The sequence below is a fragment of the Vidua chalybeata genome, chromosome 30 (assembly GCF_026979565.1).
Source record: "Vidua chalybeata isolate OUT-0048 chromosome 30, bVidCha1 merged haplotype, whole genome shotgun sequence".
Lineage (NCBI taxonomy): Eukaryota > Metazoa > Chordata > Aves > Passeriformes > Viduidae > Vidua > Vidua chalybeata.
In genome coordinates, this window is record NC_071559.1 from 423,167 (window position 1) to 476,372 (window position 53,206).

Sequence of the window (53,206 nt, forward strand, 5' to 3'; positions counted from 1 at the left end):
CCCAACAGGCAGCATATACCAGTTGTTCTTCATCCGGCTCGGGTTGACTACGTAAATTCTGCATTAACTGAGCACATATCCAGTCATCCTCTGACCTGAACCACGGCCATTCAATATCTAACTTTGGCCAGATTTCCATACAAAGATGGATCATCTTAATTTTATCTAAATCCCGGGTTGCCTTATTCATTGCCCAGTCATCTAACATTCTCCCGAGGGGGCTGTTCGGGGGAATGTTCTTAACTCTTTTGGCCTTTCTACCACGGGAGCTTCTTTTGCTAGTACATTGACCCATCCTGAGGGTATTACAAGAAAAACTCTTAACGTGCCTTACCCAAACACAAACCAACTGACGGGCCACACAAATTAGACTAGAACTTATCTCTCTCTTAACAACTGGTTCACTCAAACAAACTACTACCTAATTCACCAAAACAAAACAAAAACTGCAGTCCCCCTCAATCCTTACTGCGCTCAATTCACACTTCCCCAGGGTCCCGAGCGCCCAGGTTAGCCTGAGGCCTGCAGGTCAACACACTGACATGCTGTCCTCCACCTGCCCGAAGGAACATACTTCACACACACATTTCCCCAGGAGAAACACTAACCTAAAGTCTGCAGGTCAACACACCACGACTTTAAAACCCTTCTACCTGCCCAGAGGGTTGGACTGCGCCTGACTCACACTCCCCAGGATCCCGAGCACCCGGGTTAGCCTGGGGTCTGCAGGTCAACTCACCGCCACTTAAAACCCTTCTACCTGCCCAGAAGGTTGGACTGCGCCCGACTCACACTCCCCAGGATCCCGAGCACCCGGGTTAGCCTGGGGTCTGCAGGTCAACTCACTGCCACTTAAAACCCTTCTACCTGCCCAGAGGGTTGGACAAACCAAACGCACACCCAAGAGGATAGGGGAACCACACCAACTAAAATAAAACCTAGGGGTCCCTCCCCACACCTTCTCCTTCAGGTTGGGTTCCAACGGCCAACCCCTAGGGTGGGGAAGTTTTTGGAGTGAGGTCCTAGCAGGCTAATCCCTCCCCCAGTCCTTAACTCCCCCTTTCCCAGAAACCCAGGGCCCGGTCCCAACAGGGTAGCGCTATCCCCTTCCAGCACTCCTGGGTCCTGACCTAGAGGCCGGGTCCTAGCAGAGATCTTGGGGGCCCTCCCTGGCCCCTACTCCCTCCCCGTACCTCCGTGAGGCTAGGTCTTTTAGCGGGGCCCGGGTCGTCCCTCCCTCCACCTCACAACTTAATCAGGGGAAGCTAATCTGCTAACCCCTGAGGGAGGCGTCTCACTTGCTTCACTGGGCCTGAATCGGGCCTCTCTCGCTTCCCCCCGTTCCCAGCCAGCCCCCTTGCGGGAGTCCGGAACCGCGGTACTAGGGGGTCCTCACTTGCCTCGGGGGTCCGAGCTGCCGGACCCCGTCTCACTCGCGCACACACTCACTCGCCTCCTGTATCCCGCCGCCGGAGGTCTTACCAATCCGGCGCTCTTCAGCCGTTGACTCTCTCCGTAGGCTGTCTTCACCATCTGGATGTGGCCAGCTGACCACCGAGGGTCCGAGGCGGATAGCCAGTCCTCCTGGGTCCTCGTGGGCGTGGCCGATCCCGGACGAGCCCCCAATTGATGTAAATAATAAAAGGGTCAGGAGACCTTGTGCTCCTTTCTTGATAAGGCCTTTATTAAAAGATAGCCTAAGGGGGTCGGGGTACGGGGTTCGCAACGCCGCCACTACTCCCAGGTGAGTCGACGTCCCAGAGGAGGGGTAGACGATCCTGTCGATTATGTCAGGGTCAGAGTCTCCACCCTCGGAGGATACGTCCAGAGACTCAATTATGGCTCGTTGGTCTAGGGTGGTGACTCCGTTCGGACCTCTCTCAAGTTACGGCGGCCATCTCTAGGGATGTTGAAAGCTTTCTCCACCTCTTTGAGACTTCCCTGTCCTGTGGATGTGGATTGTCGAGCAGGTCCTACTTTGGTTTGTGGTTTGAGTCCATTTTTAGTCCTCTGCTGGGGTCCGGCAATCAATATGCAGCACACGCGCAAAGCCTCCTGGGAATCCGGAAGTCGCCTCAGGGAGCAGCGGCTAAGTTACCCGACGCCATGAAGGGGACAAAGAGGGTTTAACTTACTAGGAAAAGGGGTTCCAAAACTAGGGGAATACAACTGGAGCGTGGACCGGGGATAAGGACAAATGCATCAGGTAGGGAGAATACAAACAGGGGTGGAATCAGTGAATACATTCAAGCGAACTTTCAAACTGGAATAAACAGACAAAAGGTTAAACATACAAACCAATGGTTAAACCTTAGATTTATTCATAACATAGGGGTTAAAGACAAAGACAAAGGAGGGTTTAGGGTATAAATACAGGAAAAGAGGGGGTGGAAGAGAGAATCAGGAATCTAAGGGTTTAGGGGTGGTACACAGGGAAAGGGACTAATAGGGAATCTTCGGGTGGATAGGCAGGGACATAAACCAATGGGAAGACAGGGAAGGGAGAACTTGCTAGAACATGAACATATAAGGGTAAAAGAGGTAGGAAAGGCCAGTGGGCCAATGGCAAAGACAGAACTGGGACAAATTAACATAGTGGTGCAGAGCACCATGGGAGAAGCTTCTTTCCTCACCCTGAGCTGTGAGGAATGCCTGGAGCCTAAGGTGCATTTCTGCAGGGCATTGCTGTTGCTCTCTCCCCAGTAGGCTCACAGGCTTACATCTCTAAAACTCTCTATGTAAGTACTTTATAAAACAAGGGAACATAACTCACATACCAATAACTAAAACTCATAAGACTACTAAAGTAATAACTCAAAAAGGAAATCATACATAAAATTAAGATACAACTGAAATAATTGAATGGGTAGGAACTAATTAAACAACATTTTGTTTTTGGAATGCAAGTCTGGTAGGAAGTTGTATTGTTCAGGCAGTGTAGAGCTCTCTTCTTTTTTGGGTTATTGGTTTGTATCTGTGTGCCATATCTTTTGTTGTTCTTTTCCATGCCGCTTGCGCTTGTTGTTGCGGCTTTTGGCGAAGCTCGTTATTCTTGTAGGATGTGGACTCCCTCTTACAGTCCCTGCATGACTTACAATGCTTCTTATCAGGCATGGAGTCCTACTTTGGGTTCCTCCCTCTTTTGGATTGGATAAGGGCTGCCAGGGTCTGCAATCTCTCTGCCATCTCCCAGTCACCTACCCTAGCAGCTTGCTTCTATACCCCTGCCCAGTGATCCTCAGGCTTGGTGTTCGAGTCTGGGGAATCACTGTCTGCTGCTGAGGAGGAGGGCCTGCTGGCAGAGGAGCGGTGCTTCTGGGCAACCAGTGTGGCCCAGTGTCGTGGGCGGCTGGCAGCCAAGATGGCTGCCTTCCGGTCACCATCATGGCCACTTCCAGCTCCACTGATGTGGAAGCCAGAAGTGTCATGGCAGCCAGGGGTGGAGCCTGGGGTGGAGAAGGTGGAGACCACAAGGGGAGAGTCAGGGCCCACAGCAGGAAGGGTGGTACTGATGGAAAGGGGGGATCCTGACACAGGAGCGACCATCAATGCGATGGTTGGAGGGGAACACATCACAGGGGAGGAGCCCAACGAAGGAGGAGCAGGAAAGGGCGGAGGAGAGGTGGGAAAGTGGCCATTTTGGGGTGTGAGGGCGGGAAAACTTGGATCAGGAGGGGATAAAATGGCAGGGCTGGCCACATTGCCAGCACCGTTTGGTGGGGTAATGGCAACTGGGGCAGATGAAAGAGGGTTTGCAGGCAGAGGAAGAAGGTTGAGGGGAAGGTTTAGAGCAGCATGGCCAGTGCCGTCCTGGTAAGGGGAGAGAGGGGACTGGGAGGCGTCAGGGAGACAGCAGCAACCCTGTGCTGAACAGCGACATCTGCCTGCCAAGTGCTCCTCAGGTGGGGAAGAGGGTTTAGGGGCTCGGGGAGAGGATGGAGGGGAAGGGGTTTTGAACTGGGGACCCGAAAATATTTCCAAATATTCCTGATTTTTTAACTGAATCATAAATAGAGCAAAAAAAAAAAAAAAGATAAAACTTTTTGCCATAAATGGAACAAAAAAGAGGCTACAACTTCCTCACTTTAAAATTTCCTTCCATTTATAAAACAAACTTGATCCCAGCCATATCCCAAGTATTAAGTGATAAAACTGATTCCCTTGTAACATAAAATATTTGGAAAGAAAATGAACAAAAGATTTCAAATTCCCCTTTGAAAAATTAATTCCCCAAGCAAAAAGGGCTAATGCAATTTGGATATAAATCTCCTGCTGCAGAATGGTGAGTTTTGTGACCATTCTGCAGTCTTCCCAGCCACAAGATTTAAAATGAGAAAACAAAAGAAAAGAGTCTGACCGCAACATACTCACCCAACGGTGGGTCAACAAAGGATCTTGTGGGGGGTCTGTCGAGGAGAGTGATCCTCCAGTCCGTGACTCTGGGAGGGTTGCAGGTCTCTCCCCTCAGTGTTCCCTGATAAAACTCAGAGGTTGCCTTACGGTAGTGGCTGACCTGAAGGCGACTTAGATTCCAGTGATGCTGGAGATGCTCTTCAGGGGTACCAGACGAAGGTCCCTGTTCAGGCGCCACTTGTTGTGGTCTGTGGTGGTGGTGGATGCAACCTACCCTGAGAGTGTCTTGCACCAACAGGTAGGAGCCACGAGAGCCCCAGCACACACACACACACACATGGAGCAGCTCAGTAGTGAACACACGGGAGGGTCCAGGCATGGAGTTCTAATGTGTTTTATTACAGCGACGCTGAAGAGGTCCAGGGGCCAAAGACAGGGAACAGAGGAGGGTCCAGGGTACAAATACAGAAAAAGAGGGGGCGGAGAAGAGCGTAAGGGATCCAAAGGACTGAGGGCTCAGGGGTGGTACACAGGGAAGGGACCAATAGGAAATGCTAGAGTGGATAGGCAGGGACACAAACTAAAGGGAAGACAGGGAAGGGAGAACTCTCTACAACATGAACATAAAAGGGTAAAAGGGGTAGGGAAGGCTAACGAGCCAATGAGGACAGAACTGGGACAAATTAATATAGTACTGCAGAGCACCATGGGGGAAGCTTCTGTCATCACCCTGAGCTGTGAGGACTGCCCGGAGCCTAAGGTGCATCTCTCCAGGGGATTGCTATTGCTGTCTCCCCAGTAAACTCACAGGACTACACAGACATGCAATAGAGATGTCTGGGGCCATTCATCATTTTGCTGCTCTCCAGCACTGAGGCAACAGACTCACTACAGCTCTGAGCTCGTGCCCATGGCAACCACCCCTGGAAATGGGGCTCCATGGAGCTGCTCTCAGGAAACCCCCCAAGAGTTGGGGAGTGCCCCAAAACCACCTCAGGAACGTGAGATACCCCAAAATTTCTTCAGGAACATGGAATATCCAAAATCCACTCAGTAATGGGCTCCCCCTCCCTTCATCATCCCCAAACTTTGGCTGTCTCAGTCCAGACCACCTCCCCAATCCCTATCCCAACCCATCCTACCCCTCTTGGACATCAAAACCCCTTCCCAAGCTGTACTTCCCCCATTCACAGCTCCCAATCCCCATCCCACCCATCCCACCCCACCCAATGCTCATCTCACCCCTCCTGATTTGCATCCCACTTTGCCCAATCCCCTTCCAACCCCATTTCACCCTGAGGGGCTGTGGAATTGAGTAATTTTGGGGTGGGATTGAGTAGTTTTCAGTGGCACTGAGTGGTTTTGAGCTGACAGATCAGTCCCTCTCGTCTTTTAGAGTGCCAAGAAATAAAGACAATTAAATCAAATACCCCCCAACCCCCCCCCATATCCTCCCAGGTATCTCCCAGAATCCAAGATTCCCCAAAACACAAGTAAAAGGTGAGATGCCTTTGATGAATTTGTTTATTTTTACCCCAATTTTCTGTTTTGAAGGGAGGAAGATAAAAGATAACTAGAGGAAAAATAAAAAGAACACCAGTCACTTCCCTCTGTGTATCACAGGGAATGTGGGTCACCAGGGCTCTGACCAGTGTGGGTCCTATGATGGGGATGGAGTTGGAGCAGTGCACAAAGCTCTTCCCGCAGGCAGGGCCCTCGCAGGGCTTCCCTTCCTGGTGCCTCTGGTGGTGTCGGGTAAAGAATGAGCGGTCTGAGAAGCTCTTCCCACACTGGGGACACTCGTAGGACCTCTTCCCAGTGTGGATGCGCCAGTGAGTGATGAGGGCAGATTTGTGCTTGAAGCCCTTCCCGCAGTCAGGGCAGCGGAAGGGCCTCTCCTCTGTGTGAATCCACTGGTGCAGGAGGAGACCTGAGCTGCTCCGAAACCTCTTCTGACAGTGGGGACACTCATAGGGTCTCTCCCCAGTGTGGATCATTTGGTGGATGATAAGTTGTGACCTTCGGGTGAAGGTCATCCCACACTCCCCACATTTGTATGGCCTTTCCCCAGTGTGGATCCTCTGGTGGTGGATCAAGTAGGAGCTCTGGCTGAAGCTCTTCCCACATTCCCCACACTCGTAGGGCTTCTCCATGGTGAGGATGTGCCGGTAGGTGATGAGGTGGGAGTTGCTCTTGAAGTTCACCCCGCAATCGGAGCAGCGGAAGGGCATCTTATCTTTGTGAATCCGCTGGTGCTGGAGGAGACTGGAGCTGGTCTGAAACCTCTTCGGACACTCGAGACACTCATAGGGCCTCTCCCCAGTGTGGATGCGTTGGTGGGTGATGAGGGCGGAGCTGCAGCTGAAGTCCTTCCCACATTCCCCACACTCGCAGGGCCATTCCCCAGTGTGGATCATCTGGTGGCGGATCAGGCGGGAGCTCCACCCAAAGCTCTTCCCACACTCCAAACACTTGTAGGGCTTCTCCCCATCATGAAGCTGCTCATGGACCACCAGCTCTGAGCTTTGGCTGAAGCTCTGTCCACCTTCCTGGCACAGGGTGGGTCTTTCCTCCTCAGAGCACCTTGGGCTGGGTTTGCAGACCGTCCTCCTGTGGGATCTCTGCGGCTTTTCCTCCCTGTTGGATTCATGTGCCATGGAGCTGCTCAAAACGGCCTCTTCCATGAGGTTCTGCTGTGGGGATTTGTCACCCCTGGTCTCCATCCTCAGCTCCCTGTCTGGGGGAGGAAGGACAAGGAGAGGATGGGATTTGCCTCCGTGCCAGAGGGAAGGGCAAGGAGATCCCCCCAGTGCATCCCCGGCAGGACGGTGTCGGCAGTGGGGTTGTCCTGCAGCCAGGAGTTGTGCTGGGCTGGGAGATGGAGCAGGAGAGAGGGGGAAAGGGGCACTGACTTCCTCCTCACTTGCCTGGTTGTACTGGGAAATCATCCTCTTCCTCACAACCTCCTCCTCCATCCAGCTAAGGTTTCGGAATGGGAAATCCTGGTTTAGGGGAAAACAAGGGATGAGCGCATTGAGTTTGAAGGTCCCTCTGCCCAAGTCCATCTTTACAAGTCACCAGACATTTGGGCTCCATAAAAACCTCCCAAACAACAAGATTCAGTCCTGAAAATGCCTCCCAGCAGCTCCCTCTCTCTAGTGTCCCTCCTCTGGTGTTCAGGGTTCCCCCCTGTCCCAGCTGTTGGGGTCACACTTGGATTGGGGCTCCCCTGTCTACTTGGTCCCCACCCTCCCCAGGCTGCTGGGATTCCCAGGAATCCAAAAAGTTCCCCCCGTTTCCATCTCCCCACTTAGGGATGCTGGGGGTTTTGGGGTCCCAGAGTCCCTTCTCCCCTTATTCTCTGCTTTGGGCTGCAGGGGCTCCAAGGAGTCCCCCCTGCCCCTCTCCAGGCTCTTGAGGGTCCCGCCAATGGCGGCGCTCCCCCCTCTCTGGGCTACCCACTTTGGGCTCCTGGGGGACACAGGGCTCTGCTCCTCCAGGCTGCCTCTGCCGGCAGCCGCCACCGGGACCCCCCAATGTTCCCCTAAGGGGCCTTTTCCGCTCAGCTTTGCAGTTCTGCATTCTCCAAACATCCCCCCAAAACAACTCAACCCAGGGGCAGGAGCGGGGATGAAGCCAGGCCAGGTCGGGATGGGCAGCGTGGGGCTCTCGGCTGCTCCCACCCACTGTTCCAGGGGGGAACCCAGCCCGGGCAAAAGGAGAGGCAAACTGGGAAAACTGGGGGTTGCACATCCCAACTGGGCCTTGCTGGGGACCCTTCCTGGGCACTCTGCCTGGGCACTGCCAGCCCTTGGGGCTCCTCTCGGGACATCCGGGAGGGGGGAATGCAGAGAGGGCTGGGGGATGCCAGGAGTGGCAGCACTGGGATGGACTGAGATTGTACTGGGATCATACTGGGATCATACTGGGAGTGACTGTGATGGTACAGCATTTGTACTGAGATCATACTGGGATCATACTGGAAGTAGCTGGGCCCATGCCAGAGGAGACTGTAATCACACTGAGAGCGACTGGGATCATACTGGGATCACACTGGGAGTGAGTAGGAGCCTGCAGCAGGCAATTGAGACCATGCTGGGGGCAAATGGGCTATACTGGGAGTGACTGAGATCATTCTGAGGGTGACCGGGAGAAGCTGTAACTGGGATCATTCTGGGAGCAACTGGGAGGAACTGGGAGTCACTGGGTGCATGCTGGGTTGACTGGAAGCAACTGGGCTTATACTGGGATCAACTGCGATCGTGCTGGAGGTGACTGGGATCATACTGGCAGTGAGTGTGACTACACTGAGGCTGACCGGGAGTGGTTGGGAGCAAATGGGATCATGCTGGAAGGAACTGGGAGAGACTGGGAATATGCTGGAAGGAATTGGAAAACACAGGGAGAGACTGGGAGTGACTGGAACCGAAGTGAGGGTGAAAGGGAGCAACTGGAACCATGTGGGGCACAAATGGTTCATACTGGCAGTGACTGGGAGCACACTGGGGCCATATTTGGATCATACTGGGAGGGACTGGACTAATACTGGGAGTATCTGAGAGCGACTGGGAACACACCAGGCACATCATCCCCCATACTGGGGGTGACTGGGAGCATCTGGGAGCATGCTGGGAGCAAATGTCATCATACTGGAATTGACTGGGTTGATCAAGCTGGAGGCAGCTTGGACCATACTGGGAGTGACTGGAAGTTACTGGGATTATACTGGGACCGTACTGGGAGTGCTGGCATGTGACAAGGATCATACTGAGGTTACTGGGCTCACACTGCTGTTGAAAGGGAGCAACTGGGATCCCACTTAGGGCTACTGGGAGCAACTGAGAAAAACTGGGATCATGCTACAAGCAAACTGGAGGAACTGGGAAGGACTGGATACAGGCTGGAGACAACTGGGATATACTGGGTGTGACTGAGATGATACTGGGATAACAAGCACCTTACTGGGATCACTGTGAGTGTCTGGGAATGACCACAGACATGCTGAGCACAACTGGGACATACTGGGGGTGTCTGTAACCATACTGGGGATGACTGGGAACACACTGGGAACAATAGGGAACATGCTGGGGGTAACTGGGAGCGAGTGGAAGTGACTGGGTCTACACTGGGGACAACTGGGCATGACTGGAGTCACACTGGGGGCAACTGGGCATGACTGGGACCATGCTGGGAACAACTGGGTTCATATGGGGAGTGATGGGGATGATACAAGGGACAACTGGGGACAACTGGGATCACACTGGGAAGAACAGGAAGCAACTGGAAGCATACTGGGGGCAACTGGGATCCTACTGGATCTTACTTGGAGCAACTGGGACTACACTGAGGGTGACTGGGAGTGGCTCTGAGCAACTCGGATCAGGCTGGAAGCAACTGAGGACACCTGGGAGTGACTGGGACTATGCTGGAGGCAACTGGGATACACTGGGAGAGACTGAAACCACAGCAGGGGTAAATGGGAGCAACTGGAACCACAGTGGATGATAATGGGAGCAGCTGTGCCCATGCTGGGGTTATACTGGAACTGACTGGCATCATACTGGGAGTGACTGGAATAGTACTAGAAATATCTTGAGTGTGACTGGGTTCATAGTGGAATCAGACTGGGAGTGACTGGAAAGGTGCTGGCTGTGACTGGAACCATGCTGGAGGTGACTGGGAGCAACTGGGCCCACACTGGGAGTGACAGGGAGTCACTCTGGGCAGGACTGGAATTGTACTGGGAGGATCTGGGAGTGACTGGGATCATCCTGGGAGCCACTGGGATTCCAGCAGGTGTGAATGGATCCTGGCTGGGGGTTACTGGGAGCTACAGGGCCCATGCTGGGAGGAAAATGTGGACACATTGGGAGCAACTGGGACCAACTGGAAGGTACTGGGAACCATGCTGAGGGGACTGAGACCACAACTGGGGCAACTGGGTTCATACTGAGATCAACTGGGACCACAGTTTGGGCAACTGCCAGAAACTGGGATCATGCTGGAGGCAACTGGGAGTAACTGGGAAAGACTGGGATCATTCTGAAGTAATTAGAACCTTACTGGGCCAACTGAGATATACTGGGAGTGTCTGTGACCATACTGGGGGGACTGGAACCACACTGGGAACAGCTGGGACCATGCTGGGGGCACTGGCAGTGAGTGGGACCATGCTGAGAGGGACTGGGACTATTCTAGGGACACCTGGGATCATCCTGGGAGGAACTGGGAACAACTGGAACTATTCTGGCAGCAACTGGGATCATACTGGGATCACAGTGGGAGCAGCCAGTGTAAGAGGCCATCCAAAGCCCCCCTCATTTTCTTTTTGCCTCCTGAGTGCCACGAGGAGTAACCCCTCCCCCACAGCAGTTCCAGCTTGGAGAAGACGCCAGTGCAGGTGCAGTTGGTGAACCGTCACGCTAGCTGTTCCAAACAAGGCCTGGCAAGGACTTGGCAAGGAATTGGCAAGGACCTGGCACAGACCCAGCAAAGAATGGCCTGCTGTGATACCTGCTCACTACAACGGTTTCCCCACCTTTGAGCCAAATGAACTTTTGGGGTGACTCTAGTGGTCTCTCACTGAAGACCCCTCACCTGCCTCATTACCACCGTGACAGATGGAGATTGAAAACCCCCTCCCAAGGACTGAGACTGAGACCCCTACCACAGGGAGTGGGGAAAAGGATGGTGTGACCACTAATGACATGACCTGTTCTCCTTCAGTAGCTCAAATGGACTTATTCTTCATTGTGTTCGTCCTGCCTTGGTGGTTTCAGTGGACTCACCTGTTCCCCCTCATCAACTTCAATAGACTCTCATTGTCCTGCATGTTCCCCCCTTTTTCTTGGTGGACTGTAACTGGACCAGAGTTGACCAGAACTTTGGAGACTCTCCCTGACACAACAAGATGGATCCCCGCTGTCTGGACCAGTGAGGATCTCACCTGTGTTGGTGGCTATTCCCAACCCCCTTTTTTCTCTCTCTCTCTATCCTTTTATCTCCTTTCTGATCCCCACTATCGCATTTACTGTTTTGGCCCCTAATAAAGGTGCATTTGTTGTGATTAACTGACAGTCCCCTGCTGTTTGTCTTTTGCACTTTTGGGATCAGTGAAAAGAACCATCACGATTCCTTTGCCCCTACAGGCGGATTGTGACATTAATTGGCGTCATGGACAGGATTTCTGTCTAGACAGAAGGGTTGCAGCTGAAAAGGCACCCACACTGTCTTTGGAAATTCACAAAGGATCCCCTAGTGCAAAAGGCGGGACACTGTTGTTTTGTTGTTGTTGTGTGTATCTGGTCTGGGAAGGAAGGGACAACTTGAAGAATCTAAGCAGAGCCTCCCAGGCAGATTATTGTCCTTTCACCCAGCCAGGGAAGTGAAGGGAGACACAGCGAGGGCTGTGTAGTTTGTGTAACTTAAGTCTGCACCTCCCTGTCGTGGTTTTGGTCACTTCGCAAAATGAGTGATAACCTTAATGATAAAGCTAAAGTTGGATTTTATGCCTTACTAACTAAACACAATGCCAAACATTCTCTGGGAGGAGAGGAATGGGGACAAAGTAACTGGTTTAATTTGGAAAATGTGGTTGATAGAGTATGTTCTTCACAACATGAAACAAAATTTAAATTGGGCAGAAATAAAACTATCTTATGCTCAGTTTTGGGAGCTTGTCTTATGGCAGCTGTAAAAACTCGCTTTAAGCGAAGAAGTGAGAAAAATGCTATAATAGACTCCCTTCAAAACCTAGTTGAAATTTTGCAAAAACAATTAGATGAAGAAAAGAATAAAAATCATTTATTACAAGTTGCCTTGAGAGAGGAACATGTTAAAAATTCACAGAATGCTAGTTCCTCAAAAGAGACAGAGGAGAAGGAAACTCCTCACATTAATCAAAATTACCCTGAAAAAGAATTAGCTCTAGTAAAAAATTGTGGGGAATACTGTTGTCCTAACATGAGACTTAATTAAAACAGAATATGACTGTATCAATAATGAAGATTTTGACCCACACATAACCACTAAAGAAATCCCGTACACTGCTTCTGAATTAGCTAAATTAAAGGAGTACGGGCATCTCCCTCACAAAACTGAGACAGAATACATATTCCGAGTGTCTCTCACTGGGGGAGATCAAATTCATTTGTCAGAACAAGAAGCCACTGGGTACATGGGGTGTTTTTAACAATGGGAGACCCTCTAGCCATACTCAGTACCCTCGACCAAGCCCTGGAAAACATTCACAAAGCTGCCTGCCTGCAAATGATGCATGGAAGAAAATTAACTACAGGTTATCAATCACCAATGCAATTACCTGTAAAGCCTGAAATTATGGCTTCTTTAATTCAAGGGCTTCCAGAATCACTCAAACCTACATTCAAGACATTCAAGACATTCAAGACATTCATTCAAAAAACTACAGCAGCTGTATCTCCTGTAGAAAAACCAGATAGATTTCCTAGTAACCAGAATGACCCATTTGTTCCCCTTTATGACTTGCTGAGGAAAGGGGTGAAATGGGATTGGACTCCTTCTCAAGAGAAAGCATTGCAATTGCTGATTTTTGAAGCAACAGCTCCTCAAGCACTGACCCCTATCCATCCTACAGATCCTTTCCAGGTGGAATGGGGATTTGCCTCCTCAGGGCTGTCAGTACACATATGGCAGCGGGGTCCTGAGGGTCCGACAGACCTGTTGGTTTTTATTCCCATGGTTTCAAAGATGCTGAGAAAAGATACACTGCCTGGGAAAAAGGATTGTTTGTGGTTATCTTAGCTCTCATAGAAGTGGAAAAAATTGCACGACAACAACCAATTGTATTGAGAGGCCCCTTCAATGTTATTAAGAAAATCACTACTGAGACCCCCCCTCCTGACAGGGTGGCCCAGAGGGCCTCAGTGAGGAAATGGTATGCTCAGATTGAACATTACTGTAACATCTTCTCAATAACAGAAGGAGCTGTGAGAAATTTGGCAATACAAGAAACTGAGAGCTTGGATAGTAGCCAAGACAAACCTGCCTCTGTAATCAAAGTAGTCCCTCCTTTCTCCCCCGAACAATCAGCAAATTCTTGGTTCACTGATGGCTCTGCCAAATGAGAGGGGAAGGTGTGGACAAATTCTTGGTTCACTGATGGCTCTGCCAAATGGGAGGGGAAGGTGTGGACGTACTGGGCAGCAGCCCTCCACATTTCCTCTGGTGAACTAATTATTACTAAGGGAGAAAGCAGTGCTCAGGCTGGGGAGCTGATAGTTGTTTGGAGTGTTTTCCAGCGTGAGGTACAGAATACCTCTCTTGTCTGTATCTACACTGACTCCTATGCTCTCTACCAAATGATCCTAATAATCCAGCTCATGACCCTGGCCAACCTGTTCTGGTGGACCTCCCTCACTATAGGGCTAGTACCACTTGTGCTAAAAACCTCTCTGAATAAATATGCATGGGAAGCCTCTGGTGCTCTAGGGAAAGAGCATCGGATAAATACATGCTGGATAATTCCATCATTCTAACTTTTCTGCCTCTCGGTGTGTCCAAGACTGAGCACCAAGATGTTTCCTATTACCATCCAAGTAGCAGTTGCATCTGGACAGTTTTCCTTATCTCCTGTTAATAGGACCATCAATGTCTTGCCTCATGACTCAGAGATAACACTCTCCAAGAGCCAGTTCTGTTTAACAGGTGATTAAGAACACACCTTGTGACTCAAAATAACATCAGCCCATTGTGAGATGCTCTGCCCAGGGGGAGAAGCTAGGCATTCTCACCTGGATAAATCCAGGAATTTCTAGACAGAAAAGCAGCCTTTCCACAGGTTTTCAAGAAGACACAGCAACCACATCTACCACTCCAAGAGGACTGCAGCCACTCCAGTTTGGACTGCTACCAGCACGCTGGCCAAAGCGGGTCTCAGGTTGTATTCTGACTTTGCCAGTGGTCTTCCTTTTGTATCATTGTGTGTATTTTTGTCTTTTGTTTTCCCTTTTCCCAATAAATTGTATTTCTGACTTGGAGTCTCTCACTGGTTTTGCTTTCAAACCAGAACACGGTGGCAGGATTCTGTTGTGTTTACTTTTTCAGAAGAACTCCAAGGGACATGAAGACTACCTAAACCATGATAAAATTGGTGATACTTTTCTGCGTCCTACCACAAGCCCATAGCCACAAAGCAGCTGAGTGGTCGTGGTCTGAAATAATTGTGGTAGCATGCAGAAAAAAAAAGTGAAAAAAAAATCTTTTTAAGCACGAAAAGGTTTGTACGCAACCAAGTGTACAGGATTGTTGGTACAATTTCACATTAACACAAACTGTAGAAGTAGTTTGTCTTTGGTCCAAAAATTCTGAAGTGCCTTTTTTTTTTTTTTCTTTTTTTTTTAAGTTTAAAGTATTGATTTAAATACTGGGAAGAACTTGATGTTAATGTTGTGACACCTACCACCCAACCACTGGTTATGCTTAGCTCGAAAATTTTTGAAATTGGACCATACATAATCAGGAAAACAGGTCAACAACAAATATTGTTTAATCCGGCGTGGTCTCTCAATCAAGTCAAATTGCTGATGCAAAACAATGTTGCAGAAATTCAGTCAGCTTGTTCACTTTTTTTGCAAACTTCTTTTCAGGGTTGGGCAACCTGCTTGCGACAGCCGAACCCTTCTAAAAGACGGATGCTAAAAGACATAACCAGTGCTGTGGGAACAGGATTGGGAATTCTAAATAGCATTGATTCAGAAGTACTAATGAATAAATTGGCTGCCACAACTAAAGATTTGACCAAATTACAACAACCACTGCAATCGTCCTTACTGGCCTTAGGAACACATCAGTGGTTGCTATCAAATATATTAGCAAGTTGGGAGGAAGTAAACGTAAATGATCACAAATTGGTAATTGATGCACTCAGTGCCACACAAAACAATGTTTCTTTAGCTCTCAGCTGTATCCTACTGAGATTCGGAAAATAGTTTGGGACGGTGCCACTGATTTTGAAAAGGAATTCCAGTCCTGGTGGAACTTAGTGAACTTTACCTACGACCCCATCACAAACATAGCCACAGCTTTTGTGTTAACCATACATGATGCTTCAGTGCATTTGATATTCCCCATCACTGCATAGGACTGGGACACACTGGGAACCACTGGGAATGTGCTGGGGGGAACTGGGACCACGCTGGGGGCAACTGGGGACTAGGGTGAGTGACTGGGGCCCTGCTGGGAGACACTGGGATCATACTGGGAGTGACTGGGACTATACTAGGGGCAATTAGGAGAACTGGGAACACACTGGATGGAACTGGGAGCAGCTGGGAACAATTGGGACTGTGCCAGGGGAAAAATGCATCATAATAGGGAATGACTGGGAGCAACTGGGCTCCTCCTGGGAGCAGCCCCTGGTGGCCCCAGGAGCCCCTTTCCCAGCCATGCCGCCCCTCCAGCCCCAGCACCCCCCACTGCCGAGGTGCCGGCACTGCCAGGGGTACCCCCCTCTCGGGGTCCCTGCTGGGGCTTCTGGGGCTCTCCTCTCTCTGGGCTCCTGCTCAGGGAAGCCGCGGCTCTCCCAGGGCTCCCCAAAACCGCTGTCCCCCCGCCGGGGCTCTGCCGCCACCGCCGCCCACCGGGACCCCCTAAAAACTCCTCCTGGGGACCCCCCCGATGTGCCCCCGAGGGCTAACTGCGGCTCGGCTTTGGAGCCCTGCCAGCTCCAAACATCCCCCCCAAAAAACCCCAAACCCAGGGAGCCCCGGGATATTTGGGCTGAGCTCCCCCTCCCCGGGCACCTCCGGGATGGAGGGCGATGCTCCGGGGTGCTGCGAGTTCAGGCAGTGCCGGAGCCCCGCGGTTCATCCTCCCCTCTCCTCTGGCTGCTTCCTGCTGCCGCTCCGCCTCTTCCTCCCTCCCTCCTCCTCCTCCCCCGCTCCCGAAGCCCCCCCAGCCGCGGGAGGGGCGGGGATGGAGCCGGGACAGGTCGGAACGCAGAGAGGGCTGGGGGGGATGCCAGGAGTGGCAGTGACTGGGCTGTACTGGGATCATACTGGGAGCAGCTCCTGGGTGCCTGGGATCATACTGGGATCATACTGGGATCATACTGGGAGTGAGGAGGAGCAGCGCGATGGCTCCAGCGCTGAGGCTGGGGGCGCTCCTGGGGCCCTGGGGGGCGGTGAGAGCTGAGGGGGACCCTCGGCACCGGGACTCTTTGGTCGCCCATTCCGGAGCACCGAGGGGCCCCTGAACCCCCATTCCCGGGCGCCGCCATCCCCCTGCACCCCCATTCCCGTCGTGGGTTCCACCCTGCACCCCCTTATCCGGCACCAGCAACCCCCGCACCCCTTTCCCGGCCATCCCGCCTCTCCCAGCCCCCAGAGCCCCCTTTTCCTTCACCCAGAGACCCCCTGGACCCCTATTCCTGCCTTTCCCAGCGCCCGGTCCCTCCTTTCCTCAACACTGAGGACAGCCGGGACCCCTATTCCCAGCCAGCCTGGGTTTCCCCAGCTTTAGCTGGGAATGGGGACACCGGGGACCCTTGGAGTCAATCCCCTTTCCTGACGATAGTGACACAATTAAGCCCATCCAAACTCCTCCTGGATCTCCCCTAACCCCCCAGTGGGGATTCCTGGGAGTTCCCCGGTGTTCCCCCTTTCCCAGGACTTTGGGGGTCCCCCCCGACCTGTCTGTGCACCCCCAGATTTCTTCCACAGTCCCCCTGGGATGATGGGGGGTGGGGGCCGAGTGCTGGTGCCCCCCTGCCTGCAACAGATCCAGCGGTGAGGGGAGTTCGGGGGGTCCCTGAGCATTTGGGGTCCCCTGGGGTTTGGGGTGACCCCTGGGCCCCCCAGGATCTCCCTGAACACGCTGACGCTGCCCGTGCACAGTGAGAAGGTTCATACCCGGCACGGGGTCCCAGCTCTGTCACCGGCATCGCCCAGGTACCCCCAAAGCCCCCCGGGACACCCCAACGTCCCCAGGACCCCAAGACCATCCCTGCGCCCTCCAAAAACTCCCCAAGACCACAAAACAGCATACAGACCCCCCCCCCCCAAACCCTCCCAGGACATCAAAATTCCCACAGGAACTCCCAGCACCCCCCAGACCCCCCTTAGAAGGTTCATACCCAGCACAGGGTCCCCATCTGTGTCACCAGCAGGTACCCCAAAACAACCTTGGGTTCCCCCTGGGATCGCCCAATCCCCCCCTTCGGGATTCCTGAAAACTCCCCTGGGAACCCCCAAAAATCCACCAGGACCCCAAAAACCCTGGAGATACACAAAACCCCCCTAGCAATTCATAATGAAAGTTTATACCCAGCACGGGGTCCCCATCGCCATCATCGGCATCACCCAAGTACCCCCAGACCCTCTCGGGACTCCCAAAGTCTCCTGGGACCCCTAAACCCTCCTGGGACCCCCAATCCCTACCAGGTACTTAAAGCCGTCATGATCCCCCCTAAAAAGGGGCTTGTGGGGCTGCGGCCCCACAAACTCCCTAAAATGGGGAGGAAAAAACACCCTTGGGGTGGTGGGAGCCCACCAAAAAACCCTAAAAAGAGGAAAACTCCTCTTCAGAGGGGTCTGAAGACCCTTCAAGGCCCTCGAGGAGGGTCAAGATCCCCTCCTCTGCTGGGGCCTCTCCGAGCCGGGAGCTCTCCCGTTCGCTGCCCTCGGGGGAGCCCCGAACGACGGCGGCTCCTGGTCTGAGCCCCCTCAGCCGGGGCTGCGGAGGGAACTGGGGGGGCTGGGACGGCGCCTGGGGGTCCTGGGGTAACCTGGGGGACCCTCAGCGGCTCCCACCTCCCCCTGTGCCCCCTCTCCCACCCCCTTCCCATTGTTCCCCGCAAACCTTTGCTCACCTCAGCTGGGATTGGGGGTGACCCAGCCCTTTCCCATCGCGTCCCGGCCCGGGAGGGGGAGGAGGAGGCTGAGGAGGAGGAGGAGGAGGAAGAGGAGGGACTGAGGAAGAGGAAGAGGAGGAGCGGAAGAAGGAGAAGCCGAAGCAGGCAGAAGAAGCCCCGGGCGCTTTCAGCGCTCTCTGCACCTGCAGCTGGGAGTATCGCCCCCCATCCCGCAGGTGCCCGGGGAGGGGGAGCTCAGCCCAAATATCCCGGGGCTCCCTGGGTTTGGGGTTTTTTGGGGGGGATGTTTGGAGCTGGCAGGGCTCCAAAGCCGAGCCGCAGCTAGCCCTCGGGGGCACATCGGGGGGGTCCCCAGGAGGAGTTTTTAGGGGGTCCCGGTGGGCGGCGGTGGCGGCAGAGCCCCGGCGGGGGGACAGCGGTTTTGGGGAGCCCTGGGAGAGCCGCGGCTTCCCTGAGCAGGAGCCCAGAGAGAGGAGAGCCCCAGAAGCCCCAGCAGGGACCCCGAGAGGGGGGTACCCCTGGCAGTGCCGGCACCTCGGCAGTGGGGGGTGCTGGGGCTGGAGGGGCAGCATGGCCGGGAAAGGGGCTCCTGGGGCCACCAGGGGCTGCTCCCAGGAGGAGCCCAGTTGCTCCCAGTCATTCCCTATTATGATACAATTTGCCCCCAGCACAGTCCCATTTGTTCCCAGTTGCTCCCACTTTCCTCCGGTGTGTTCACAGTTCTCCCAATTGCCGCTAGTCCCAGTAACTCTCAGTATGATCCCAGTATGATGCCAGTCTTCCCCAGCAGGGCCCCAGTCACTCCCACTTCCTCTCAGTTGCTTTCAGCATGATTCCAGTTGCTCACAGCCACTCCCAGTCAATCCCAGTATGATTCCAGTCACTCTCAGTGTGATACCTATCTCACCCAGCGGCTCCCACTGTGATCCCAGTATGATCCCAGTTGCTGCCAGAATAGTTCCAGTTGTTCCCAGTTCCTCCCAGGATGATCCCAGGTGTCCCTAGAATAGTCCCAGTCCCTCTCAGCATGGTCCCACTCACTGCCAGTGCCTCCAGCATGGTCTCAGCTGTTCCCAGTGTGGTTCCAGTCCCCCCAGTATGTTCACAGACACTCCCAGTATATCCCAGTTGGCCCAGTAAGGTTCTAGTTACTTCAGAATGATCCTAGTCTTTCCCAGTTACTCCCAGTTGCCTCCAGCATGATCCCAGTTTCTGGCAGTTGCCCAAACTGTGGTCCCAGTTGATCTCAGTATGAACCCAGTTGCCCCAGTTGTGGTCTCAGTCCCCTCAGCATGGTTCCAGTACCTTCCAGTTGGTCCCAGTTGCTCCCAATGTGTCCACATTTTCCTCCCAGCATGGGCCCCATAGCTCAAAGTAACCCCCAGCCAGGATCCATTCACACCTGCTGGAATCCCAGTACTGTCGCAGTCACTCCCAGTATGATCCCACTATGATCCCAGTACAATCTCAGTCCATCCCAGTGCTGCCACTCCTGGGATCCTCCAGCCCTCTCTGCGTTCCCCCATCCCAGATGTCCTGAGAGGAGCCCCAAGGGCTGGCAGTGCCCAGGCAGGGTCCCCAGCAAGGCCCAGTTGGGATGTGCAGCCCCCCGTTTTCCCAGTTTGCCTCTCCTTTTGCCCGGGCTGGGTTCCCCCCTGGAACAGCAGGTGGGAGCAGCTGAAAGCCCCACGCTGCCCATCCCGACCTGGCCTGGCTCCATCCCCGCTCCTGCCACAGACTGCCAGGGCTGCGGGAACGGGGCTCCGAGGGTGTCGCTGCTCCTGGGGGAGGAGGAGGAGGGAGGGAAGGGGAGGGATGGAGAAGGAGAACCAGAAGGGGTGGAAGTAGGAGAAGGAGGTGGCATTACGGAGGAGGAAGAGGAGGGATGGAAGAGGAGGCGCGGGAGGAAGAGGAAGGACAAAGGAGGATCAAGGAAAGGAGAAGGAACCATGAGGTCGAGCGCTCCTTGAATTCGCAGCCCCTCTGGGACCATCACCCCTCATCCCACAGGTGACCAGGGGAGGGGGACCTCAGCCCAAGTATCCTGGGGGGTTCCTGGGTTGGGTTTTTTGGGGGGATGTTCGGAGAATGAAGAACTGCAAAGCTGAGCGGAAAAGACCCCTTGAGGGGACATTGGGGGGTCCCGGTGGCGGCTGCCAGCAGAGGCAGCCTGGAGGAGCAGAGCCCTGTGTCCCCCAGGAGCCCAAAGTGGGGAGCCCAGAGAGGGGGGAGCACTGCCATTGGCGGGACCCTCAAGAGCCTGGAGAGGGGCAGGGGGGACTCCTTGGAGCCCCTGCAGCCCAAAGCAGAGAATAAAGGGAGAAGGGACTCCGGGACCCCTAAAACCTCAAGTGTCTTTAAGTGAGGAGACCAAAGAGGGGGGAGCTTTTTGGGTTCCTTGGACTCCCAGCAGCCTGGGGAGGGTGGGGACCAAGTAGACAGGGGAGCCCCAATACAAGTGTGATCCCAACAGCTGGGACAGGGGGGAACCCTGAACACCAAGGGGGAGAGACCAGAGATGGGGAACTGCTGGGAGGCATTTTCAGGACTGAATCTTGGTGTTTGGGAGGTTTTTATGGACCCCAGATGGCTGGTGACTTCTAGAGATGGGCAGAGGGACCTTCAAACACAATGTTCTCATCCCTTGTTTTTCCCCAAACCAGGATTTCCCGTTCTCAGACCTTAGCTGGATGGAGGAGGAGGCTGCAAGGAGGAGGAAGATACCCTGGGACACCCGGGCAACCTCTCTCCTGCTCCATCTCCCAGCCCAGCACGGCCCCCGGCTGCAGGACAACCCCACTGCCGACGCCGTCCTGCCGGGGACGCACTGGGGGGATCTCCTTGCCCTTCCCTCTGGCACGGAGGCAAATCCCATCCTCTCCTTGTCCTTCCTCCCCCAGACAGGGAGCTGAGGATGGAGACCAGGGGTGACAAATCCCCACGGCACAACCTCGTGGAAGAGGCTGTTTTGAGCAGCTCCATGGCACATGAATCCAACAGGGAGGAAAAGCCGCAGAGATCCCACAGGAGGACGGTCTGCAAACCCAGCTCAGGGTGCTCTGAGGAGGAAAGACCCACCCTGTGCCAGGAAGGTGGGCAGAGCTCCAGCCAGAGCTCGGAGCTGGTGGTCCATGAGCAGCTTCATGATGGGGAGAAGCCCTACAAGTGTTTGGAGTGTGGGAAGAGCTTCAGGAAGAGCAGCACCCTGATCCGCCACCAGATGATCCACACCGGGGAATGGGCCTACGAGTGTGGGGAGTGTGGGAAGGGCTTCAGCTGCAGCTCCCAACTCATCAGGCACAAGCGTATCCACACTGGGGAGAGGCCCTATGAGTGTCTCGAGTGTCAGAAGAGGTTTCAGACCAGCTCCAGTCTCCTCAGGCACCAGCGTATTCACACTGAGGAGAGGCCCTTCCGCTGCCTCGACTGTGGAAAGGGCTTCAAGTACAACTCCACCCTCATCACCCACCGGCGCATCCACAGTGGGGAGAGGCCCTACAAATGTGGGGAATGTGGGATGAGCTTCAGCCAGAGCTCGAACCTGATCTGCCACCAGAAGATCCACACCAGGGAACGGCCCTACGAGTGTAGGGAATGTGGGAAGAGCTTCAGCTGCAGATCCCACTTGATCTGCCATCAGAGGATCCACACTGGGGAAAGGCCATACAAATGTGGGGAGTGTGGGATGACCTTCAGCCAGAGGTCCCACCTGATCATCCACCAAATGATCCACACTGGGGAGAGGCCCTATGAGTGTCCAGAGTGTCGGAAGAGGTTTCAGACCAGCTCCTATCTCCTCCTGCACCAGCGGATTCACATGGATGAGAGACCCTTCCGCTGCCCTGAGTGCAGGAAGGGTTTCAAGTGCAACTCCACCCTCATCAGGCACCGGCGCATCCACACTGGGGAGAGGCCCTACGAGTGTCCCCAGTGTGGGAAGAACTTCTCCAGGAGCTCTAACTTGTCCGGACACCAACGAAGGCACCAGTAAGGGAAGCCCTTTGAGTGCCCCGAGTGCGGGAAGACCTTTGTGCCATGCTCCAACTCCATCTCCCATGGGAGATGGAGTTGGTCAGAGCCCTGGTGACCCACATTTCGTGTTATCCATGCTGGGAAGACACCTGGCTGGTTACCCTTTTGGTTTGGCTGTAATTTTCTTCTGATTTATCTTCATCCCTTAAAAACAACCAAAATAGAACTAAAAGAAATTGATCAGAGATGCTTAAAGCCCCACCATTTCACAGGAATTTGAGGAGGAATTTATGGTTTGGGGACATATTCTGGAAGATTTCTGGGTTCTTGGGTGATTTCAGGCAGTGTTCTTAATCTCTTTCCACTCCAAAAGCCAAGATGGATTGATCTGTCACCTCAGAATGACTCATTCCCACTCAAAACAACTCAATCAAGCCCCAAAAGGGTTCAATCCCACCTCAAAATGGCTTGTTCCCCCTTAAAATCGCAGTCCCATGACAAAAGTACTCAATTCCACACCTTCCAGGGTGAGATGGGCTTGGAAGGCGACTGGGAGAAGTGGGATCCAAATTTGAGGGTGTGGGATCAGGATTGTGTGCAGCTAGGTGTATGGGATGTATTTTGATAGTAAATAAACATTTCAGAATTATTGATTCCTGTCCTGTTGGGGAATGACTGCAGGAACAGGGCCATGGATCGATGGAACAATTGTTCCAGCAATCCTCTGTGTAAAACCCCAAAAACAGCTCTGTGCCTGGGAACAGCACTGTGTTCAGGCCTGGGAATTAGTACACTATGCTTGGCCTAGGAACAGTACACATTGCTTGTACAGATAGCAGAGGCAGAGTATCCTTGAGATATGAGTTGTACAAGAATAGGATGTAAAACAAGCTGTACCTAGTAAAGTAAAATGTATCAAGCTATAGGATGAAGAACTTAGAAGCAGTTGAAACTGCACATAGGAAAACATGGAACAATGAACCTTTATGAATTAACCAATGAGAAGCTTGTTGCTGATATTGCTTGTAAAAGACTATATAAACTGACAGGATTTCTGAATAAATCAGAGCTTGCTTATCAACACATTGATTGTGTGCTTGTCTTCCCTCACTGCTCGCGGCACTGTCCCGTTCAATTTCCCTCCGTTCTGTTTTGTTTTTCAGTGCCACCTTCTCAGCTGATTGTGTTTGTGTCCTCCTTTCTCTCCTGCCTTTCTCTGCCTGCTCTGTTTCTCTCTCAGTGTCTCACTTGACCCAGGGCAGCTCCCACCAAAGACCCCGCTCTGATTCCATTCCCAATCCAGGAGCTACAACCACCATGGGTGAAGTTATGGAGGCTGTCAGTGAAATGTCACTGTAGGATCTTGCTCCACTTGGCTTCTGGCTCCTTGTTAAGAGCTTTGCCTTCAAGGGCAGGAACATCTTTTCCTGGCTGGGAACTGGAATTCCAGCCCCTGGGAGCGTGTGCCATGGATCCCAGAGGGGCATTCCCGAGGCTCCCAGGATGCTGCTCCTGCCGTGCCTCCCAAGGAGCTGTGCAGGGCCAGGAGACAAGGTGCAGCAGCTGTTTTGGTTCTGCAGTGCCACAAGGGCCCCTGGTTCCATGAGTTTCCGCACTGCCAACAGTGGTTCATGGGTTCCCATGGTGCCCTGCTATGTCACCATGGATATTTGGTGTCATGAAGTTCCTCAGTGTCACAATGGCCTACCTGGCTCCATGAGCTTCCGCAGTGTCCAAATGCCCTCCTTGGATGGGCAGTGTCACCATGGGCCATTGGCTCCATGCAGCCCCGCTGGGTCATCATGGACTCCTTGGTTCCATGAGGTTCTGGGGGTGTCCCCATGGTCTCCTTGGATCCACAGTGTCACAATGGACCACTGGATCCACGTGGCCCTGCTGTGTCACCATGGCCCCTTGGTTCTATGGGACCCCAGGGTCACAATTGACTCCTTGCTTCCATGTCACCCCCTCAGTGCCAAAATTGACCCTTGGTTCCATGGGGAACACAAAAGATTTATAGAAACATTGAGCAAATCCTGCTTAACACAGCTGGGAACATCTGTTTGCATTCAAAAGAGAGCTTAAAGGTGAGGATGGCACCAGCAGCTTCCATCTGCAACAGAGATCCAGGGAAAGGACAGGGACAGAGAATTCAGCTGGGAGACTCTGAGAATTCTGCTTCCAGAGATCATTTCTGGTCACACTGTCCCTTGTAGAAAGGTGACACCATTCCAGGCAGCCTGTACTGAGCAGGTGCTTCCTGAGTGGGGTTTGTTGTTTAGGAAACCTGCTCAGGCTTTTCCATTCTTTCCTTACCAAGAGGAAAACTTCTCCTGGGCCTGTGTGCAGGCAGAGCCCTGAGGAAAACAGGTGGGACACAGTGCAGTGGGCTGGGACATGGAGCTGCAGAGCTCAGGGACAAGGTTCTGCTGCAGGGCACAGGGATGTCAGTGCCAGGTGGGCGATGTCAGACATGGTGAGGCTGGGGTGAGGAGCAGCTTGTCCAAACAGGGTCAGCCCTCAAGGGGCTCATTCTTCTACATGGCCAGACCTCCTAAGGAGACCTTCAGCATCAAGATCACCTGGGGAATGCTTCTATCAGCTCTTCTCTGAACTGGAAAATAAAAAAAAAAATACTCATTTCATTAAAGAAAAAAAAGTCATGAGGTGTTCTTTGAAATTTTCCTTCTTAACAGAACTCCAAACTGACTCCAATCAGCTGCACAAGCCCTGGAGACTTGAAGACCATTGAAGGAAGACAAAACACGCCTGAAGGCTTTCTGTATTTTACTGATCCCCACGGTGGATTTGGGGCTGAGTCCAAGACCCTCAGGCACTGAGAGAAGACTGAAGAAGCTGCTGAAGGAGTCAGAAGCAAAACTCCAAGGCCCCTGGAGCATCACTGGGCCCCACTGAGGGCAGGCACTGCCAAAGGCTCCCCAGGGATTGGTGAGAGCAGATCCTTGAGGCCAGGACTGCAGGGAGCCAAATATAGAGCGGTACATTTGAAATAAAGGAGAGAGTTCATTTTCTTTGCCTTCTGCGGATTTCTTTGTTCCCGTCCTGCTCAACAGCGTCATCTGGTGACCCCTCGTGGAATTGCAGCATCCGAAGCTGCTTGCTGAAGCCCCGAGCCCCAGCGTCCTGCGGGGGGCACTCTGCGGCGCAGCTCCACGCCAGTAGCCTGGAGGCTCTGGCCGGACACCTTTGGCCTCCTGTGAGAAGTAACGCTGAAACCATGTGCCTTCTGGAGAAGGCTTGGTCCTTTCTGCACCGCGGGTCGGCTCTTAGAAGCTGAGAACTGAGCCTGACGGTTTTCCCTGAACTAATGGACTGTCTGTCTCTTGAAGTGGACATCTTCTAAGGGGCAGGGTTTCCTAACAATGGGGAACCAGCCATCTACGGCTGAATGGGTGGTCTTTAGCGCTTGGCAAAGTGTTCTCCCTCACCTGGGGGTTCCGATCTCTGAGGCCGAGCTCGTTCTCCTCCTGAGTTGGGCTCGGGACCATGGATTTTCTGCGGACGCTGGACGCGCCAATTGTTATAAATTGAGGCGAATAATTTGTTCAGCCTTTCAAGAGTCAATCAGAAATTTATTGATTACAGCAAACGATGGCAAGCAAACAGCGCTGGGTGTAGCCAGGGAGTCCCCGCTCCGCAAACAGCTCACACAGTTTCCCCCTTCCCACAGTCTTTTTATACTCTCTTTCTTCCGTGTCCACGGTATCTCTGGGTGTACTCTGCACTTGAGCCCCCTGTTGCTAGGGGGTCGTCTTCTACTCTCTGGTGGTCACTTGGGGGAGGCTTCTCTCTTCTTCCTTGGTGAAAGTCCACGGCCCTGTAATGGTCTTTTCCATATGCACCTAAGTTCTAATTACACAACCAGCTTAAGTAATCAACATACTAGCTAGTTTCTGTCTGGCAGTTTTCTGTTATCTACACAAGGCTTCTCCTTTGGCTCTCTGTTATCTTACACAAGGCTTCTCCTTTGATTTTCTGTTATCTACACAAGGCTTCTCCTTTCTGTCTTGATGAACAAAGAGTCTTCTCTAACTTATCACACTTTTGATTGTAGAGTTTGGCGGCATTTGGGATGCTGCCTCATGAAGCAGTTGGACAAGGGGGAAGCAATAGCGCCCGAACTGTTCACAGCCTGGGCGGGCATTGATGTAGCCCTGCCAAGCAAGAGCCAGAGAGGCAGCCGTTCTGACCGGAACATTTCAGGATTCCAGACACAGATCGCACCGCAGACCGCGCCGCCACAGCCTGCGGCTCCGCAGCCCCCCCCTTTCCAGACTGCATTCGCGGGGGGGCCAGCGTCGCCCGCAGTGCATGGCGCGGTGGGGGCTGGAGCCCCCCCGACTCCTCTGCTGATGGACCCTGCGCAGATGTACCGGTCCCACCCTCTGGTACTGCCAGGACTGGCAATGGAGCCTCTGATCCATCCCCTGGCACGCCTCCCCGCCGCACGCGGGGGCCTCGGCTTTGCCAACAGGACAGGAGCAATTGCCTCCTGGTCCGCCTCCCTGCGCACCGAGCAGACCAACGGATTTGATATCCTTTGAGATACCAGCGCCTGCCATGGCGCCACACCTGCCAGCAGCGGGGTTTGCCGCCCCGCCTGCCGCTCCACCCACCGCTCCGCCCGGAGCGAGCCCGCCGCTGCCGCGGACCCCCACCCCGGGACCGGCAGAGGCACTGCTGCCGCCGCTGCGACCGCCAGCACCGAAAGACGCTGCCGAAGCCGCGCTGCCCGCTCTGCGTGGGCTGGCGGTGTGCCACGCCACGGGAGAAACTGCACCCCCCGCGCCGCTTGCTGTGGGCAGGGAGCGCCCGCAGGGCACAGCGGCTCCCATCGCCGTGCCGCCTGAAGCCGACTCAGCAGCAACTTTGTTAAAAATAGGCGAATCGGAGCCAGAGTATGTTAAAAAGTCTGGGCCTGTTTATTAAAATCACAGACAACCGCGGACGAGGTCCCGAGATAAGCCCAGGACTTCAGCGGCAAGTCAGAAAGTAACAAAACGCAACGAGTAAGTGTGCACAGGCACAGGGTGTTTCCTTGGATACAAAGTCCGCGGAAAGACCCCGGGTGGCCAGCACCCAGGGTTGTTAAAGTCTCTGGAGGCTGTTGATTGGTGTGTTCTTGATCCTTTCGTTGATTGGCTCTCTCTCTGGTCTTTGGTTGGTCTATAAAATGGTGCATTCCTGGCCAATCATTCCTGAACCACGAGGCACCATTGGTTGGTCTATTTCTCCAATTGCAGGCTGAACTGATGATACCACTCTTTGATGCACCTGGCCTCCTCCCCCTGATTGGCAAGTATGCACACCCACTCAACTAAAAATACATATTTAACTTTGTGGCAACTATGCGCACTTACTTACCTAACAGTACATATTTTAACTTTGTAACTCTCATAACTATTCACTACATTAACAATTTAACAATTCAGTATATTAACAATTTGTTACATTAATCAGTAATTACTTACAACCCGTTTGACACAATTTACCCATTACTACTCCCTCCTACTAAAACAAGTTTATTTATAACAACTTCGCTCTGTGATCCACCGCCGCTGGCAGAAGCAGGCAGCCCTGTGCTGGACAGCACATCCAGCCTGTTTGTTTCAGAGCCTGCATCCAGCCCACCACTCCCTCCACTTCCCCCAGACTGCCCCGAGCTCTGTCCCACTGAGGCAGAGGCAGCGGGAGGGAACTCCAGCTTGGTCCGCAGCAACAGCACTGCTGCTGCTACCGTGGCTGGGGATCGGGGTGGGGCCGCGATTCAGTCCATTGGATCCTGCGGCAGGACAATCACACTGGGAGCGAAACGCAGCCCCTTTTACTGGGTAGGCATGAGTGGTGCCAAGATCCCCAAAACCAGGGTGGAGTTTTATATTCCCGGGAAAACCTCCCCTGCCCGTGCCCTGCGTGTCCTGCTCCTGTTTGCAGAGTGGGATGCCGAGAAACTGTGGCATGGTCCATGGCCAGGTGGGGTGGGGGGAGGGCGAAAAGCCGGAGGAATTGCTGGGATTCTCGCAGCCTGGTGGGGGCGTGCACCGAAATATAAGGTTGGAATGGGTCACCCGTCTGTGGGTGGCCATGGAGTGTCCCAGGGACCCCAGATTCAGGGGCCCCAAGTGATACCTATGAGAAGCTGGTGGGAGGGACCGAGCCGCGTGGATCTTGGCTCAGCAGAGAGCCTGGGCTCTCCGCCCCCCCGGCCAGGTTTGGGACGCTTGGCCCGGCCCCCTGGACTGGGTCCTCCGCCTCGCCGAGCACCACAGGGTCCTAGAGCCCGCAGGTGCTGCTGGTTTTTTTCAAAAAAAAAAGAAAAAAAAAAAAAAGAAAAAAAAAAAAAAAAGAAAAGAAAAATAAAAAGGGGGGGAAGAGCTGTGTTTTACTGACAGCTCAAAGTACTGGAAAGCTACAACAGCCTCAGCCCAAGTGATTGAATTAAGGGCTGTGGCCATGGCATTTCAGAGATTCCATGGCATTTCATATGTCACTCAAGTGGTTCATTGAGGACATGACTGCATGGGCCAAAAGCTTTGCATGATTCTTCTATCAAGTGCACACACCTTGTAAAAGCAATTTGATGAATGCCAGCCAAGGCTTGACCTGCTGCACCTTACTGGCTGGGATAAATCCCAGAGGCCTGAAGGCTTTGCAGCTGTGGCTGATTTGGGTACGTGCACATGTTTGTTAATACCTTCTTTTCTGTCATGTGGGCATCTGCTCACACTGGGAAATGGGTTTTGACAAGTTGGACTGCCAGTCCTTTGGCAAACTGACAATGAGTTGTTACTATCCTGGAGTTGGTAACTGATTTCTTGAAATTTATACTAAGAGTTTGGAATCTCTTCAACCATTCTGAGTCAATATCCAAATTGAGGTTTTGATTGATTTGAGCTGATAAGGCTCTCGAGCTGTGTTTGTTCTCTTTCCTGCAAGGGCTCTGCAGGAGGGCACAAACACTGCTTTTTCTTTTTCTTTTTTGTTTTTGTAAACAAAATGGAGGAAATGTGGGTATTCTCAGCTCAGTCAGAGAGAAACAGAAAGGTTCTCTAACCAGGCGACAGCCTAGGAAGCAGCTGGGAAAGAATGTAAATAATTCTCTAATCTACCTTGTTATTATTGTTTATAGATATGTTCTGCCTCTGTGCGTTATTCACTGTCCACCAATGGTGCGGGATGTTTTTACTCTAAGACCAATGAAACTAGTTTTCTCAATGTTCTCTATGTATAGAGGGGTACATTTGAAATAAAGGAGAGAGTTCATTTTCTTTGCCTTCTGATCTGGAGTTCTCTGTTCCCGTCCTGCTCAACAGCGTCAGCCAAAGGCTCTGAGCAGGGAACTGCAATGCTGAGCAAGCCCTGGGCTGGTTGGGGGAAGCAGAAAGGCCAAGCCCTGAGCCCAGCCTGGGACAGCAGGGCCTGTCCCTCATGGGTGGCTCAGGGCTGTTTGTGGGGCAGTGGGATGTGAGGGGCAGCAAGGACAAATGCCATAAACCTGCAACCCCCGCCAGCCTCCTCAGGGAGGGGCGAGGGAGAACCAAAGTGCAGCCCCTCCATGGAAAGTTCCTTCTGTGGGGCCTCCAGAGGCACTGCCCGAGCCCAGGGGACAAAGGCCTGGGTGCCTCTGGCCCTGCCAGCCCTGCCCAGCCCTTGGCCATCTGTCCTGCAGGCTGTGCCCCCTGTGCTTGCTGCTCCTCTGCCCTGGCCGGCTGTGCCCCAGCATTTCTCACCCAGCGTTTCTGTGCCCTCCCTGGGCTCCCTGCACCAGCACTGCCGGCTCCTGGCACACAGAGCCAGGCCAGGAGCCCACCCTGCCAAGGGCCTTTGGAGCAGGGTGGTGGCTGCGATGGCTTCTGAGCTCAGCAGCTGCTCCTGGGATGGTTCCATGGAAAGCCAGCACAGCAACACTGCTGTGCATTGTCCCTGCTGAGGGTCACACACTGGCAGGGCACATTCCCTGGTTGCAGGATTCGTGCCCAACCCAAGCACAGCACTTTTGGCTCCAGCACTGCTTTCCAACAAACACAGGAGAAGGCAAACTGTGTGCAGCTCAGGGTATTTTAGAGTGTCTAAAGCTTGCTAAGGGATCAGTCTTAGAAGTGAGAGGCATTTGGAATTAATGGCATGAAGAAGTAGCACAACATGGAAAAGGGGAGCATAGAAATAAATAGAGGAAAACATCTTGGATTGTTTCTTTCCATTTTCATTTCATTTCTTAAAAGCTGTTTCAGTTTTCCCAGAATCTTCTTCACAGTCCTGTCGGCTCTTTTCAAGAACCTTTCCTGGAGAACAAGGTCAAGCTTCTGTCACAAGATGTGCCACCAGCTGCAACTTCTCTTGGCCTTCCACACCCTGCGTGCAGCAGGGCTCTTGGAGCAAAACAGGACAAAGGTTTGGAGAACTTGTCCTTTCTTTTCCTGGTGGACTGGGGAGTTGTGCCATTGGTGAGGTTTTCATTGTTGCTGTTCTACGCTTAGAAAGCGGGAGGTGCTAGCAGGAATTGTTATGGAATACAAGCCTGACTGAATTCAGAGAAAGAATCTCCAGAGCCTGCAGCCAGAAGTGGAGAGTTGTGTGATAATCATTCCAACCTGTCCGTGGACATCTTGAAAATTATCTGGAATGTAAAAATGCTCTGACAGAGGGAGTTCATTTCTGAGTTCAGTGTAGATGATTCCACATCTGGTGCCTTGGTGGATAAATCAAGAGCACAATCAGTTCATGGAAAGCACCAGAACAAGCTGGACCTCTCAGAGTAGCTGACTGAAAGAATCTGAAAAGGAGAAATGAAGGGAATGACTTGGTGAACCTTGCCTGGAAGAAGGGTGATTTTTTTCTAATAATTCCTAATCCATTCCCTTGGCTTTTGGCTTTCTTAGCAAGGCCATTTCCATCCCAGTTTCACCATGAAATTAGAAGCCTGAGCTTGTGGAAGTGCCTGAAAGATGCCCTGTTCCTCTGCAGGGACACTCAGGCTGGAGCAGGAGCCGGAGCCCTCTCTGGAGAAGCCTCCTCCGAGCTGGAATTTGTGCCGTGCTGGGAGAGGAGGAGGAGGGGGAGAGCGCTGGGTGCTGTGTGGCAGGAGCAGGAGGTTTGGGCCGCAGGACATTCCGTCTGCGCCGCTGCCCCACAATGGGTGGCCGTGCCCGGGGCTCTGGGCCTGGCCCCGCGTGCGCTGAGCTCCCTGGGCTGGGCTCAGGTTCTGCTGGGACTGGGCACAGGCTCTCACTGTGGTCACCAGCAGAGAAAACACCTCTGGGCAGCTACGTTTCCTGCTGCTGGGAAGAAGCAATGAAGTGAGTCGAGAAGTTCTGGTTTCTGTTTCTCCTTGTGGATTTTTTAAATTGAATTCCACACTGCAATTTCTGTGATGGCCTCTGTCAATTTATTCTATTTCATCAGCACCAGCAACAGAGCTGTGTTTGAGCATGGCAAATGTGGCCTGTGTGGCTTTAATTCCCCTCACTTAGTACTTAGGGACTGGTGGGCATTGCAGTGTCTGCCAATCTTTATGCCTGTGACAAAAATACTGACTTCACTGTCATGAAAGCAGTGTGGGGAGCACCAACTGAACGAGACACTTCCTTAAGTGGCAAGTGCCACTTAAGTGGCAAGCAGAAGAGGGCCAAGAACAGCCATGATCTGCAATTCCCAAGGCAAAGGCAGCAGCAGCCTCCTGCTGTCAGCTCAGGGGGAGTAAAACAGTGCTGAAAACAGCACTGGAACCCAATCCTTTCTTCCTCTGAGGGCTGGCTCAGGGCAGCACAGGTGGGCCCCGAGGAATCAGGGCTGTGTGTGGGTGCTTTTTGCTCTTCTCCAGAATTCAGCTGGAAAAAGCCCTTGGAAGCCGAGGCAGGAGCAGGTGGGAAGGGGCCGGCGCTGCTGCTGCTCCTGCCCGGGAGCCCCGGCTGGGCCGGGCCGGCGCCCACTGCGCTGCGGCTGCTGCTGCTGCCAGAGCCGGGCGGGACTCGGGGACAGGGAACGGACACGGGGGGACAGCAAAGGAACTGGGGCTGCAGGGATGTTGGAGCTCGGGCCAGCGCCAGCACAGAGCTTCAGTCCGCCATTAACCCAGAGGGAAAGGCTGGGGAAAGGCTCCATTTCAGCCTTTCTTTACTCGTTGCTGTGAAGGGACTGAAATTAAAGGAGAACAGGCAGGGCCTGACCCCTTCTCCTTTGGGAGGAGCCCAGTGTCTGGAGATGTGAGGGGCCATGAGGGGCTGTGAGGGGCTGTTAGGGGTCATGAGCAGCTGTGAGGGGCCATGAGGGGCCATGGGTAACTGTGAGGGGAAGTGAGAGGCCATAAGGGTCTGTGAGGGGCTGTGGGAGGGCAGGCATCTCATGGAACCAAGGGTCCATTGTGACACTGCAGAACCAAGGAGATCATTGTAGACATTATGGAACCTCATGGAACCAAGGGGCCATTGTGGCACAGCAAGGCCTTGTGGAACCAAAGGGACCATGGTGACACTATGGAACCTCATGGTACCACAGGTCCATTGTTACACAGCAGCCACAGCTGGGCCACAGAACCAAGGCGATCACTGTGAAACTACACAGCCTCATGTAATCAGGGTGCCCATGTTACTCTACTGAACCTCAGGGAACCAAGGGTCCCTTGTGACACTGTGGAACCAAGGAGACTGCAGTTGGCAGTACAAAAGCTCATGGAACCCAAAGTCCATTGTGACATTGTGGGGCCTCATGGAACCATGGAGACCTTTATGACACTTCAGGACCCAGTGGAACCAAAGGGCCGTTGTGACACTGCAGGGCCTTGTATAACCAAGGGGTCATTGTAGCATGGCAGGGCCGCATGGGATCAAGGGGATCACAGGGACACTGTGGGGCTCCACAAGACCATGGGACCATTCTAACTGTGGAACCAAGGACACCACTGTTACACTACGGGGCATCATGGAACAAAGGAGGCCATTGTGAACCAGCGGGGGAACCCAGTGAGACTATTGTGACACTTCAAGGGCCATTGTGGAACTGCAGGGCCTCATGGAACCAATGAGACCATTGTGACATGGCACGGCCTCATGGGAGCAAGGGCCATTGTGACACTGTGGGGCCTTGTAGAACTGAGGGGCCCTTGTGACCCTCTGTGGCACCATGGAACCAAGGAGAGCACTGTGACACTGCAGGGCTCTGTGGAACTAAGGACTCGTGTAACAGTGAGGAGCCCAATGGAACCAAGGGGCCATTCCATACTTCAGGGCTTCACAGAACCAAGGTGCCATTGTGACACTGCGGAACCAAAAGAGACCATTGTGACACTGCAGGGCTCAATGGAACCAATGAGACCATTCTGACACTCCGAGTCCCCATGGAACGAAGGGGCCATTGTGACACCACAGGACTTCATAGAACCAAGGCAACCACTGACACTGCAAGGTCTCATGGAACCAATGGGCCATTGTGGCATTGCACAGTCTCATGGAAACAAGGAAACCATTTTGACACTGCAAGGCCTCATGGAAGCAAGGGGCCATTGTGCCACTGTTGAGCCAAGGAGGCTCCACAGTGGCACAATGTTATATCACTGGGCCTCATGGAAACAAAGATCTGTTGTGATCCTGCAGGGCCTCATGGAACCAAGGGGCCATTGTGATGCTGCAGGGCCCCAAGCATACAAGAACATGGAACAGGTCTGGCTGGCTGGGCTTCCTGGAGGCCACCTGACTGGTCCAGGTGACCTTGGCATGTTGAGGGTCACTTCTCATCAGCCCCTGAAATCCTGGAGTTCCATGCTTTCCTTCCTGTGGGAAAGAACTGTCCTTCTCCAGGGATTCGTGGCTGAAATTAGGATTACTCCTCCAAATTTGATTATATCCAAGGATTATTCCCATATGAAACCTGCCAGGACAGACAGCTCTGGCTGGTCTTGGCCTCTTGGGGGTCACCTCTCACCTGCCTTCAAAACACTGGGGGCCTGGGCTTTTCTTCCCATGGAAGAAACTATCTTTCAAGTCCAGGCATCCATGGCCAAAACTGAGAATCCACCTCCAAAATTCCTTATATGCAAGGACTGTTCCCAGACAAAACCTGCCAGGACTGTCCAGGTTCCCTTGGCATCCTGAGAGCTCCCACAGCTCTTATCTGCCTTTGAAACACTGGGGCTCTGTACTTTCCTTCCTATGAAACAGAACTGTTCTTCTCGTCCAGACGCCCATAGACAAAAATGGGGTTCGGCTTCCCAAATTCTGTCTGTCCAAGGATTATACCCTCACAACAGGTCTGGCTGCCTTGGCCTCCTTGGGGCCACCTCTAATCAGCCTTTGAAACACTGGGACTCCACCCTTTCCTTCCTATGGAGAACTGTCATTCCAGTCCAGGAACCCACGGCGGAAATGGAATTCCAACCCCAAAACTCCCCATGTATCCAAAGGTTGCTTTCAGACAAAGCTGCAAGGACAGACAGGTCTGACTTGCCTTGGCCTCTGGTGACTGCTTCTCATGTGCCTTCAAAACCCTGGGGCTCTGTGGTTTCCTTCCTGTAGAAAAGAACTGTCCCTCTTGTCCAGATGCTCTTGGCCTCAAGCACTTGACCACTGTACAGAGATGAAGGAGCTCTGTGCTCAGTGGGGTGGAGACTGAGGACAGCCCTGGGAGGAGAGGAGAGCCCCAGAGGGAGAGCCCTGGGAGGGATTGAAGGGTGGTCTCAGAGATGGTGGATCCTTCTGACATTGTAGAGAACAGCCAGAGTGTTAGTCAAACCACGACACAGAGAAAGAAAAGATTAATGCAAAGGACAGCTAGGGAGGCCCAGACTGGACACCAGGAGAAAGGAATTTCCCTCCCAGGGCAGGGCTGTGGTGCAACACATCCCCAGAAGGAGCCTGGAGCAGCCCAAGGCTTTGTGTGGCCAGGCAGAGGCAGGCAGGAGGCAGAGCTGTCAGCAAAGGAAGGGGCCAGCGAGGTGGGGCAGCCAGGGGATGAGGACAGCCTGCAGGGACAGAGGCGCAGGGCAGGGACACCGTAGGACAGCCTGGGCTGCAGAGGGCACAGGCATGTGCAGCAGCTGCAAGGCCCTGGCAGAGCCAACCTGTGCAGCACTTTGGCTGTGGCTGCTGGCCCTGGGCCTGAGGCCACAAGGGGACAAGTGACCCTTGCAGCCCCGGGGCCTCATTGCCTCCTTGTCCCTGCTCAGCAGCCTGGCAGGGGCCGCCCCATGGTCCTGCCCTTGGCATTGCACATCCCCACATGCCAGTGCCCATCCCGGGAAGAGCCCTGAGCAAGGAAGGAGGGACAGGATCTGCCTTGCCAGGGGCTGGGGCTCAGCCTTGGCCCTTTGCATTCCTGAAACACATCCAGGTTTGCTCAGCATCAGAGAAACCTTTCCTCTGCTTGTCCCCAGCTGTCATCAGTGTCTCCAGTGTTCTGCTCTAACTGGAACCTGGGGACACTTTCTCAGTTGTGTCCCTGACAGGGATCTCTTCAAAGTACAAGAAACTTCAGTGTTTCAATGTAACTGAGTTCTTGAGGGTTTTGTGACATCACTGAGGAGGTTGTGACATCACAGAGCTGGCTGTGATGTCACAGAGTAGAGTGTGAGGCCATAGAGCAGACTCTGCCATCATAGAGGGTGGCTCTGTGGCATCAGAGAGAGGGTTGTGACATCACCAGGTGGCTGTGTAACATCATAGAGCAGTCTGTGACATCACAGAACAGACTGTGACTTCACAGGATGACTTTGTGACATCACAGACTTCTGTGACATCACAGCACTGCTGTATGGCATCATGGGGTGACATCATATTGCTGGTTCTGTGACATCACAGTGATGGCTGTGTGACATCACAGGTGTCAGTGTGACATCATGGGGGCTGTGTGACATCACAGAGATGGTTGTGTGACATCACAGGGCTGTGTGATATCACAGGTGGCTGTGTGACATCACAGGGGCTGTGTGAGCTGCCAGCAGGAGGAAGTGGCTGATGGAGCTGCTGTTGGACATTGGCTGTGGCTGCAGATGGGGAACTGTAAAGAAAGTAATCATGGAATATTTGGGTTTGGAGAGGACTTTAAATATCCCAGCACAGTCTGAGGGCACTTTCCCCCCACTGTCTGCCCAGGGCTCTGCTGCCTGGAGCTGTCCCTGCCAGCAGCTGCTTCCCTGTGCCCAGGGCTGGGCCCTGCCAGTGCTGCCAGAGCCCAGCCCAGCCCTGGGGGCTCAGCTCTGCCCTGCAGACCCCTCCCAGCTCAGGCACTGCTCAGGGGCATCTCTGGCTCTGCAGGCTCTGATGGCAACACCAGAGCATCCCTGAGGAGGCTGGAAAAGTGACACAGTGACACTGATGCTGCCTCTAAGGGGCCCTGTGCTGATTTCTGTCACTGCCTGGGTTATTGAGATCTGAGACTTTTTTTTTTTTTTCTCAACCTGAACTGAGAGATGAATATCTATGTGCAATTTCCCATTCAGGCAACCCAGAGCAGTAGACTAATACCACAGGATTTTCCCTTTTTTGTGGCCCCGGACTTGCCGTGCTCCCTGTATAATCTGATTGGAAATGTTCTGGAGTTAAATGCCATGCTGGGAGCTCTCCTGAAAAATGCAGCATCCTCACCACACAAGGATGAACACTTCCAAGCCTTTCCAGCTGTCTCCTTCCACCCACATCTTGTCCCCCAGCGCTGGAAGCAGCTCCCCGGGCCGGCTGAGAGCTGTCCCTGGCAGGCAGCAGAGTCCCTGGCCCAGCACAGCGCCCTGGGCTGCAGGACCCTGCTCTGCAGGACAGCCCTGGGCACCCCTGGCTGCTCTGCACAAGAGACCATCTGAGAATGTACTCACAGGGTCTGTGGGCATTGGGATGTTCCAGCTTGAGGAGATCACTGCAGGAGCTGCAGCTGCCTTGTCCTGCAGCCAGAGGTTCCTGTGCCAAGGGCTGGCAGTGATTCTGCCCCAGGCACTTCTCAACACCTTCCCAGCCCTGACTGATTGAAGCTCTCTGTGCCTCTGGGCTGTGCCCACGCTGGCTGCAGGCAGTGCCCCAGCCCTGCTGGGCTGGGAGAAGAGCTGCTCATCCAGAGAAATGTGCTTTTGAAGCTCTGCTTGGTTGCCAGGATCACCCTCTGTGCGAGGAGCCTGGCCCAGCTCAGCAGCACAGACACAGCACAAGGACTTGAATGACCCTCTGGGGCTTTGTGCTCAGGCCATGAATATCAGGCCCTGAGAAGGAGCTGAAGAAACCTCTTCAGAACTCCAAGTCCGGATCCAACTCCAAAGTTTCTTTGACTTTTAATGGCTCCCACTGAGGGACACGACTGAGAAAGTGTCCCCAGGCCCCAGGCAGGGCAGAGAACTGGAGGCACTGATGACAGATGGGGACAAAGAGAAGCCAAGTCTTGGTGCCCTGGGGCACAGCAGGGTCTGTGCCACCAAGGGCTGTGAGGACACATTTTGTCCTGAGGCACTGGGGCCCCCTGGCACAGCCCCAGCCAGGCTGGGCACTGTCAGCCCCTGTCCTGTCCCCTAGCCCACATCCTAGTGGCCTCAAGGATCTGCTGGAAGGAGTCCCTGGGGAGCCTTGCTCAGGAATGGCCCTGGGGGCTCCTTCATGCTCCCAGGGACTGCAGGTTCTTCAAAGGACTTTGGCTTTGGCTTTTGCTTTGGAGTCTCTGAGAGCTTTGTGCAATCATGGCCTCCAATTATCTGCTGTAATTAGTCCCTGGAGAGGCTTGGTCAGGAACAACACTCAGTGGGGCTCATTAATGCTTCAAGGTACTTCAGTTCCTTTAAGGTACTTGGTGTTTCCCTTTGGATACAGACTCTGTGAGAGGTTTGTGCAATCATGGCTCCAATTATCTGCTTTAACGAGTCCCTGAAGAGCTTTGGGCTGACACTCAGTGGGGCTTATTAATGCTTTGAGATACTCTTGGTTTTTAAGGTACTTCTGTTTTTCCTTTCCACCCTGAGAGGTTTTTGTGCCATTTTGAGTCTCTAACAGGTTTTTGTGCCATCCTGGCCTCCAGTTCTCTCCTCCAAGGAGTCCATGAGGAGCCTGTGTTGGAGATGGACCTCAGTGGGACCCATTAATGCTTTGAGACACTTTGGGGTTTTCTTGTGACTTTGACTCCTGGAAAGGTTTGTGCAATCTCCTCTCGGCCCCGAGGTTCCAGGGCTCAGCTCCAAATGCACCACGGGACTCATTAGGCTCAAGCAAGTCCTGACAAACCATGGCTCTGCCTTGATTTCCCTCTGCTCCAGTGCAGTTCATCAGGAAGGTTTCCTGCTGCAGTTATGGAGAAATATTTCAAAGAGCTTCTAGGAAATATGTAATCCTATTTTAAAGATTGTCTTTTTTTACTGTTCTCTTTAGAGAAGAGCTGATTGCAGCTTTCTGTAATTGATATTGATGTAGCGCTGCTCCTAAGGAGGTCTGGCCAGATCAGAGAGGTTTTACCTTGAGGTCTGACCCAGTGTGGACAACTTTGCCTCATATTCCCCAACCCCATGTCAGAAATTATTTTCACTTTCAAAAATTTAAATGGTTTATTAAGACCTTATCAAAATACAACAGAAGACTGAATAAAGAATAAATACAGCACCGGGAGCAAAGGATTCAGTCACCATGTGCTCATCTACAAAATGGATGTTCTTTCTTTTGTACCTCTAGCCCTTCTCAAAGTCTTGTCAGTCCACTCCTTCTTTGCTGTCCAGTGGTGGAGATCACTTTCTTACAGCTTGATTGGAGGTCAGGCACTGCCATAGTAACAAGCCAACCTTCCCAAATGCCCTGACCACAACAGCCGTCTTGTGATAACAATGCAAGGGGGAAGGGAAAGAACTATACACCTACAAAACATCTCTTAACATACACTTAATATTCACCCCTTAATTGTGAGAGTCAACCATAGGATTACTCATCTATAACAAACCCCCCTTTCCTTTTTCTGTAAGTCATTTTGCTTGAACAATTAAGTAAAAAAAATTCTCTCTCTCTTGAATGAGTCATACTAGCATCTGTTGATGTGGGCAAGGACAGTGTGAACAGGAGAAAAAAATCTCAGGTTTTCCTTAGATACACTTATTTGGAATGGACAAAAGAGCCTAACAGAGGTCCAGTATGGCTTTAACTCCCATCTACCATGCCTATGTGGTTGCTGCCCATAGTCAGTGTATCTTAGGGGTCCAGAGACCAACTCGGTCTTGCCCTCCAGTCCCTTTTGTATTCAAAGACAGTTGGGGAATGACAGAGGTCCGATATGGCCTTTTGTCCCTACCTTACCATGCCTACCCGCAGCAGGGCTATGGAGTCTTCATGGTAGCGAACAAAGGGGCCAACCTGGTCTTGCCCTCCTCCCTTTGTCTTATTTTCTTAAAGAAGATGTCCCATTACCTTTTACGGTCCCTTGTGTACTTCGCCTCAAGAGGTGCTGGTAATTTCTCTCCCATTAAAACAGGAAGACAGTTCTCAAACTGGTTGGTGGAAGCTTGACTTTGGGCATCTTGGTGTTTTACTGGTTGTCTTTTAGTCTCTGCTTGAGAGTCAATCTCGTTTCACCTGGTCTGGATGTTACAGTCCATTCTTTGAGTTTTTCCTACTGGGCCTTTAACTCTGTGGGCATGAGTCCATCTGTTGGCATGAGTCCATCCCCACTCTGCAGTTCACACGGCTGATTTGGTGGTGAGCAGTACCTGAAAGGGACTTTCCCACTGAGGAGTTAGAGGCTGATCTCTCCATGACTTGATCATTACTTGATCCAATCTCCAGAATTAATGTTATGGATTCTGAAATTCAGGGTGGAAGTTTGAGGAATTGCCCCTTTATGTCTGAGCCCTTCTAAGGTTTCTGCTATAGACATATTTCTTGGCATAGTCTTCCCCTTCCTCATAGGTGGCAACCCTCTGGGGTGAGGTCAAAAAGGGTAACCCAAATATCCAAATATTTGGGTTACCCAAAAACCAAGACGTCATTTCATAGGGTGACACCCCCAGATCTGACGGGGGTTGGGTTCTAATTCTTAACAAGGCTAAAGGGAGACATTTTATCTATGACATCTGGGTTTCTGCTTAAATAGAGCTTTTATAAGAGTTTGATTCATCCTCTCAATGTGACCAGAACTCTGTGGATGCCATGGAGTGTGTAATTCCCATTTACTCCCAGGGTTTGAACAACTTTTTGCAATATTTTAGAGGTGAAATTAGTTCCCCGGTCTGAATCAATCCTGTTCACCATCCCGTATCGGGGAATGATTGATTCTAGAAGTGTTTTACTCACAACATTTGCATTGGCTTTAACCGTGGGTACTGCCTCTACCCAATGAGTCAAGTGACCTACTATCACTAGCAAAAACTTCCACTGTTGTAAGTGGGGAAGCTTGGTAAAGCCTACTTGGATGTTTTGAGAGGGTCTTAAGGCTAGTTCTTGCCCTCCTCTGGGTGTTTTCCTCATGATTTTCTTACTCACTTGTTGACATATCACACACCTTTCAGCTACCTGCTTAGCTATCCCGAAAATTCCTATGCAGCCCCAGTCCCTTAGAAATTGATCACTTAGCGCTTGTGTACCCCAGTGTGTTGTCCCATGTATGCCTTCCAGCATTTTCTTGGCAAGGGGTTTATTCAACATTTGCCTCCCATCTGCTAATCTCCACTTCCCTTTGGTATCTTTTTTGGCTCCTGTTTTAAGGAGTTCTTCTTCTGTCCCACTGAATACAGGGACTTCTTGCATTTCTCTCGTGGGAGTTAATGCTATCATTAGTTTTCCTGTCCCTGATTTGGTTGCATTCTTAGCATCTAAATCTGCTAAATGGTTCCCTCGTGCTTCTTGAGTCACTCCTTTTTTATGTCCTTTAACATATACTACTGCCACTTCTTCTGGTAATGTAAGGTTTCTAACACTTCTAAAGTAAGTTTTTAGTGAATCAGTTCTTTTACTCTTGAATTTAATAGCTCACTCTCTTCCCAAATTTTTCCAAAGGTATGCACTACTCCAAAAGCATATTTTGAGTCTGTATATATTGTTCCTCTTTTCTGTGTTAATATTTCCAGAGCTTGCTTTAGGGCATACAACTCACATGCTTGGGCTGACCAGTTGGAAGGTAACTTTCCTTTTTCTAGGGCCACTAACTCTTCATCTATTATAGCCAACCCAATACCCTGTGCCCCTGGATTACCCATGAAAATCCATTGATGTACAATCGTTTTCCACCTTGGAGTGGTTGATTTGTTAGGTCCTCTCTTACTTTAGTGTGATAGTTTATAACCTCTAGGCAATTATATATTAATTCCTCACCTGGTTTTCCATATAAAAACCTGGCAGGGTTGAGTTGGTAACTCACAATTAGCTCTAAACCATTATCTATTAAGATGGCTTCATACTTTAGCACTCAGGAATCAGTGAGCCATTCCTCAGCTTTTTGGCTTAGTATACTCCTTATGGAGTATATTTTCAATTTTCTCCCAGATGTTAATTTTTTGCTTTCTTCTACGAGTAGGGCGGTCGCTGCCACCACCTGAATGCAGGCTGGCCAGCCCCAGCTGACAGGGTCTTGCAGTTTTGATAAATAGGCCACTGGTTTCCTGGATCTTCCCCAGTCCTGGGCTAACTCTCCATGTGCTGCCCCTTTTCTATGTCCACAAACAGACAGAAGGGTTTGTCTAAGGCAGGAAGACTCAGTGCAGCTGCACTGACTAATTTTTGCTTTAAAGCTTCACAATTTCATTGTTGTCTTCTTCCCACCTAATCTCTTCTACTAACTTTTCATACAAGAACCTGATGGCCTGCGTGTATCCTTCAATCCATAGCCTACAATATCCCAACAAGCCTAAAAACCTTCTGTCTTCTCTCTTAGTTTTTGGCCGTGGGAGTGAGGCTATCCCTGCAATTCTCTCAGGGTTCAGCCGCCAGCTCCCTTGACAAATCACATGTCCTAGGCATTTTACTTCCCTCTCTACAAATTGGAGTTTCCCTTTTGATACTCAAAGTCCCTGGTTCCCCCCAAAATTTAGCAATGCTATGGTGGATTCCCAAACTTTGTTTTCTCCCCGTCCTGAGAGAAGCAAATCATCTCCATATTGGATGAGCTTTATCTCAGGTTTGATGGAGAAGAGTTGTAGTACTTCTCCCAAAGCTTGACCAAATAGATTTGGGGATTCGGAAAACCCTTGTGGTAACTGTCCTAGGGTGATGGTATGGTGTTTGTATCCCAAATCGTGTGTTCTGTTTATGCCTGATATTATGTTCTGTGCCTTCAGGACTGACTCTGAAAGTGAAGGATTGTTTTGTCTTGTTATCAGCCGGCTCACCTCCCCCCATGGTCAGTGTCTAGGAGAGGCTTGGCTGGCTTGGGTTTGCTAGCTTGCTAGCTTGCTTGCTTGCTTGCTTGCTTTTGCTTTTGCTTTTGCTTTTGCTTATTAGTTAGTTTAGCTAGGCAGTCCAATTTTTACCCTGGACTGTTTCTTTTTTCCCTTCCCTTTCCTTTTCCTGAATACCATCTGAACCTGCTCTGGACCTGGACCTGGGAAACATCAAGAAACACCGAGAGTCTGCATTTTGTGACCTGCAGCAGCCATCCCCAGCGCCAGAGACTGATAGCTAGGCGGCCACTCCCAGGAGAGACTTTCTGAATTTGTCATCTCTTCAGAACGGTGAAAAGGTTTTGTCATCTGGTGTTGATTCTTTTTTTTTTTGTATTGGGGAGTGGTTTTGCTTGTTAAATAAACAGGTTTTTTCCACTTCTCTCTGAGGAAATCTTTCCTGAACCAGGTGGGGGAGGGGCCGTGGGGGGTTTGCTTTCCGGGGGCTCCTTCCGGAGGTCTTCTCCCAAATTTTGTCCTAAACTAGGACAAATAATTTGGCGCCCAACGTGGGGCTCGAGAGAGTGGAAAAAAACCTGTTCTGATCATATTTTGGTTGCAATTACTCTGGGTTGGTATAGAGCAGTTACTGGCTATGTTGTTTGAATTCATAATGTCTCTTGGGGTGCAGGCCTGCATGTGTTTCTGGTCCCTAGGGTTTTTTGAGGTCTTACTACCTCTATGGTCCTTAGGTTTATTTTCTTATCCAGAAGTAGCTTTAGTATTGTCCCTAATACGTAGTTTTTGCAGTAGAGGGGCACTGACCAGAATATTCATTGGGCTGGGTTTGGTTGTAATGGCTTGCAGGAGGTTTATAAAGGTGCTGGAGTCTGTTCCAGGAATGTATGGTTCGTGGTTATGGTTGTGCACCCAGTTTGTTAGAGGAAAAGCAGGAGATGAGGCTTTTCAGCCTTTGCTCTCCTTCTTCTCCTCTGAATCTGTTACATCCCTATTGAAGAATGTTCAGTTTCCCCTGAATGTTAAAGAGACCATCTTTCTGGTATTTAATTTGGTAAGCTTTCTCTATACAGTCTGCAGCTTCTCTAGGATGAGGGCTGAGATTTCTAGAAGGGCTGATGAGACCCCTGACCCAGGAGTAGACCCAGGTGTGAGAAATCCTGAGTGGTGTGGGAAATGGGAGGATATGGGCCAAATCTTAAAGGAGTTTTCTGACCCTATAGTCTGGGACTTTTCATGTGAACAAATTCAGAACCCAGCTGAGGTGGCCAAATACCTGAAAGAGAAGTGCCATGATACCCCTAAGGAGAAAAAGATCATTGCAGTGAGCTGGGCCCTGGCATATGCTTATTGCACTCTGCTTGATACTGTAGGGCAGCAGATGGAGGAAGGGGGGCAGGGAGATAAACCAGCAGCTATCCCAGTCACTCAGGCTGCAGCCAACAGCCCAGGCTGGAAGCCAGTAGCTAAACCAGACTGTAAGCCTCAACCAATGGCTGTTGCTACTAGTACGAGAAGTGGAAAGTGCACAGAGAAGACTGATCGACCAGTGGATGACAATGATGAGTATGATGCAGGAGAAGGACCCTCAACGCCTCCTGACATAAAATCAGGAACAGAGCAAAAATGTCATGGTTTGACACTGGCGCAATGCCAGCACCCCCATGAAAATGCACCTTCCCCAAATAAATGCTGTGAGATGTTATCAGGAACAGAGCAGAGCAGGCCCAAGCTTAATAACAAAGGGAAAAAAAAACTTTATTAAACTACTACTACTACTGAAAACACATAAACTAAATCCAGGATGAAGACCTTTTAAAACACCCCTCCTCCTCCCAATTCCTAAAACACCCACCATGAAACATCACCCAGGATTCCTGATCAAATTACCACCCTTCAAATAATCAATACTCAAGCTATCAAGGGAGAGAGAAGTCTCTCTTGCACCACAGACCCCCCAGGAAACACAGTTGCCACCTCCTGTGTTTCCCTGTCACATATGGCAACCGCTCGGAGAAAATCTGCCAGTGTGACACTCTCCTTTCCATGTCACAGTGCTCTCACCACCGTGCATAGACAGACTGCTCATAGGGCTCCTTTAAGGATGCTTTGCCACGGACCCAAAGATACAACAGTTCAGCTTCTCATCTTGGGACTACCGTCCGCCCCATTTTCCCCTGGGGCCAAGGGTCCAAGAACAGAGATCATCTTCTTTCCCGAAGACAGAGGGCATCACCATTCCCTCCTCAGCTTTCTTCTCTTCTTGCCATTCCTGTGCTGTTAGAAGCTGAAGCAGGTCTCCTTGGGTCACCACTGCATCCCCCTAAAATGCAGTCTCTATTGCAGGAGATTTTAGTTCAGTCCATGGCTAACAAGAAAAGTCCAGCCAAAAGCTACTTCATCATCTCCTCCCACGTAAATATTTCTTCTTCTAACATCTCAGGTCCCGGACTGTCTCTCTTCCACTACAAATCAAGGAGGAGTAATATTTTACAAAGCCCTCATTTCCCGGAAAGGGTTAAAAGTTCAGACTCCCTGGACGGCTGATATCTCGGTCCAGCGTTCCGTCTCCCACGCTGGGCACCATCCCTCCCCTTTCTCCTTCTCCTCTGCGGCAAATCTCCAGGTGCCGCCAGGCTCTCTGTCACTTTCCCTCTGTGGGGGGGGAACAAAGGCATTTCCGCTTCTCTCCACCCTTCCGTCCACAGGAGCTGGCTCAGTTCCAGACCCTCAGCCCCTCGGCCTACCTGGACAAGGCCGCGTGGCTTCCCCTCCCCCACCCAACCCATGGCCGGGCAGGGGAGAGTCTGCACTCTCTGAAGGCAGAGGGTCTGCACTCTTTGATGACCAGAACCAAAGAGACCGTTCCCCCGGGAGTTCTTGCTTTTAACCCCCTGTGTTCTCAGAGGCGTGTCCATACTTTCAGTGGTCACTCCAGGTGCCAATATCCAAACCTGACCACTGATTGGTTTGACCCAACTTCCTGGAAAAAAAAATTCACTTCCATGTCAAACCACGACAGTAACCTAGTCCACCAAAGCTGTTGCTTTCTTCCTGAATTGGGGTCTTCCCATTCAAAGGCAAATATATCCCTACTTTCTCCTGCCAGTGGACATGCCCAAAAAGCATCTTTTAGGTCTATCACACTAAACCACTGGTGTGCTGGGGGGTGCTGCATCTCGTCCCAACTTGGCAAAAGCAGATCCCTTGCTAGCCCTGGCTAGCTCTTTTTGGGGCGATAAGGCAGCGAGAGGCACTCCGTGCTGAACCCAGCTGGGCTTTAGAGAGTGCCTTTGTGGGTCCCAGGACACTGCTGATCCCACCGGCAAGGAAGGAGGCAACACTCTTCTGGGGGTAGTTCCAAGATTTATTGTGACTCCGAGGAGAGCCCCAGAGCCCAACAGCACTCGAAGAGGTCCCAGAAGAGAGTGAGCTCTGGGCCTCGAGCAGGCCCTGATATAGGGTGGGGGGGGGAAACCCGATCAGCCAAAGGGAGAAGACATGGGAGTGGCTCTCCGAGGGAAGGACAGCCGAGGTATCCACTTAGGAGGCAGGAGGGGAGGGACCCCAGCCCATCATCCAGTCACCCAGCGACCCCGGCAGAAGCTTCCAGACTGAGGGGAAGGATGGACAAGTCACCTGGGCAGGGTCAGGGGCATGAGTCAGGGTTTTTGGGATTGATGGACACACACGTGCTGATGGGAAAACCTGGGATGAACCAAAAAGGCACAAGGGGGGGAGAGAGGGATAAACCATTTTCAACATACATGCAGTGGAACCTAAAAACACAAGTCCACAGATAGTATCTTTAAATTTTGATAACATATTTTTAGTTGTATATATTTTATTTTGATGACTAAAAAAAAAGTAAATAAATAAATCAAATTTAAATAAACCAAGAGGAGAATATGAGACCAGGACCTGCTAGCCTAGAGATTATGGCAGTGCAGCTCACTCGATGCGCCAGTGTTTCACCACATCCTTTCCTCATTGGGCCTCTCCTCTTGCTCTTTTGCCATGTTTTCTTTGTGTCATTTGTGCTGCTCTTTGTTACTTGGCATTACAAGGGGGCCACCTGTTGACCTGTTTGGGGGACAATGGATCCAAAAGATCCTGTATAATCAAAAGTTTTCTACCTCAATGTGTTCTGTGCTCACAAAAGGCCTGAGCAAAGAAACAAAGAGAAGTGTGCCCAAATCCCAAAGCTTTGCTCCTTTGCAATCTCACACGGATCTGGCTCACAGGGGTCTTCAGTCACAATTTCATAGGCAAGAAGAGGTCATGTATTTCACTGGGAAAAGATGCACTGCTTTGGAAAAGTCATCTGTATGTACATTTCCCTGGGACAGCAGTCCAGCTGTGTCATTTGCACCTTATTTGCAGAAGGATGAGTGCACTGTCAGGCAATAACAAGTGACAAGGGTTCCTCAAATCTATACCGCAGCCTGGATGCCATTCAGCCCAGAGCTAGGGGATCATTTGTTCCCATGGACCAGTGCTTGCCAGTGTCATGAATTCCTGCACAGCTGGAAGAACCAATTCTGGATTCAGCTCCAGCTGTTGGTGGGCTGCATGATCGTGGACATTGCTGCCTTTCTAGAAATTATTCCGCAGTTCCTTTCATAGTCACTTGCAGCATTTAAACTTCACATTTCAATTTGCTTTGCCTTAGGGAAAACCACTTCTGGGCCCAGTGCAAACTGTAACCTTTTGCCAGCAAAGTCCTCGTGGTTGTCAGCTTCTGATGTCACAGAAGAAACAGCATGTGAATGTGTTAATTAAGTTTTCTGAAAGAAAAACTTTATGTCACCTGCTGCATGTGTTTGCTTAGCTCTGGGTTTAGTCCTGGCCTAGTAAAGCCCAGGCAGGGTGGCATGTTGCAGGGAAAGCCAGTCCATGAGCTTATGGGGATGCCATCGCCAGAGGAGTGAATGTGTCCTCTCAGGATTTCTCTGGAGACAAAATTAGGGACCTACTCCATGCCACAATATTTTCTTAGATGTTTCTAAAATATCCTAGAAAAAGTTGTGGAACTTCACGTCTCCTTGCACACCCACTGTTTGAATAGGGGCATTTTTGTCCCTCCTGAAAGTCATTGCTCTTGCACACCAGAAACATGAACATCCACATACAGGAATGATGCACGGTCCTCCTGCTGCTGCTTCAGAGTCCTGGGAAGTGCAGACCTGGGTATTACCAATATGAACACTTAATTAGCATTTCATACTCCTTCAGGATACCCTGATCTCAGGGCTTTTTATTTCAAAGCTGCCGCTGTACCGGTTCTAGGGAAGAACAGTAAGTGGGAAACAGCGACTGCCAGCCTTGCACGGGTGTAGGGGGAAACCTGGAATATCTGCATCAAAAGATGAATGGGAAGAGTGTAATTGCCAAAGGCAAGCCTTCATTAGGATAGCAGGATCAGTTCTTTACTGTGGGCTTGCATGAAGATCATTTGGGGCCTCCTTTTTGTATCTCATGCAGAAAAGGATCTCTTAATAATACCATGCTACATAAAAGCACATTGGGATGCAGCTCTGTAGTGATTCACAATGAAGCAGACTGCTGGCTTTGTCACTGCCAGCCCTGGTGTCCCTGTGAGGGACCATAGGGTATCCCATGCCTGTTTTGCCTCCAAGCAAAGCTTGCTTTTCCTTATTAGTGTGGAGTAAATACAAGAGTAATAAAATGGACAATTAAACTGGCCACTTTGGAGGATATGCTCATGCTTTCTCATGTCAGTCCTCTACCTCATGCTCCCATGGCTTGTTACTCATCATGAAATATTTTAATAAAAAAACTCAGCTCTCATGTTACATCTGAATAAAACTGCATAAGATCATCAAGAATTCTGCTGGCAGGAACAAGACAAGAGCCTTCTGACACTCCCTTGCAGCTATCCTCAATTTCTGCAGCCCTTTGTGTAAAGCTGCTGTAGATTTGGAGCTGGTTTGAGCCTTTATGAAAGACATGTGGAAGAGTATGCAGGGCTCTCCTAGCAGAAAATTCTTTGTCCAAGCCCAGTGGTGGGATGCACCATTGAGCTTTCAACAGCTGCTAGAACTACTCTGTGACAGCTCCTGTTCTTCCCGAGAGAGAACCCAGAGCCATCTTGTAACGTGTGTCATGGGGGCATTCTGTTTGCTAATAAACTGTTGAGTTTTTTCCCACTTTCATCTATTAGTATTAATTTCCTATTGCTGGAAAGGGATTGTTGGAACACTTTAGAGGAGATGACTTACTGCACAATATCCCATTTTAAGTTGTCTCAAACTGTGTGAGACAGATGGCTTCACATAGAAGCATCCCCAAGGCTGCTGAGGGGAAGGCACAGAGGAAGACAACCCTAGTATTTCTGAGGCAAATTCCTTGACACCAAATCAACCTGAGTTGTCAAACAGTGGACCTGACGTTTTGAGACATGGGCCAAAGGGGAAACCTTTCAGTGTGTTTGGTCCAGGCTGGGTTATGCTCAAGACAGTGTGTGTCAGTGTGTTCGATAATACTCTTTTCTTGACCTAGAGATGGGGCAACTGAGAGGCGTTTTAAAAACTTTTATTCCATTTTCAGTATCATAAGAAGGGTGAGACAATACAGAGTTATAATTCACACCATTATAATCAGAAGCTAACTATTTCTTAATAGTTAAGAAATAGTAGAGGGCATACTAATATACTGTAAGCATTTCTTGGTCTATCAGCTTTTTGCCACGCCATGTTGTAGATGCCTTAAAGCCAATTATTTAAAACTCCCGCTCGTGGGTCCTACTACAATGCATCTTTCATAGTTCTATTTTTCCAAAGTATCTAGTCTTATTTACAAGACCATCTTTTGAAACTTTTTTCTAGCTCCATTTCTCTCTCAACAATATCTACCCTTTTCCATGGCATTTTTAAGTTAACATTTCTTGGCCCTAAAAACTTTTTACAAATCCATTTCCCACATCAGTGCACTTGGCTCCTCTTCTCCTCCTTGTGTCCGGCATGCACAGGAGCCACAGCTCCAGTAGAAACCATCCCAGCACTCAGTGGGAGCAAACTTGTGTCCCTTCCTCACCTAGAGCCGTGGTGCCCAGCACTCCATGGCATTGGAATGAGCAACTCTTCCAGCTCTTTTAGAAGGAGCTAAGGAGGTTTGGCCTTCAGATCAGCTTCTTCCCAACTCTTGATTTGCTGCCCTGGGTAAGCTGCTGCTTGTGGCAACACTTGTTTCACAGCTGACAGCCCTGCTCTGCTGGGGAGCAGCCACTGCAGGAGCTTTTGCTTGTGACATTGTGTTGCTTTGTTCTTTTCTCTCTCCGACTTCCTTGTTTTCACCTGGCTACTCTTTCCGGGGCGCTGGCCAGGCGCTTCCGGGAGCAGCCAGAGAGAAGCAACAAACACCTTTGTGGGTTTGTTTGATACAGACAGAGCTGTTTAGAGAGCGCGATCAAGACCGGGATAAAGAGACTCAAGAGATTGGACACTTGTTGTGCAGTCCAAAGTAGGTTGTATTTGCTCGAACGCCGCCAATACAAGTGACAATGATCAGGGGTTGAGTTACAGGTTATATAGGGGAAAATAAGAGATAAGGTGAAACCAAGAGAACAATTCCCAGTATGAATACATTATAGGTAAAATCCAATGGGAATAACTTCAGGGGGAAGGATGAATACACGTAAAAATACAGAATAGAAACTTCAGCTTTAGGTTTAGGAAACAGAAAATCCCATCTCAAATTCACAAAGCCTTTTTGCTCCATTTGTGTAGCTGCACACTGCAACATCTCCCTCTTTTTTGTTTAATAAAATGAACGGAGCTTTGGGGGAAGGAGAAACTGCGGCTATCAACCTGCAGTGTTGTTTTGTTTTCCATCTTCCCACCATTCTCCTCCCGTGGTGGCAGCAGCAACTACAACAGATGCGGAGGCTGCAAACTTGGAGGAAGCAATGCTAGAAATGATTCGCTTAAAAATCCCAAATGATAGCAAAACTAAAAAGATTGCAACTACAAAATAACAACTGTCCTTTAGAAGGGACAACAACCACCCAGAAAGATCCCAGCCCTTCAACATGCCCTTGAACCAGTCCTCATTCTCCTGCTTATATGGAGCCAAATGAGGAGCAGGAATGTAGGAATTGGCATCCTGCTAGTCTGAAAGAAAAATGAAATCATACAACAGGGTAAACTAACTATAAAAATTCTGCCAGTATAAAGGAAAAACAGGAATTAGGGTTCTCCTCCTCCTTTGTGGCGTTTCCTGTTTGATGCAACTGTGTCATCTGTGGGGTCTCCAACAACCCCCTGACCCACCCCATTTGTATCATCACATGGGGTGGATCTGCACTCCCCAGTTAGTTTTTTTTCTGGTTGGAGAATTCTTCCCCCCCCCCTCCCTCCCAGCCCCCTGAGGAGGCGCTGTCCCCCAAAAGGGGCACTGGCTGATGAAATGGCCTTCCTCATTGCAGTAAAAACACCTGTGTTTGGGAGGAGAAGAACTCGATGTTGGAGTTTCTGGGGTTGCTGATGTTGGAGCAACCACTTTTTCCTGAGGACTTTCTACTAAGTCCTCTGCCATCAGTGTGGCTTTTCTTGTGCACACCTCGATGAGCCGATCCAGCGTAGGTGGAGGTGACGCTGAAAAACCCATGATGACTCGCTGACAGGCATCATTTGCATTTGTGGTGACAATTTCAAACGTGATTTCATCTCGTGCTTCTTGCCCTTCTACCTTTTTCTCGACCGTGTCTCTCACTCAATCAACAAAATCCATGAATGGCTCTGAAACAGATTGCTTGAGAGCGATATAAGGTATTATAGGTTCTTTTGAGGGCATACTAAGAAATGCCCGCTCTGCTGCGTCTTTTGAGAGGTCTAACACTGGTTTTGGAATCCCTGCTGCTTGTTTTTGGTCTTGGTTCCAATCCCCTTCACCCACAAGATGTTTGAGGGTGATCTCATTATCCTCTATATCTTTTGCATAATTGGGACTCTGCAAAATTCCTGGAAGAGGTCTCCTGCAAACCTTTTCCAAGTTCTTTCCCACATTCTGTATTCTGATGGAGGGAGCAAGCAACTGAACAAGCGCTTTAAATCAGTGGGAACTAAGGTGTTAGAGTTGAAAGTTGATTTTAACATGCTCTTAAAAAATTTGCTTTTTTCCCCAAATTCATGTTTTGTTTTTCAGAGCTCCTTTATGCTTTCATATGAAAGTGGTTCCCATCTGGGGTTTTGCCCTCTCGCGTTGTACAACACTGGCGTGAGAAACAAGGAGTTTGAATCCTTGCCTGCTTTCTGTTTCTCAGCTTCGGCCTCCCTGCCTTTCCCGTCGCCATGGGAACCAGAGGCCGGAGCTTGGGAAACAGGAGGCGGGGGGCAGGGTCCGGAGGCTCGGGGGTGGAGGTTTGTGTGGGAGTGGCTGAGGTTGGTGATGCCGTGTGGAGCAGGGCGGGATCGGGTGGTGCAAACTCGAGGGGTGGAGCTGAAGGAACCACCTGGAGGGGCGGTGCTGTGGGTGGAGGCCTGCAACAGCACCTGGGAGGGGTTTGGTCTGCCGCAAGAGAGGAGGAGGAGGGGTCAGGACAAAGGGAAGGAGGGTCAGGGACTGGTGTGTGGGGGGGTACCTGGGAAGAAGGAGTTCCCGCCGCGCTTCTTTGTCCATCTTGTGATGAGACAAAGACCCCCGCCACGCAGCCTCCACCATCTTGTGGCGGTTCATCCTGTGGGGGGTGAGGGAAGGGGTTAGAAGGAGTACAGCATTTCTGGGAACAGCCACAACTGTGAAAAGAATCAGAAGAAGGTTTAGGAACAGAAGTTTCAACAGAGCAATTAGCATTTTCAGACTGTGGGGGGCGGGGAGATGGGGGAAATAAAGCAGATGGGCTCTTTCCAGTTTCCCACGTTTCCCAACTGTCTGCACCCTCTTTAACAATGTCATACACTAACAAAAAGATCCTCATGAAACCCTTTTTCACTGAAGGATCCCCCTTCTTGGTGCCTTCTGTTAAAACTGTGCCAACCCCCTTCCAAAAGACTTTCTGCCTCACATCCTGAGCTGAGGCATTTGGAAACTTTAAAATCAACCACTTTATGAACTTTTTCACAAAACTTTTAGGAAAACTTTCTCCTGACTCTGTCAGGGTTACTTTTACTTGGTAATAAATCTCTTTCTGCTGCGTGGACAATTCCCCACCCATGTTGCCCACCAGCAAGCCTCACCCGCCTGCTGCTGAAAAAACAAAGAAAAAAAACCTAAAAAGGTCTAAAAACCGATGGCGGCACCCTGCACGCTGTGCGCTCATGTGCCTTTTCCCTCCACGGGAACGGGGGTACCTCCACCCAGATTCACTAACCGGGGCCCTCCCATGCTAATATTGAATCTTACCGAACCGTCGACCCTTAGAAAACAAAAAACAACAGCGGTTCCTGGTCTGAAGTCGTTTCCTGGGGTGTGCAGAAGCTGCGTCTTCGCTACGCTGGAAACCTGGAACCCGGCAGGAGCCAGAAGAATCTCTCAGCGGCGATAGTGCTGCGGGGCTGAGCAGAAGGAGTGGAAGCCCCCTCGGGCTTGCCGTGGTCCAAGAGGCTTTTCCCGCTAGGCGGACTCTGGCGCTGATGGCTCAATGGTGGTGGCGTCAGCCACCGTGTCTCCCGCAGTGATGGCAGTGGAAATCAGCATCTGGAAAAGCCCCAAACCGGAGCGCTGTCGCGCTATGAAAACAGCTGCCGTATCAGAGCCCCACATTGGGCGCCACTTGTTGCTTTGTT

General features: G+C 51.4%; 2 protein-coding genes across 2 annotated transcripts; one reads left to right on the forward strand and one right to left on the reverse strand.

Annotated features, from left to right (window-relative positions):
• Positions 1 to 1,429: 1,429 nt before the first annotated feature.
• LOC128801426 (zinc finger protein 79-like) lies at positions 1,430 to 24,017 on the reverse strand. The gene is made up of 4 exons (XM_053967301.1): positions 23,883 to 24,017; positions 5,843 to 7,355; positions 3,223 to 3,446; positions 1,430 to 1,810 (listed from the first exon to the last, which is right to left on the reverse strand). Exons 1-4 carry the CDS (start codon positions 24,015 to 24,017, stop codon positions 1,430 to 1,432), a joined length of 2,253 nt encoding a protein of 750 aa, XP_053823276.1.
• LOC128801598 (zinc finger protein 239-like) lies at positions 20,044 to 23,257 on the forward strand. Its single transcript, XM_053967610.1, has 2 exons — positions 20,044 to 20,212; positions 20,866 to 23,257. Exon 2 carries the CDS (start codon positions 21,117 to 21,119, stop codon positions 22,191 to 22,193), a length of 1,077 nt encoding a protein of 358 aa, XP_053823585.1. The 5' UTR covers positions 20,044 to 20,212; positions 20,866 to 21,116; the 3' UTR covers positions 22,194 to 23,257.
• Positions 24,018 to 53,206: the final 29,189 nt, after the last annotated feature.

Coding starts and splice junctions, on each gene's coding strand:
- LOC128801598 (XM_053967610.1), top strand. CDS start 21,117: ATGGAGACCAGGGGTGACAAATCCCCACGGCACAACCTCGTGGAAGAG.
- LOC128801426 (XM_053967301.1), bottom strand. CDS start 24,017: ATGGGGACACCCCCAGAACCTCATGGAACCAAGGAGTCCATGATGACC. Junction 3,447..5,842: donor GCATCTCACCTTTTACTTGT/GTTTTGGGGAAT, acceptor TCTCCACCCCAG/GCTCCACCCCTGGCTGCCAT. Junction 1,811..3,222: donor CTGAGGATCACTGGGCAGGG/GTATAGAAGCAA, acceptor GTATCCTCCGAG/GGTGGAGACTCTGACCCTGA.